The sequence below is a fragment of the Salvelinus sp. IW2-2015 genome, linkage group LG26 (genome assembly GCF_002910315.2).
Source record: "Salvelinus sp. IW2-2015 linkage group LG26, ASM291031v2, whole genome shotgun sequence".
In the NCBI taxonomy this organism is placed as follows: domain Eukaryota; kingdom Metazoa; phylum Chordata; class Actinopteri; order Salmoniformes; family Salmonidae; genus Salvelinus; species Salvelinus sp. IW2-2015.
In genome coordinates, this window is record NC_036866.1 from 26,739,241 (window position 1) to 26,811,329 (window position 72,089).

Consider the following 72,089-nt stretch of genomic DNA (forward strand, 5'->3'; position numbering starts at 1 on the left):
ATGCTCAAATGGTGCAAGCATGGTTTCAGGCCCATCCACAATTTACCACCCTGTGCTTACCCCCATACTCTCCTTTCCTTAACCCGATTGAGGAATTTTTCTCCACATGGAGGTGGAAGGTATATGTTAGGCGCCCTCACGAACAAGCCACCCTTCTCCAGGCCATGGATGACGCATGCAATGACTGTCACAGCCGTTGTAAGGAGGAGACCAAGGCGCAGCGTGGTAAGCGTACATTCTTCTTTATTAAAAGAACGAACCTCTGAACTAACGAACAAAATAACAAAACGAACCGTGAAGCTAATATGAGTAGTGCAGACAGGCAACTAAACATAGAACAAGAACACCCACAAACCCAAAAGGCAAATGGCTACCTAAATATGATCCCAATCAGAGACAACGATAAACGGCACCTCCGTACCTTCAGGCTCTGATCAGGCCCTACACCCAAACAAGGCACTGCGTTCATCCACCTCTGGCCTGCTCACCTCCCTACCTCTGAGGAAGTACAGTTCCCGCTCAGCCACAAAACTGTTCGCTGCTCTGGCACCCCAATGGTGGAACAAACTCCTCACGACGCAGGTCAGCGGAGTCAATCACCACCTTCCGGAGACACCTGAAACCCCACCTCTTTAAGGAATACCTAGGATAGGATAAAGTAATCCTTCTAAACCCCCCCCCTTAAAAGAGTTAGATGCACTATTGTAAAGTGGTTGTTCCACTGGATATCATAAGGTGAATGCACCAATTTGTAAGTCGCTCTGGATAAGAGCGTCTGCTAAATGACTTAAATGTAAATGTAATAAACAGCTGCTTCTGATTGGGAACCATATCAGGCCACCATACAAATACCTAGACCTACAAAAACCCTAGACTTACAAAAAACCTGAGACAATACAAAAACTAACGTACCCACCCTAGTCACACCCTGACCTAACCAAAATATAAAGAAAATAGAGATATCTCAGGTCAGGGCGTGAAAATGACATCACGGTAGACCAGTGTCAGGCCTGGATTCGCCATGCCCGAAGGTTCTTCCCAAGATGTTTGGCTATTGAAAATATCCATTGTGATGTGGATGAGAACCTGTGGCCAAATCCACAAGACAGGGTTGATGGAAATATAGAAGTACAGTAATCACTCTTTTGTTTTGCTTTTTACAGTAAGCCAGGTGAGGAACACTGCAGTTGACCTTTAACTGTTTTTTCTTTTTTGTAGCTAATTATTTCTGCTTTGATTCAAAAAAACCTGTTGTGATTTTATTGTATTTCATCAATACATTTCATATTTTGTTCAATGATTCCACCGTGTCTGTAGTATTCTCTCTACTAGTCCTTTTACAGTGATGTATTTAAGTGTAGTAGCATAATGAAACATGTATCACATATTTTGTACTACAATATTTAATGATTGTACAAACAACTACACAGTGAAACCATCGGTATCTTGTGTGTGGGTGATCTAAATGAATAGTCCCATGGTATTTCATGATAAATGAGTTATTTGAACCAATGTTTCTGCAAGTGCAAGGTTTCTTTAATGATATGAATGCACAATGCAATGTTTTGAACATTGGACAGCCTGTGTTACAAGTGATGACCGTTTTGAGTTTTGTGTCTAGGGTTTTGAAAAATGACCACAAGGTTCTGAAATTAGTGCCAAAGTGAATGTTAAAAACTGTTATATGGAGTTGGTCCTCCCTTTGCTACTATAACAGCCTCTACTCATCTGGGAAGGCTTTCCACTAGATGTTGGAACAGTGCTGCGGGGACTTGCTTCTATTCAGCCACAAGAGCATTACTGTTGGGCGATTAGGCCTGGCTCGCATTCAGCGTTCCAATTCATTCCAAAGGTGTTCGTTGGAGTTGAGGTCAGGGCTCTGTGAAGGCCAGTCAAGTTCTTCCACACAGATCTCGACAAACCATTTTTTGTTTGGACCTCGGGGGCATTGTCATGCTCAAACAGGAAAGTGCTTAGGCCAAACTGTTGCCCAGATTCGTCCGTCGGACTGCCAGATGGTGAATGTGTTTCCTCTGCTCCAGAGTCCAATAGCGGCAAGCTTTACACCACTCCAGACGATGCTTGACATTGCGCACGGTGATCTTAGGCTTGTGTGTGGCAGCTCGGCCATGGAAACCCATTTCATGAAGCTCCCAACGAACAGTTCTTGTGCTGACGTTGCTTCCAGAGTCAGTTTGGAACTAGGTAATGAGTGTTCCAACCGAGGACAGACAATTATTACAGCTACGCGCATCAGCATGCAGCRGTCCCGTTCTGTGAGCTTGTGTGGCCTACCACTTCGCGGCTGAGCCATTGTTGCTCCTAGACGTTTCCACATCACTTAACAGCACTTGCAGATGACCGGGGCAGCTCTAGCAGGGCAGAAATTTGATGAACTGACTTATTGGAAGGTGGCCTTCTATGACGGTGCCACATTGAAAGTCACTGAGCTCTTCACTAAGGTGATTCTACTACCAATGTTTGTCTATGGAGATTGCATGGCTGTGTGGTCGATTTAATACACTTGTCAGAAATGGGTGTGGCTGAAATAGCCGAATGCACTAATTTGAAAGGGTGTGCACATACTATTGTAAATATATTGTAAGTCATGCAGGAAATAGCTATATAACGAAATTGTACAGGAGTGTTGTGACTGATACTTCAAATCATTTTGAAAATGGCATAGAAGTGTTTTTAAGTTGTATATTGTATGGATTAAATTGTAATTAGTCAGAGCAAGATGTTTGAATCAATCTGAAGATCTTTCGTTCACTACTTGTTCTATCTTTATCTGTCTCTATTCTGACCATCCAGTTTGTTTGGTTAATGGCAGCAGTTTCCCACTTCCTCTGTCACAGATAAAGCAGGTGGCCTACAAACACATCCGGCTCTGAGAGTGGGCCACAGATAAACCCTGACACACACACACACACACACAGCACACAATCACCACCACCACACCACACACAACACACACACACACCACACCAACACACCACAACACACACAACACACACCACACACCACACACACACACACACAACACACACCACACACACACACACACACACAGACACACACAACACACATACACACACACCGACACACATTCACGCACGCAGACACACAGACCCACACGACACACACGCACAGACACATAGATATAAAGGGTATGGATCAAGAGATCAGAGTTACATCTGTTCCAGTTGATGGCTTAACAAAGATACAAACGATTAGCGGGGAAGAATTACACACATCTGAACACATCACAGGACCTGGACAAAGATAGCCTATGCCAGAGATTAAATGCAAAACAGAAAATATCAGTAGTAGGGTTGTTCCACCAATTCGGTTTCTTTTGATTTCACCTAATTTTAACATTCTGTCATAAAGGTCACATGTTCATCTTAATAAAAAACACATTTGAAATAAATCAAATAATATAGTATTTGCCAGATAAAATAAGAGGGTTGACAGTAACAGGGTTGACGATTTCATCTTAAATCACCCATAAATCCCCTTGTGACAGGGAGAATGGAAGCTTATTGTATGCAACATAGTTTGTATGCAACAGAATTAAATAAGAATTTATTCTTAACTGACTTGCCTACGTAGTTAAATAAAGATCAAATGAAAAAATAAAATAATTAATAACAGGGATTGGCAATCTAGGTGGTTATGCTGGCAGACCAGCCTTCGTTGTGTTTTTGCTGGCACACCAGCCTTCGTTGTGTTCGTCTGTGTAAGATAAGATTTATTTATTGATTAATTCATTAATAAATCAATGTACATTCAAAAACACAGATCTTGAAACAAACAATTCAAAATGTTTTATTGGTTTTGCTGACCAGCAAAATTCTGAGAACTTCAAATCCTGATTACTTCAATTCCCTCACTTGGGATTTGAATTCACAACCTTACTGTTGCCAGCAACCTTAACTTCCTGCTATGCCAATTGATCTGTAGGTGTGAGAAATATTGTTAAGAGATTATAACCAGTTGACATTATGTAATTTGTCCCTATGGGGGAACCTTTTTGGGTGCCACGTACGACCCTGTGATTTGTCCATGTAGGTAGGAGAACCCTCTTGAGTTCCATTTAGAACCCTCTCATGAAGAACCCTCTGGTTCCAGGTAGAACCAATGACAGGTTTTACAATTATACTTATAGGATACTTCAGATGTGCTTAAATAATTACCTGTAATTTGACTGTATGTTACCGGCTACTGAGTTGGAGTAAAAACACAGTATTTTTACAGTTGAATTAAGGTTTTATTAACCGGGTTTCCATTCAACCTTTGTAAGCGAATAAAGTACATGACTAGAGGGCATGTGCCAATACCAGAGTTGGCAAACTCGCTATATAACACATTTTTTTGGTGAGAAAACCATCAGTAGAGTTGAAAACGCGACGCAAACCCATTTAACTTGTATTTTTTATTCAGTACATGTGAATTTGTTTTTATATTTTAGAATATTCGTATCAAAATCTGTCGCCAATTGGATGGAAACCTAGCTATTGTTGTAAAATTACTTGTTGTTGTTAATCTTACCTTGTAGGTGGGGCAATGTGCTGTCAAGGGTTCAGTAGCATATTTGGGGACATGGTCCAAAATATGGTGCATTTGTGCCAACCGTTAGTGGAAGTGTTGTACAATTTAAGTGGTTTTAGCATTAAATTGAGGAAGAATTAAGTTGATGCCATATTTGTTCCTTATCAGGGCTGTACTGTTATGGTGTTACTATCCATTTCCCAGTAAGCTTGTGTCAGTTTGCTGCAAGTCATTTCTGTAAAATTCACAGCAACTTACTGTGGTTGATCTCTGTCATACTCACTAACCTGATGGTGTGGCATGACAGTCAGTAATCTTCCAACCTAGAGGCTGGGTCCCAAGTGTGGGACTCCTAATGTTATAAGCTTTCTTGTAATCAGAAAGGTTCATTGAATGTACAGCGAGCTGCTAGTTGAAAGTATGTTACTGTAACTTACTGTAACTTACTGTAACATTAATGTTGCCAGTGAGTTACTACCAGTTACAGACTATTACATTTCAGTGAATTTCACTATAATTTACTGACAGCAGGTTGCCAATTCAATAATGCCGTATTCACAGCAACTTCCACACAATCAACTTCCATTAAGTTAGTGAGAATTGCACAGTAACCACTTAATAGCTCAAAGCTGACATTATTAAAAGTGTTGCTCAACCACTTACACTTCCACTGACGGTGGTACACTTCCACTGACGGTTGGCACAAATACATGAACATTAGACTATGCCCCTACATTTCAAAGCGCAGTGATGATTGTACCTTATATTTAAAATATTGTGTAGAAAAATGTGCCATTATAGTAGATAATCCACACATTTACCCTAAAAGGAACCAAATTGAAGGTACCTTATGTGTACCTTTGACCTTTTAGGATAAAACTCTGTACCCTAACCGTACCCTAATTTTGAGAGTGTGTTGATATATGTTCTTTCTAATAAAGCTGTCCCTGGTGGTTTAGCTGAAATATTAATGCACTTTTGCCAAAAGCTTGCATGTTCAAATCCCCAAAGCGTTTAAGCACACTTTACATTGTGTACCTGAGCACTGCAATTTTATTATGTTGGTGTTGTCAGATAATTAGACCATTAGTGACTTGATTCTGGTCAACTTTTAGCAAAGTGCGGAACAACATTCTTGCCATTAAATCTGTGGTCAATCTATGTCTTGCCCACTGACCTGGTAGCTTAGCAGGAAATTCAGGTCATTAGCAACCAAGAGGTTGTGCGATCAATTCACAAGTGAGGTATAGTCTTAAGTAATCAGCAGACTACTGTCCTTTTACATCAATAACACCTTCATTCAGCTGTAAAAAAAGTATTGTTGCTGTTTGCCTGTGGTGTACTGTACAATTAAAGGAACTTTTCATCAGTTTAGCATTTCATGACATAAAAGGCAAACATGGTGGAGAGGGAAAGAACAGGAAGGCTCTTCACAACCATCCCCGCAGTAAGGAACACTTCATAACATGTCATGAAAAATATGGTTACACACACTGTATCACCCTCACCCCTAATGAAGAACCCCTCAATAACCTTCTTTTTTTGAGTGTATGCTGGTCCAGCATGGTCTAGCTGGTCAAGCTGGTCTGTATAACCACACCCATCATTATAATATTTACCAGCGTGCTCTGTTACAGTTTCATAATTGTTTGTATTCTTTATTTATATATGTGATTTTGCATGTACTTTGATTGATTTATTAATACATTAATTTATCTTATACTACACAAAAATAAATAATATACATTTTTCTAAACTAATCTAATCTGTTTGTTGGATTTATATCACCCTTTACTGAAATGGTTGTTCCAGTTTATATGGTTTAGATAGTGAAAAAAAAAAATGTAATCCTGGCAGGCATTCTGAATGCAGATTGTGGGTGAAAAAAAAGTTMAAATTGGTGGATATTCCCACTCAGGTTGTATTCCGATAGGAATAAAACACAACTTTGCATGCCACCATAATATGACTTGGTACTGGTTTTGTGGGTGACCAGCATTTGCTAGTGACCAGAGTCCAAAACACAGCGAAGTCTGGTCTATGCTGTTTTTTTCTGCAGGGTACTTATTGAGGACATGGTGTAGTAGTCTAGTTTGTCTTCCTATTACTGCTGACCTGCCAATCTTTTGTGTTTATGTATGATTATGATTGTGTTTTTTTAAATGTATTTTATTTTACACCAAATAATGGTTTAAGGCCTCATCCTCTGCACTGATCTTATTGTACATACATGCCGTTTTGTGCCTTACCTGTACCTCTCTTCATTACTATCACACAGGGAGCACCCTCCCCCTCCTGTAGCTTCCATTGACCAGTACTGTCACTGATCACTATCATTGTGACTACAGAATGAGGATGAGAAGGGATATTTCTGCCCTCCTGATCCATGTGAAATAGAGGACCCCTACAGCCAAGGAAGGTGCAGAGATTTGCAGTATTTCTGTTATATGTATTTTAAATATGTATTTTGTAATTTGCATTACACTGGGCAATTACTACACTTTAATGTATTTTGAAACGAGATACTTTCGAGAGCTGTAATTTGTATTTTCAAAATGCAAAACCCTTTTCTATACCATTTTTAATAGCAGTTCACAATTTTGTTGCCCCCTTTCACTCTGTATTGGTATCAGAAGTCTGGTGGCACTATGGTGTGATAAGAGTGTCTGCTTAATTAACTAAATATACATGTACTGTATATGTAAAAATGGACAATTTCAAGGGATGCTGAGTATTATTCTAATGAGCTCCTTCCCAAAACAAGGCCAATAATAATACCCAGTGTGCTTTGCAGTTCATTTGGTTTGTTCATTTTCACTTATACATTTACATTTTGGTAACTTAGCAGACACTCATATCTGGAGTGACTTACAGTCAGTGCATTCAACTAAGGTAGATAAAAAACAACATATCACAGTCATGGCAAGTAAAACGTTTCTGTAACCGTTACTAACCATACTGTTGCAGTTCGGACCATGTTCCTGCAAATGTATTTCTACATTTTAAAATAAAACATGTGTATTTTAATTAAATACATTTCAAAATACTTATTTTGATGCATTGCTCTTTATGGTATTTTGTCATTTGTGTCATCCCCGGGGAGGTGATAGTAAGGCAGACTTGTATCAGAGTCTTCAAGTGCAAAGTGGTTCATTTACAGGTTCAGGAGTCCATATGAACAGTGACATTTTAGTTCTAAACATTGGCAAAACACTTGTAATTTGCAAATTTATTTCCAAATAAATGTATGTACAGTGCATTTGGAAAGTATTCAGACCCCTTGACTTTTTTCACATTTCGTTACGTTACAGCCATATTCTAAAATTGATTAAATCGTTTTTTTTTACCCATAATGACAAAGCAAAATCAGGTTTTAGAAATGTTTTATTTAACTAGGCAAGTCAGTTAAGAATTAATTCTTATTTACAATGACGGCCTACCAAAAAGGCAAAAGGCATCCTGCGGGGACGGGAGCCTGGGATTAAAAAACATTAATAAATACAAGATAAATATAGGATAAAACACACATCCCAACAAGAGAGACAACATGACACTACAGAAAGAGAGATCTAAGACAACAACATAGCAAGGCAGCAACACATGACAACACAGCATGGTAGCAACCCAACATAACAACAACATGGTAGCAACACAACATGGTAGCAGCACAAAACATGATACAAACATTATTGGGCACAGTCAACAGCACAAAGGTCAAGAAGATAGAGGCAACAATACATCACACAGCCACAACTGTCAGTAAGAGTGTCCATGATTGAATCTTTGAATGAAGAGACTGATATAAAACTGTCCAGTTTGAGTGTTTGTTGCAGCTCGTTCCAGTCGCTAGCAGCAGCGAACTGAAAAGAGGAGCGACCCAGGGATGTGTGTGCTTTGTGGACCTTTAACAGAACGTGACTGGCAGAACGGGTGTTGTATGTGAAGGATGAGGGCTGCAGTAGATATCTCAGATAGGGGGGAGTGAGGCCTAAGAGGTTTTTATAAATAAGCATCAAACAGTGGGTCTTGCGACGGGTTTACAGAGATGACCAGTTTACAACGGAGTATAGAGTGCAGTGATGTGTCCTATAAGGAGCATTGGTGGCAATTCTGATGGCCGAATGGTAAAGAACATCTAGCCGCTCACGAGCACCCTTACCTGCCGATCTATAAATTATGTCTCCGTAATCTAGCATGGGTAGGATGGTCATCTGAATCAGGGTTAGTTTGGCAGCTGKGGTGAAAGAGGAGCGATTACGATAGAGGAAACCAAGTCTAGATTTAACTTTAGCCTGCAGCTTTGATATGTGTAAAGAGACGGAGAGTGCACCGTCTAGCCATACTCCCAACTACTTGTATGAGGTGACTACCTCAAGCTCTGAACCCTCAGAGGTAGTAATAACACCTGTGGGAAGAGGGGCATTCTTCGTACCAAACCACATKACCTTTGTTTTGGAGGTGTTCAGAAAAAGGTTTAGAGTAGAGACAGCTTTTTGGAGACAAAGAAAGCATTGTTGTAGAGCATTTAACACAAAATCTGGGGAAGGGTCAGCTTTGTATAAGACTGTATCATCTGCATATACATGGATGAGAGAGCTTCCTACTGCCTGAGCTATGTTGTTGATGTAAATTGAGAAGAGCGTGGGGCCTAGGATTGAGCCTTGGGGTACTCCCTTGGTGACGGGCAGTGGCTGAGACAGCAGATTTTCTGACTTTATACACTGCACTCTTTGAGAGAGGTAGTTAGCAAACCAGCCCAAAGACCCCTCAGAAAGACCAATACTCCTTAGCTGACCCACAAGAATGGAATGGTCTACCGTATCAAAAGCTTTGGCCAAGTCAATAAGAATAGCAGCACAATATTGCTTAGAATCAAGGGCAATGGTGACATCATGGAGGACCTTTAAGGTTGCAGTGACACATCCATAACCTGAGCGGAAACCAGATTGCATACCCGAGAGAATTCTATAGACATCAAGAAAGCCAGTCAGTTGATTATTGCCAAGTTTTTCCAACACTTTTGATAAACAGGGCAAAATAGAAATAGGCCTATAACAGCTAGGATTCGCTTGATCTCCCCCTTTAAATAAAGGACTAACTGTGGCTGCCTTCCAAGCAATGGGAACCTCCCCGGAAAGGAGAGACAGGTCAAAAAGGTTGAAGATAGGCTTGGCGATGATAGGGGCAGCAACCTTACAGAAGAAAGGGTCTAAACCATCTGACCCAGATGGTATTTTGGGGTCAAGTTTAAGGGGCTCCTTAAGCACCTCGGATTCAGTGACTGCCTGCAGGGAGAAACTTTGTAGAGGGGCAGGGGAAAAGAGGGAGATGCATCGGGGATAGTCACGTTAGAAGGGGTGGAAGATGAGGAAATCTTGGACGGGCAAGGAGGCATGGCTGAGTCAAATAGKAATCCTGACTTAATGAAGTGGTGATTAAAGAGCTCAGCCATGTGCTTCTTGTCAATAACAACCACATCATCAACATTAAGGGACATGGGCAGCTGTGAGGAAGAGGGTTTATTCTCCAGGTCTTTAACCGTTTTCCAGAACCTCTTGGGGTTAGACCCACAGAGAGAGAACTGCTGCTTAAAGTAACTAACTTTGGACTTTGGGATAGCCTGAGTGCACTTATTTCTCACATGCCTGAACAAGAGCCAGTCAGCTTGAGTATGCGTGTGCCAAACCTTTGCCAAATGCAATTCTTGAGGTGGAGTAACTCTGCAAGATCACGGTCGAACCAGGGGCTGAAACTGTTTTTAATTCTCATTTTCTTTATGGGTGCTTGTTTGTTAACAATACCACTGAAAATATCAAAAAAGAAGGTCCAAGTGTCTTCGACAGAGGGGATCAAGCTGATTCTACACCATTTTACAGAGGCCAGTTGATGAAGGAGGCCTTGCTCATTAAAGTTTTTTAGCAAGCGTCTATGACAAATCAGGGAAGGTCATTTCACTGAGCAGCCATTACGAACACAGGCTGTAAAACAGTAATCACTAAGGTCATTACAGAAAACACCAGACTGATACCTATCAGATTTATTTGTGAGGATAACATCGAGGAGAGTAGCCTTTTCTGGGTGTTTGGAGTCATACCTTGTGGGATTGGTGATAATCTGAGAATGATTTAGGGAGTCCAATTGCTTTAGGACTTGGTCAGGTGGTTTAAGCATGTCCCAGTTTAGGTCACCTAGCAAGACAAATTCAGACTTAGTGTAAGGGGCCAGGAGAGAGCTTATGGCAGGTAGGGTACAGGCCGGTGCTGATGGAGGACGATAGCACCCAGCAACAGTCAACAAAGAGCTATTTGAAAGTTTAATGCTTAAAACCAGGAAATCATAAAGTTTGGGGACAGACTTGGTGGAGACAACCGAGCACTGAAGGTGATCCTTGGTAAAGATTGCCACTCCCCCACCTTTGGAAGATCTGTCTTGCCGAAAAAGGTTATAACCAGAAAGGTTAACATCAGTATTAAAAACGCTCATTCTTAACCACGTCTCAGTAATGACACATCTGGATTGGAGCTGTGAACCCACACTTTCAATTGATCCATTTTAGGTAATAAGCTTCTAGTGTTAACGTGCAGAAAACCCAGGCTTTTACGAGAGCAGAAATCACTTTTTGGGCCCAAAGGCCTTTTACTTCACACCTTAGTGCTAATTGAATTTCTATCTGGCTCAGTTCCAGGTTGGAATGGTGTCCTCAGGTCTCTGCTGTTTGTTGGCTAGAGCACCCTCCATATAGCTTGGAAAAAGAAAACCTTGGAAGCAGTAATCTCTCCGGTTAATTTTGGTCAAAATTAGGTTGTAGGTTTGGAGTTTTGGTCTGAAGTGAAGGCCATGCTCTGGAGGGTAGCATCCTGCATATTACCTGTCGAAAAATCCAAGTTTATCTAACTTCAAATCTATCCCTTTGTAAAAAACATGTTGAAAAATGTGAGAGCTCACATTAAGCGGTGTCTCTCTCTCTGATGGGGGCGTGTCTTCTTGTTTGCAAATGTATAAAAAAATGAAATATGAAATTTACATAAGTATTCCGACCTTTTACTCAGTACTTTGTTGAAGCACCTTTGGCAGCGATTACAGCCAAGAGTCTTCTTGGGTATGATGCTACAAGCTTGGCACACCTGTATTTGGGGAGTTTCTCCCATTCTTCTATGCAGATCCTCTCAAGCTCTGTGAAGTTGGATTGGGAGCATCGCTGAACAGCTATTTTCAGGTCTATCCAGAGATGTTCGATCAGGTTTAAGTCCGGGCTCTGGCTGGGCCACTCTCTTCAGAGAGTTGTTCTGAAGCCACTTCTGCGTTGTCTTGGCTGCTGTGTGTTTAGGGCCGTTGTTCTGTTGGAAGGTGAACTTTTGCCCCAGTCTGAGGTCCTGAGCACTCTGGAGCAAGTTTTCATCAAGGATCTCTCTGTACTTTGCTCCGTTCATCTTTCCTTCGATCCTGACTAGTCTCCCAATTCCTGCCACTGAAAAACATCCCCACAGCATGATGCTACCACCACCATGCTTCACTGTAGGGATAGTGCCAGGTTTCCTGCAGATGTGACTCTTGGCATTCAGGCATATTTCAATGTATTTCATGGTCTGAGAATATATAGGTGCCTTTTGGCAAACTCCAAGCGGGCTCTCATGTGCCTTTTACTGAGAAGTGGCTTATATCTGGCCACTCTACCATCAAGGCCTGATTGGTGGAGTGCTGCAGAGATGGTTGTCCTTCTGGAAGGTTCTCCTATCTCCACAGAGAAACTCTGGAGCTCTCTCAGAGCAACCATCGGGTACTTGGTCACCTCCCTGACCAAGGCCCTTCTCCCCCGATTGCTCAGTTTGGCAGGGCGGCCAGCTCTAGGAAGAGTCTTGGTGGTTCCAAACTTCTTCCGTTTAAGAATGATGGAGGCCACTGTGTTCTTTGGGACCATCAATGCTGCAGAAATGTTTTGGTACCTTTCCCCAGATCTGTTCCTCGACACAATCCTGTCTCGGAGCTCTACGGACAATTCCTTCGACCTCATGGCTTGGTTTTTGGTCTGACGTGCACTGTCAACTGTGGGACTTTATATAGACAGGTGTGCCTTTCCAAATCATGTCCAATCAATTTAATTTACCACAAGTGGAYTCCAATGAAGTTGTAGAAACATCTCAAGAAGAGCTCAATTTCAAGTATCAAAGCAAAGGGTCTGAATACTTACGTAAATAAGGTATTTCTGTTTTTTATTTGTAATAAATATGCAAAAAAATTCTAAAAACCTGTTAATGCTTTGTCATTATGAGTTATTGTGTGTATATTGATAAGGAATAGAATAAGGCAGTAACGTAAMAAAATGTGGAAAAAGTCAAGGGTTCTTAATACTTTCCAAATGCACTGTAAGTAACTGTGATGTGCCTGTGTTTCTTATTAGGGCAGTGGAATAAACTGTTTAGCCAAACAAATGCTGATAAACGCTCAAACATAAACGGATTGTCTATGTAGGTCTTTAGGAGATGTAGCCTGACAGTAGGCCTATCAGGACCATAGACAAATAAATAGTCAGGTCATATTTATGCACGAATGGTTTGGTCCATGAATCTGGGGATGAATGAAGGAGAATAATCACATTGGTTGTCTGTAAGGTGTGCAAATGATTGTGCTGGCAACAGTCAACATCATCACACAATCCACCGCAGCCTACTTAATGGGAAACTCAAGACTGACAAAACACACATGCTACTATACTGAGACACTAATGTGTGTGTGCCACCACAGACGTGTCAGGGCACGCAGGTCATGTTGAACAGGATCTGAGAGTCCAACTGACACACAATCCACACAAGGGGATATCCATGCGTGTGTGTGTGTATATGTGTGTGTGTGTGCGTCTGCGTGTGCACACACGTTTTTACATTTTGATGGAGAGAAGATGGTCTCAACTGGTATAAAAAGGTAGGCTACTGAAAATCATGTTTGGGCTCTAGATTCCCCCTTGTGGTAGCTTGGTGAAGAATGGCCTAAATCTGATGACGTCAACTGCTGCATAGTATAACATTATTTTATCAGACCAGCATAGTGGGAGAGTAATATCTTGCACACCTATACAACATACCTTGGGTTGTCTGATAATGATGGAGGGTCTGGGGATGATAGGGTACTTCACCCCAAGCTCTAAACCAATCACCAGCTCACGATCCCCCTCAGCGCTGTCTGACAGGCAATGGCAGGCCAGAGGTGTCTTTAAGCTGTGGCTCTCCCTCCCTGGCGGTTGACCATTGGAGTTGGAGTAGGTGCCATTCAGAGTTCTTGTTCTGGTGTGTGTAGATATAAAGCTGACAATTCTGTGGTGTGGCTGGTGTTCTAGAGGGGGGTCTGGTTTGGGAACCGGTTGGCAGAGAACCGGGCCCACCACCACGGGGGGTTCTAGATCAGTTCTGCCGGATTGGGAGGGGTCCGGGTCCAGGGACTGTGTAGGGTTGGCTGTAACGTCTGCGGGACTGCCGAAACAGTGGAGCAGCGCAGAACAGGGGAGACCGTGCATGCTGGTAGAATGTAGAGTCACACGGAAAACAACCAAACAAAGCCCCCAATGACAACAACACTTTCCGGGTGTTTCCCCACAACAGGTCTGTCAGGAGTCAGTCAAGCCACAGCGTTGTCACCCTCAAGAGCCTGCAAGAGACACCTGTTCTCTCCTTTCCCCCAGGTTAATATCCTCAGCACCAGAAGAAGAGGAATTCTAAGGCCATTTTTCACTGTCTGGATGAGTGCACAGAATATCCACCGGTCAGTCACACTATCTTACCCTGTGTGTTTTTGAGTCCTCCAGCTACAACACACCTTTTTCTTCCACCCATGGTTCAGTATATGATCGAAATACTTAGTAAGCCAATGCTTTATCTCTGTCTGGGTCTGTCTGGGGTTCCTGGTTGCGACTCCTCTGCCTGGTTGTGACTAGCTCCTCTCTTCTTCTCTCCTCCGTCTCTCGCTCTCTCTCTGGCAGTACAAAAGCTGGAACAATTCTCTCTTCAACACAGTGAACCCCTCTTCCTGCCTACCTGCTGTGTGTGTGTGTGTGTGTGTGTGTGTGTGTGTGTGTGTGTGGTGTGTGTGTTTGTGTGTGTGTGTGTGTGTGTGTGTGTGTGTGTGTGTGGTGTGGTGGTGTGTGTGTGTGTGTGTGTGTGTGTGTGTGTGTGTGTGTGTGTTTCAGAGGCATCATGTGTGTGCTGGGTGTCTGATTACCTATGCAGGTACCACCCAGTCCACCAGTCAGTTAGTGGGATGCTGGGGCAGGGCCACGCTGCTCAGGTGCTGCTTGCCACTGGTTACCCACTGATTCAGAATCAGTTAGCTTTAAACCTTATTTCAATCCTCACCAGTCTGTGCTAATGAACACATCTGATCCTAGACCAGGCGCTAGGGTATACAGGGTCACTTGCGTGTTGTGGTTGGGTTGGGTATTGAGGTTCGTGATAGCTCAGGTTACAGCACTGAAACTGATAGGCCTCAGGTGAGAGAGAGAGAGGGAGAAAGAGGGAGAGAGAGAGCTTGGCATATCTCCCCACAGAACAAGAGAGAAAGGAGAATACAGGGTCAACTGCTCTAGGGTGACTGACTGCTACTTTAATATTTATACAGGCGAATAAAGCATCCGTTTATCAGTCGCTCATCCAGCCCACGCTATCGTCAGACATACATATTTTATTACTCTTTATAATTTTGAGGGGTGAGGCAGCAAGCTTCATAAATTGCAAAAACATTTAAATTCTTATACAGCAAGACGTAGACTGGATGCACAAGATATTTCACAGAGAAGTCAACAGTCAACACAGAATAAGCMGGACATCGTACATTAAATAACATGAGTAGTAGGGTTAAATGGATACTTCAGGATTGTGACAATGAAGCCCTTTATCTACTTCTCCAGAGTCAGATGAACTCGTGGATACCAGTCTCTGCATGCAGTTTGAAGGAAGTTGCAAACTAGCGTCAGCGCATTTGCTAACTAGCGTAATGACTTGAAGTCTATGGTGACTGCTAACAAACTGTACTTTGACTGAAATAGGCAGATCCATAAATATGCCTTTGCACTCTGTTTCTCACCTTCTCTCTCGACATCTCTCTGTAAACATCTCTCTCTCTCTCTCTCTCTCTCTCTCCCTCCCTGGGTTAAGCAGCTTCGTGACAGGGCAGTGTTACTCATGGACAAATTGAACACTGTGCCGGTGATAAAACATGCATGAGCTGCTTTGTCTGAGGATGTAAACAGAGATTTAGTTTACACTCACTACCTAGCAGGCTTAGACACACACACACGTGCGGTCTTGTACAGCTAACCTTGTGAGGACACACAATTCAGACCCAGTCAAAATCCTATTTCCCCCTAAACCTAACCCATACTCTTACCCTAACCCTAACCTTMACCCAAACCCTACACCTAACCCTAGCTCCTAACCCTAAAACTAACCCTAGCTCCTAACCCTAACCTTAACCCTAACCTTAACCCTAATCTTAACCCAAAAACCTTAACCCTAACCCTACACCTAAAGCTAGCTCCTAACCCTAAAAGTAACCCTAGCTCCTAACACTAACCCTAATTCTAACCTTAACCCTAAACCCCCTAGAAAAAGAATTTGACCTTGTGGGGACTAACAAAATGTCCCCAGTTGGTCAACTTTTTGTTTGTTTAATATTCTTGTGGGGTCCCCACAAAAATAGTTAAACAGGTACACACACATCCACACACACATGGTTCCAAACTCGATTGTCTATGCATCACAAGACTGTTACCCACTGAGCTAAAGCCTAAGCATTACTTTGGGGAGCTACCCAGTCTTCAGTTCTCAGGCAAGATTGCTCATAAAATGATCGTGGTTCACGGAATTAGGAGCAATATGGGATTCTTTTTTTGTTCTTATGTCATAGTTTAAAATGTGCTGTCCTGCAGTTGGGATGAAGTCAGTCCTGTTGGTATGATGTCGCTTCCAGAGCTCTGTCTAGACTAGAGCATGTCTGACATCTAGTGGTCAATATTAGAAACGGCGCTTGACCTGTCTGATTATAAAATACATTGTTATCATATACAGTGCAACAAGCTCTCAGTCTCACGTCAGAATTAGATGCTCATCCATGTTTCTCGAACGTCAAATTCGAAGTGTTTGGTTACTTCTCTGTATCGTTCCAAGATTAAGTTTAGACATTATCTCAGAATTCTTAAGGTTAGGCATTAACTCTGAATGGTTAAGGTAAGGGTTAAGGTTTGGGATAGGCTTAAAACAATTTAAAAAACAACTTTCTATTGCTGGATTCGAACATGCAACCTTTGTAACCGGAGGCAAACGCTTACGCCTATCTGACATCCTCAGACATGGATGGACGTCAAATACAGACTTGTGTCACGGGTGACCTGCCTGATACAGTCAGGTCCATAATTATTGACACCCTTGATAAAGATGAACAAAAACAGACTGTATAAAATACAAATACTGAGCTTTATTGAATGAAAAAAAAGGGGGAAAGATTTGTAGTAATTCAATTGAGAGATTTTGTTAAAAAAACATTTTTAAAAGACTGGGGTCAAAATTATTGCCACCCCTGTTTTCAGTACTCCAGCACCCTACCCTTGCGACGATAATGACACTGTTTTATTAGACTGGGGAACACATTGGGGGGGATCTTATGATGAGAGTCTAACACAATTTTTGGGTTTCTAGACATTCGCAGTGTACACCTGACCTACCTCCCTCCTATTGTTTATGTTTTAAGTAACCTAATTTGTGTCCATTTCACAATAATCTGTGGTACTGGGTTGGGTAAAATATGGTGGTGTATCTTTGATGTTATGGGTCTATTTTGCTTCCACTTGTAACATTTACAGAGAGTCAGGTGCAGTTAGTGAGTTTAATAATACCATACAAAAGAGAAACGTCTGACAAGGAAACATAACCAATACTGCCTGAAGAGTGATAGTAGGGAGTGCTAAATAAAGGGGGAGTAATCAGGGTAGTGATGGAGTCCAGGTGTGCCTCATGATGGCGTGCAGGTGTGCGTAATGATGGGTTGCCAGGAACGGTGGTTAGTAGACTGGCGACGTCGAGCGCCGGAGTAGACGTGACAGTACCCCCCCGACAGGCAGCTCCAACTTGCAGGACAACGCCGGCCAGGAGGACGGCTCCTGAGGGCGAGGAGCAGGCCGATCGGCGAAGGTGGAATTCTCAGATAATGTTGGGATGTAGAACGTCCACCGGAACCCAGCAGCGCTCCTCTGGACTGTACCCCTTTCAGTCTGCTAGGTACTGGAGCAGACCCCAAAGACGTCAGGAGTCTAGGAGTGATCTGACAGCATAGGTGGGGCTCCCCTCGATGTCCAAGGGGGGAGGGGTGTCGTGGGGGTGTCGTGGGGGACGGCATAAGCCAGGGGACCAGGAACCACCGGCTTGAGGGGAGAAACATGAAAAGATCCGGTAGTTAGTTCGTTCACCCTCCGGAGGACCTTGAACGGTTCCTGGTGGAGAGTGACGCGGTCAACAGGATGGAACACAGGAGCCCCACTTCGGTAACTATCCGTCTGCTCTTTCTAACGGTGCGCTGGAGTCTCAGGTGGGCATCATTCCATACCTCTGCGCACCTGAACCACTCATCCACTGCAGGAGCATCGGTCTGGCGTGGAGTCAGGGCCAGCTGATAACCCAGAACACACTGGATGGGAGTCAGCCCGGTGGAGGAGTGTCGCAATGAATTCTGGATGTATTCAGCCCAAGGAAGGAATCGGCCCTGCCGGACCTGGCAGTGACTCCTCAGGAACCTCCCCAGCTCCTGGGTCATCCTCTCCACCTGCCTGTTAGATTGAGGCCAGTACCTGGAAGTGAGACTAACCTTGACCACCAGCTTCTCCATGAAAGCCCTCCATAGACGTGATGTGAATTGGGGACCACGATCGGAGACGATATCCTCTGGAAGGCCGTATTGACGGAAGACCTGCTGGAACAGTGCCTCAGTGACTTGGAGTGGTAGGGAGACCAGAGAGGGGAATGAAACTGCATGATTTTGAGAATCTGTCCACAGCCACCAAAATGGTGGTGAAACCATCAGAGGGGAGATCAGTGACGAAATCAATGGACAGATGAGACCAGGGATGCTGAGGCACAGGAAGGAGTTTTCCTGCTGTAGCCTGCCGTGAAAATTTTGATTCAGTATGTACTGAAAATTTGTTTACAGTGTGCAACGTTCTTCTCCAAAGTGGGCCCCTAGTATTTCTCAGAAAGGGATTGAGTGGTGCGGGTGATAACTGGGTGTCCAGTGGAGAGGGATGTGTGCGCCCAGGTCAGCAACCAATCTGTGACCCCCATGTGGATGTAAATGCGCTCTGGAGGGCAGGAGCGGGTTCCCTCTCCAGAGCCTGGTGGAAGTCCACAACCCAAAACACGTGGCCAACAATACAGGGGGACCGATTGATGGGTTGGCAGACACTCACTGAGCCCCTCCACCGACGTGGAACCATAGGGTGTGGGAAAACAGGTCCTCTGACATCGTGATCCCCAGGCTGTAATCTTTCTCCCTGACCAGGAGATGGTAGGATTATGGAGTTGGAGCCACAGGAGGCCAAGGATGACTTTGTGCACCGGTGCTGAGGTGATGAGGAAGGGAAGGCTTTCTTGGTGCTTGGGTCCCACGGTGAGGGTGAGTGGAGTTGTGATGTGCGTAATAGTGCCTGAGCAAAATGGTCGCAAATGCAACACTTGGACCGGAAACGGAGAGGAGAGCGGGTATAAGGTGATGTGCAGGGAGGAGGCAAGGGCCTGGTCAATAAAATTCCCTATGGCAGCGGAATCCACTAGAGCTGTAGAAACAATAGATGAGGGACAGCCTGCTGGTGAAATCAATACTAAAAAYGTTTGGCGGAAAGTGATGAATTACTCATGCCTAACACAGGAAATGGATGATCATGGGGCAATCCCTCTGCTCTCGTGTATCCTGGGTTGGGACGTACCGGACACCATTGAAGCTGGTGCCCCTCCTGGCCACRATCGGGACAGAGCCCCAACTGTCCGGCGTTGCTCAGCCGCTTGGAGCCCCTACCTCCATGGGTTCAGGCTCTCACTCAGAACAGACAACGAAGGAGGAAGAGAGGCGATGGGGGTGACGATGTTCCCGAAGAAGGTTATCCAGACAGATGGCCATCGTGATGAGTGTGTCCAAGGTAAGATTGTCATCTTGGCACACCAACTCGTGTCCCTGTTCACTGACCATCTTGGAGATGTCCTGATTAACTGCTGCTTCTGTTTGTTGAGGCAGTATTCTGTAACGCCAAAGCAGGGATTCAGAAACAGGTGAAATTAGTGAGTTTAATAATGACCGTAGACCCATACAAAACAAGACATCTGTCTGACAAGGTAACATAACCAATACTGCCTTAAGGGAGTGCTAGATAAAGTGGGAGTAATCCGGGTAGTGATGGGGCACATGTTTGCCTAATGAGGGTTGCCAGTCGTGTGTAATGATGGGTTGCCAGGACCGGTGGTTAGTAGACTGGCGACGTAGAGCGCCAGAGAGTGGGAGCGGGAGTAGACAGGACACCACTGGTCCAAGTAGAGATACTGTGCAAGTAGAGATACTGGGGTGCAAAGGAGCAAGATAAATAAAGAAATAAATACAGTATGGGGATGAGGTAGATTGGTTGGGCTATTTACAGAGGAGCTATGTACAGGTGCAGTGATCTGTGAGCTGCTCAGACAGCTGGTGCTTAAAGCTAGTGAAGGAGGTAAGAGTCTCCAGCTTCAGAGATTTTTGCAGTTCGTTCCAGTCATTGGCAGCAGAGAAATGGAAGGAGAGGCGGCCAAAGGAAAAATTGGCTTTGGGGGTGACCAGTGAGATATACCTGCTGGAGCGCGTACTATGGGTGGGTGCTGGTATGGTGACCAGTGAGCTGAGATAAGGCGGGGCTTTACCTAGCAGAGACTTGTAGATGACCTGGAGCCAGTGGGTTTGGCGACGAGTATAAAGCGAGGGCCAGCCAACGAGAACATACAGGTCGCAGTGGTGGGTAGTATATGGGGCTTTGTTGACAAAATGGATGGCACTGTGATAGACTGCATCCAATTTGTTGAGTAGAGTGTTGGAGGCTATTTTGTGAATGACATCGCCGAAGTCGAGGATCGGTAGGATGGTCAGTTTTACGAGGGTATGTTTGGCAGCATGAGTGAAGGATTGTTTGCGAAATAGGAAGCCGATTCTAGATTTAATTTTGGATTGGAGATGTTTAATGTGAGTCTGGAAGGAGAGTTTACAGTCTAACCAGACACCTAGGTATTTGTAGTTGTCCAGAGTAGTGATGCTGGACGGTCGGGCAGGTGCGGGCAACGATCGGTTGAAAAGCATGCATTAAGTTTTACTTGCATTTAAGAGCAGTTGGAGACCACGGAAAGAGAGTTGTATGGCACTGAAGCTCGTCTGGAGGTTAGTTAACACAGTGTCCAAAGAAGGGCCAGAAGTATACAGAATGGTGTTATCTGCATAGAGGTGGATCAAAGAATCACCAGCAGCGAGAGCAACATCATTGATGTATACAGAGAAGAGATTCGGCCCGAGAATTTAACCCTGTGGCACCCCCATAGAGACTGCCAGAGGTCCGGACAACAGGCCCTCCGATTTGACATACTGAACTCTATCGGAGAAGTAGTTGGTGAACCAGGCGAGGCAATCATTTGAGAAACCAAGGCAGTTCAAATCAAATCAAATCAAATTTTATTAGTCACATACACATGGTTAGCAGATGTTAATGCGAGTGTAGCGAAATGCTTGTGCTTCTAGTTCCGACAATGCAGTAATAACCAACAGTATCTACCCTAACAATTCCACAACTACTACCTTACACACACACACAAGTGTAAAGGGATAAAGAATATGTACATAAAGATATATGAATGAGTGGTGGTACAGAACGGCATGGCAGATGCAGTAGATGGTATAGAGTACGGTATAACATAGGATGAGATGAGTACTGTAGGGTATGTAAACATAAAGTGGCATAGTTTAAAGTGGCTAGTGGTACATGTATTACATAAAGATGGCAAGATGCAGTAGATGATATAGAGTACAGTATATACATATGAGATGGGTAATGTAGGGTATGTAAACATTGTATTAAGTGGCATTGTTTAAAGTGGCTAGTGGTACATTTTTACATAATTTCCATCAATTCCCATTTTTAAGTGGCTGGAGTTGAGTCAGTATGTTGGCAGCGGCCGCTAAATGTTAGTGGTGGCTGTTTAACAGTCTGATGGCCTTGAGATAGAAGCTGTTTTTCCAGTCCTCTCGGTCCCTGCTTTGATGCACCTGTACTGACCTCGCCTTCTGGATGATAGCGGGGTGAACAGGCAGTGGCTTGGGTGGTTGAGTCTGCCAATAAGAATGTTATGATTGACAGTCGAAAGCCTTAGCCAGGTCAATGAATAGGGCTGCACAGTAATGTCTCTTATCGATGGCGGTTATGATATCGTTTTGGACCTTGAACGTGGCTGAGGTGCACCCATGACCAGCTCTGAAACCAGATTGCATAGCGGAGAAGGTACGGTGAGATTCAAAATGGTCGGGAATCTGTTTGTTAACTTGGCTTTCAAAGACCTTAGAAAGGCAGGGTAGAATAGATATAGGTCTGTAGCAGTTTGGGTCTAGAGTATCTCCCCCTTTGAAGAGGGGGATGACTGCGGCAGCTTTCCAATCTATGGGAATTTCAGACGATACAAAAGAGAGTTTGAACAGGCTAGTAATAGGGGTTGCAACAATTTCGGCAGATCATTTTAGAAAGAGAGGGTCCAGATTGTCTAGCCCGGATGATTTGTAGGAGTCCAGATTTTGCAGCTCTTTCAGAACATCCGCTATCTGGATTTGGGTGAAGGAGAGGTGGTGGAGGTTTGGGCGAGTTGCTGTGGGGAGCGCAGGGCTGTTGACCGGGGTAGGGGTAGCCAGGTGGAAAGCATGGCCAGCCGTAGAAAAATGCTTATTGAAATTCTCAGTTATTGTGGTATTTATYGGTAGTGACAGTGTTTCCTAGCCTCAGTGCAGTGGGCAGCTGGGTGGAGGTGCTCTTATTCTCCATGAACTTTACAGTGTCCCTGAACTTTTTTGGGTTTGTACTACAGGATGCACATTTCTTGTTTGATAAGGCTAGCCTTAGCTTTTTAACTCCCTGAACATTTGCATATCACGGGGCTATTCGATGCTAATGCAGAACGCCACAGGATGTTTTTGTGCTGGTCAAGGGCAGACAGATCTGGAGTGAACCAAGGGCTATCTCTATTCCTGGTTCAAAATGTTTTGAATGGAGCATGCTTATTTAAGATGGTGAGGAGGGCACTTTTAAAGAATAACCAGGCATCCTCTACTGATGGGATGAGGTCAATGTCATTCCAGGATACCCCGGCCAGGTTGATTAGAAAGGCCTGTTTGCTGAAGTGTTTTAGGTAGCGTTTGACAGTGATGAGGGGTGGTCATTTGACCGCATACCCATTACGGATGCAGGCAATGAGGCATTGATCGCTGAGATCTTGGTTGAAAACAGCAGAGGTTAATTTGGAGGGAGAGTTAGTTAGGATGATATCTATGAGGGTGCCCCTGTTTACGGATTTGGGGTTGTACCTGGTAGGTTCATTGATCATTTGTGTGAGATTGAGGGCATCAAGCTTAGATTGTACGTTGGCCGGGGTGTTAATAAGCATGTCCCAGTTGAGGTCACCTAGCWGCACGAGCTCAGAAGATAGATGGGGGCAATCAATTCACATACGGTGTCCAGGGCACAGCTAGGTGCAGAGGGTTCTGGAAAGGTGAATTTTTAGAAGTAGAAGCTCAAATTGTTTTGGTCCAGACCTGGATAGTAAGATAGAACTCTGCAGGCTATCTCTGAAGTAGATTGCAACACCACCCCCTTTGGCAGTTCTATCTTGGCGGAAAATGTTATAGTTAGGGATGGAAATTTCAGGGTTTTTGGTGGTTTTCCTAAGCCAGGATTTAGACACCGCTAAGACATCCGGGTTGGCAGAATGTGCTAAAGCAGTGAATATAGCAAACTTAGGGAGTATGCTTCTAATGTTAACATGCATTAAACCAAGGCTTTTACGGTTCCAGAAGTCAAGAAGTACAGAAGCAAGCTAGCATAAAGGGCCTTAGAGGGACGTCGCGATGGGGGAAAGTCTGTTTTTGCCTCCTCGTGCGGTGACGTCGATAGACCAGTCGTGGAATTAGTAGGGTTCCAAGTAGCAGAGGGGTCCAAGTCCAACTGGCAAAATGKGTATAGTGGTCCAAGAAACTGGCCGATGGATCAGCTAACAGTCCAATATGCTATAGATAGCTAGCAGGCCGTGGTTAGCAGAATGGGCCTTCAGGGGACGTCGCGCCTGAGGGGCCTGTTGGGATCCTTGGGCAGATTATGTCGGTATTCCAGTCGTGAAAGGATCGGCGTGGTTCCGTGCCCCGTACCGGCAGTAGAAGGGGTCCGGATACTGTAGCCAAGGAGTGGGCTTCTGGAGTAGCCCAGGAGCCCTAGCCGGGAGATGGGTCTAGCATGGGCTAGCTCAAGGTTAGCTGATGACTGCTAGCAGTGGTTAGCTGACTGATAGCTGTTAGCTAGCTAGCTTCAGTTGAGGGATTTCAGTTCGGAGGTAAATAGAAATACTTTAGAACAAAAAACTGATCCACACCACATTGGGTGAGGTGGGTTGCAGGAGAGTGTTTTTAAGTTGAGGTTTAAGAAAAAATATAAAAAAGAAAGCGAAGAAAAATATATAAAAATATATATACATGGGACGAGACAAGACAAAGACGTCTGACTGCTACGCCATCTTGGACTCCATCACTACTAAGTACCAGGACATTTTAGCCAAAACGCTGTTGGCCTCTGCCAGGAGGCTGACACTTGGCCGCAAGTGGATCTTCCAGCAAGACAATAACCCCAAGCACTAATCAAAATCCAAAGAAATTGTTAGTTGACCACAAAATCAACTATTTTGTCTCCGGACCTGAACCCCATTGAAAACCTGTTTGAATTGAAGAGGGCAGTCCATAAGAGCAGATGAAGAATATGAAGGATCTGGAAAGATTCTGTATGAAGAAACGGTCTAAAGATCCCTCCCATTGTGTTCTCCAATCTCATAAAACATTTTAGGAAAAGCCTGTTGTTTTACAAGTCATTTATTTCCCCAAAATCTTTGTAATGTCTTGAATCAATGTGGAAAACTGACTGGATTTGTAAAAAGTAAATTTAAGTGAATTTTGTATATTTTTCCAACCAACTTTGAACTGAAATCTGTGCCCACTGGCCAGTGTCGTTATCCTCACAAGGATAGGGTGCTAGAGTTTAGAGTGAAATAGTAAAGGTATTGTAGCGACCCGCACAGACAGCTGTGTGTTATGTGTTAGGCTAGTAGGTGGTTGTGTTGTACTTACCAGGACCCAGTGTTCGCGGGATCCGACATTCCAATCAACCTGCTATCTGCCAATCACGGGAATGACTGGAATGTTCTGATGCCGGTCATCCTGGCGGTTGGCGGAGTGGCGTGGAGGGGGGTTGGGCAGGGGGATGGAGCATTGGAAGTTAAGACCAGGTTTAGCCTTTGTGCTCTCTCTTATGTCTGGCCTTCACAAGAGAAGGTCAGGGTTGGCTTGTGGTTATCTTTCATTTATTTGGCGTGTGCTACGGCCAAACARTAGCCTGTGTAAAGTTGGGTTAATAAACCGTCAATTCGTAAACTCAATCCTCTGTCTGGACAATTGTTCCTTTATGATCTAGTCAGGTCATTACAGTATCTTTAAGTAGGCACTAACTCCTCCATGGTTCGTTGGAAAAAACTATGGGGAAATTAATGGCGTTTCTGTAGTTTTTTTTTTTTTATAAATGTTGAAAATAAGGCCTGTGGTAAACACAGGCTTGAGATCTTATAGGTTTTTTTCTATGAGATAATCTTCATCAGCTAACGTCACTTTTGTGAATTTTGAAGCATTCATGTACTATTTGATAAAAGTACATAAAGGCTTCGGAATTCACAACGGTAATACGAACTGACTGATATTATCTCAAAGAACAAAGCCTATAAGATCTCCTAAGACTGTGTTAACCTCAGACCTTATTTTAGGCGTTTATCCCAAAACCCTGTTCTTTCACCATTAATTTCCCCATAGGGGAACGAACCAGAGGTAAATCATTTTCGGGTTTAAGGACTACAAGCTGTYGAGCTCTAGCGAAAACAGGGGTGCCAATAATTTTGACCCCTATCCTTTTAATATTTCTTTATTATTCTTTCTCTGAGCAATTTTATTTGTATAACATTATATAATTWAAAAAAATGTAGCATACAATATAGCTCAGTATTTGTATTATTTATTTTATAGGCTACAGTCTTTTTTCGCTCATATTTTTAAAGGGTGCCAATAATTATAGACCTGACTATATCAAGTAATTGGAAACTGTAAACCACTTAAAGTCTTTGTGCTCAGTTGAGTGAAATGGCCAATCGTTCAAATAACAGTTAACCACAATTCTGAACCCTGGCAGTGATTTTAGAACGTGATGCCTATGTGAAAGCTAGCTTTCATAGATTCTACAAAGACAGGTAGGTTAACTATGGGTGTATTTGAAATAATGAATTGTTAGGTAAATATTCAAATGAATCTCAATACAAAACTGCTGCACTGATTTTGCTCTGTATGTACAGAAGGAATCACTGAGGTATAAAGAATGGTACTGTAATGTGTCATTCATGAAGCATCGGAAACTCAGAAAATGCGCCTAGGAAACTCGGAGAAACGAGTTGTGTGCATTTACGTGCTATGAACAAACTGCGTCAACCATGAACGATAAAAGTAGCCTACAGTTAAACAAATGATAGTTTCGCAACACGAGGAAACCAGAGTTTCCCCATTTTTTATTACGAGTTGGAGGGCCATTCAAATAGATTTTCTTTGCATTCGGAAGCTCGTATTTCCGACATATCATGAACGCGGTTTCATCGTAATAACGACTCCTCTCCGGCTTGCCTTTATCAGACCACCGACGTCACCGTCGCGTCAAACACCGGTAGATGCGAATTGCAAACGTACAACCAGAATCTCAAACCCATCGGTCGCAGGTAGAGAAAAAAGAAACCCACTTCAACCTAGACGTGAGTCGGACAGCATTTTATACATTTGCGACATCAAACACCCATAACGTTTAACAGGCCATTGCTTTATGACTGAAATCTAGCCTACTTAGCTTTTTGACATCGCTCTATTCCCAGGTTCCTATTATGGCTTCCCGGTCTTGGTTTATCGCTGGTAGCGCTCTCCTCCTCTCTTTTCGGCTGGCATTCGGGTCGAAGGGACCACATCCATGCACAGAGGTGAGATCCACTGTCGGGATGCCGATGTATGTGTTGTCGGAGTTATTTTTAGTAGCTGTATTTTCCGTGGGCTAATATGGTGCATGCATGTTAGTGGAAAACACAAGAGTGTGTTATTTACCAGCTTATCCATTCAAATAGAGAGTCAGAAGAGGAGTCTGATTCAGGGGCACACAAGCTACTGTGAAGAACAACATGAGCGCTAAACAGTAATCATTCCATCGACCATTACTAATACGATTATGAATTGATGACGCTGCACTTCCGGTCAGATTCATATGTTTATATAAATATAAATCACACACATACACTGCTGAGAGAGAGGGAGATGCCCTCCTTGACAACTAATTACTCATCCTGTTTCTCCAAACACCTGTCAGTCATGCAATCAAGTAGTCCTGCAGGATTTCTGTGGAATTGTTGCTTAGGACATTTGCACTGCTTAGGGCTGTGTGTGTGTGTGTGTGTGTGTGTGTGTGTGTGTGTGGTGTGGTGTGTGTGTGTGTTGTGGTTGTGTGTGTGTGTGTTGTGTTGTGTCGGTTGGGTGGTTGTGTGTGTACACAGTGTTCTGGTTTGTGTTGTCTCAACACTCAGGGCAGACTTTGAGTCTTATCAGTTTCCTGCATGGAGCTGCCTTTCCTTCCCACCGTCTCTCTCGCCACTCATCACCTCTGAGCCATAGCACATGGCTGGCAACAACATAGCCTGGCTTATATTACATTCAGACGGACACAAACTCCAATTTACTGTCCAGTCACAGTGACTCACCAGGGCATTGTGGAATCTGCGCTCTGCACTTCCACAAGACTACTATTTCTACCACCAGAAAACAAGTATTTTGGCCCTACATTTATCCTGGGGTAACATTGTCTAAACATCAGACTGTTGCCATGGTTACTCCATGGATTATCAGTCTGACCAAAATCTTCCTAAAAAAAAAACAGTCTCTACAAGCCAGAATGTTGACTAAAATAATATTTACACTTACTTTACTGGTTATACATGGTGTTAGTTCTTTTGGTGATAGGAGGTGGAGATATCCATAGGAAAGTGTTGTTTACCTGACTTTGCAGAGCCGGTAGGTTCTGTCACTTGTATTTTCAGTCTCTTCACACATCACATGTGATGCACAATATGTCAACAATAGCCGAACGTAGTCGACTGAAGCATGTTTCCTCACAATCGGCTGTGGTTTAGGTTCGGCCATATTCCTCGGCCATAGTATTGGTCACATGCAAATTGCATCAGTATTGAAAATAAAAACAGACCAGCATACTCAAAGTAGGGCTAATAACACTTCCCTGTGGATATTTTGTCTCCAATTACCTCCTACATAAGGACAAAATCGGCAGACAACGGGTAAAGTACATTCAAATGAAGTTTATTCAACAGTCTGACTTGTAATGGGACTTTTCACAAAAAGTGAGCCTACATGTTAGAGACGAGAGAGGAGTCTTCCACTCTCAGATTCATAGAGTCTAGGGGCAACCATCCTCCTGGAGCCACTAAATATTCATGCATTTGCTCTCGCCTTGCCCTTTAGAACACATCTGATTCTGCTAATAAATGTCCTGATGAGCAAATGCTTAGATTTAAGGAGTGTTGGCGCAGGGCTGGAGCAAAAGCCTGCACACCCAGTAGCTCTCCAGAAGAAGGGTTGGCAGTCCCTGGTCTAGTGGAATGTCTTTAGAATGACACCATGTGACAGAACCTGATATGTCAGTTCAGATTTGTCCTGGAACAGACATCTCCTATCAGGTAACACATGACAGGCATGCAGAATATAGACTTCTGTTGGGGTCATGGTATAGAGGAATAGATAATTAAACTTTATGCCCTGATTTATTGATTGGCATGAATCTCAATGATACAAAGCTATCAGTCATTTCTGAGGGAAAGCGAGGGGGAAGGGTAACGTTTAAGACAGATGGTAGTAAATAAGGCAATACATTATTTGAAATCAATATCATGTGAAACCAGGTCTGCATGTGGCATTCATTCATTTGCATCAAAACAGTACGCTGTTGGATACAAATAGCTTCAGTTTTGAGGACGAAACAATGGTGTTACTGTAAAGCAGTACAACTTCATATATATGCCATGTCCATGATGCCCACAACATGACCCCTTCAGCACTTTGTTCAGACACGTGTGTGTTCTTCTAAAAGGTCAACATTCCTTAAACATGGCAAAAAGCATGTTGTATTTCACTCAATGGTTTGGCAATCATTGGTTTGGCAAATTCAAGGGACATTATGGTCAGAATAGTGATTAAACGAGTCATGCTCACTCTACGATTTCCCTTACCATGATGGCGAACCACATACTCCACAGCATGTTTGTGTGTGAGAGATAACACTTCAACAATGTTCTCACAGTGAAAATTGCAAACCTTGAACTCAAAAACCTTAAATCTCAGAACCTTTTGCAAGACTGAACCATCAAATTCCTACGCGTGGACATACAGTTGTCAGTGGTTAGGGACAACTTCTACTTTCATTATACTGACATAGGATCAGTTTTTGATCCACTTACCCACTGTGTGCTGTGCCTTGGTTTCCTGTATCCATAGTGATGGAATGGGGTGGTGAAGAGAGAACTCAGGGCCCTTGGTGGTCTTGGTGTTTACTGACCTCTCTCTGTCCCCATGTCTGTCTTTTATCTGTCTCTCACTGTTTCTCACATACTGTTCAAAGACACACACAGACACACTCAACCCCTCTCTCTTTCTCTCCATCACTGTGTATCCATGCTATCTCTTGTGTTGCAGACAGACTACTACTATGAATATACAGAGTGTGACAGTACAGGGTCGCGATGGCGAGTAGCAATCCCTCAGAGCCATGGATCCTGCATCGGACTGCCCGAGCCTGTGCGAGGGACAGAGTGCAGTAAGTACTGTGTGTGTGTGTCAGAGATTTTTCTCACACCCTCTTATCAGCTGGTTGGAATTTCCTCCAGTATTCCACAACGACCTGATTGGCTCTTTGTCTCTGCTCCAGTCATAGCACAGGGCAGAGCTGGCTTCATGCTGGAACAATAGGCCAATAACCTCAGAGCTTTATATATACACACACACACAGGTCTCACTATGTTTACTTGTGAATTCTCACAGGGGGGGTCTTGCGCCTGACTTTGCTTCCATAAATATCTCTAACTGATGCATGTCTGTGGAAAAGGTTTTATTGACAGACACTCCCCTACATATGTATTTGGAGAGTGAAGCTAAAACTTTTAATTTGGCTCTATACTCCAGCATCAAATGTTTTATGAGGCGACAGTACAAAATGTCACCTTTTTATTTGTTCATACATATCTGTTTCCACGTTTAGAAATGTAAGCACTTTATGCATCTAGTCCCCACATTCGAAGGACAAATTCACTTATGGTGTATTATATTTAGTCAGAAGTTCAGTATTCCTAGCATGCAATGACTACATCAAGCTTGTGACTCTACAAACTTGTTGGATGCATTTTCAGTTTGTTTTGGTTATGTTTCCAATTATGTTGTACCCAATAGAAATTCATGTTAAATAATGTATTGTGTTTTTTTTGGAGTCACTTTTATTGTAAATAAGAATAGAATATTGTATATTTCAGATTTTTTWAAATTTAATTAATGAGTATTCTACCATTATTACAGATAATCATGATTGAATCGTGAATAATGATGAGTGAGAAAGTTACAGATTCATAAATATCATAACCCCAAGAGAATCCTCCCCTGTTAATGGTAATGGTGCGAGGTTAGCATGTGGGGGCATGATCTTTGTGCATCTTTGTTTTGTTCTCTGGAAAAAGCTCACCTCTGTCTGCTTTTCTCTTTTTCTATTTAATTCCTGATTGGCCATTTTTCTACCCAGTCCGTCTGGTTGAGCCAGTGAGACAGACACCTGGGGAAAAGCTTCCAGACAATTCTGTTTCATTGTTTGATGTGACAGAAGTCACCTTACTAAAATCACAATTCAGACATGGTTCTGCGTATGACTGCTAAGGGACAATGCAGTTCAATTTGTCGCAGTCCTGGCTACCTAACAAACAGTCGTCACTAATTACCACAGCCACAAACTCATAAAAACAATTTATCTTCTTAAAATGTGATTTTAAACCGCACTGCTAACATTATGACTAACCTTAAGTTAAGACAAAAAGCTAGTTTTTCTTATCATTAATATTTACAATATAGCCAATTTTGACTTTGTGGCTGTGCTATCTAGTGKTAACCCTACCAGACCTTACTTCTGCCCCCCACCCACTCAGCAAGATTCTCTACTCTCCTCCATGTTCTCACTTCTCCTCAATGTGATGGCTTATTGCAGTGATGTATAACGGCGTGTTCATAGACGTCAAACAATCTGTTTTTATTTAACCTTTTATTTAACAAGGCAAGTCAATTAAGAACAAATTCTTATTTACAATGGTGGCCTACCCTGGCCAAACCCTAACCCGGACGATGCTGGGCCAATTGTGCACCGCCCTATGGGACTCCCAATCACGGCCGGTTGTGATACAGCCTCAAATCGAATCATGGTCTGTACTGACGCCTCTAGCACTGCGGTGCAGTGCCTTAGACTGGTGCGCCACTCGGGAGCCAAGTATTGTTTCTGAGAGCTTGTGCTTTGTACTTTCAGAGCAATCATTTCTCCATCCGGGCCGTTACGCTTTTTCGACATGGCATCTTGTAGTCTGTTTCTAGACATGCCATTAGGGCAACATTGAAGCCGGCATCCTCTACAATTGACAATGGCTGCACAGCAACCGCAATCATTTCTGTAATCAGCCTGTGATTTTCTCAGTCCGTCCCTTATTGCACTGCTGCCAGCAAGGGGTTGGGTCTCATAGTGCTCCCCTTTTCCGCATTGCATCTGTACTGCCACTGTAGCTCAATTCCACCTTTGCATTTTGTCTTCTCCTACTTATGTTATAACATTGTTGCGTTAGGTATTTTTTTGTCTTTAGGATAATTATCGCGACCTGTCAGTGGTAGTTTTGTTAAAAATATTACTTAAAGTTTTTAGGTTAGGGATTTTTCTTTTTAAAGTAACCAATCCCAATTTCGTTTAAATGTCACAACCCTACTTTGTACAACCTCGCCCACGCACGCACCCCCACCCACACAGCCCTTTTCACCAGGATGTGGGGATTAGTAGGTTTGTTCCCGTGGTTACGGGGAAGCCATCCGAGGGCTGTTGTACATCTCTGAGCTGTATCCAGCCCAATTATGGACCCAGTTACTTCCCCTCTCCTTGGTGTAAACAGAAGGTCTACCATTTTTCTTTTACCAATATAATGTTATCTCCTGTTTTGCACCATCCCTGACCTCTAACAAGCTCTGATACATCCCCTCTCTCACTCTCTGACACACTTCCAAATAGTGGTATACAGTGACGATTTTAACATGTACATTTTGGAGGGGCAAACAATTTTTTTTTAGATGCATGCCAGCAAATCCAGTACACAACACAAGACTAAACAATACATGAATTGCACTATAACTTTGACAAACGGTGCCCACAAACTGTTAGGGCCTACATAAAGCTGTCGCAACAGCAGCAGTTTCTTTTCAGCACCATGGAGTGAGTCCTTAGCCAGGTGTAGCAGTGGTATCAGCGGAGCCTTGTCTGGCAGCAAAACAGTTCATTCAGACTCATTTACTGCTTTAACAAAAAACATAGCGGATATGGCTGACTTGCTTAAACAAATGTGGTTTCTACTGACAATTGAGATGTAAAAACTATGGCATAAGGGAATGAAGAGCGGATAAGAAGCCATCCATAAGACATTTGTAACACACTAGGCGTAGTGGGTGCGGAGTCAAGTGCAGGAGGCAGAAAGTTCAGAATAGCGCTTTATTACGTACAGAGAAAAGTAGTACTCTCCACGAAACTGGGCGTAATCAAACAAATGCCCAAAACAGGTAACTAAACAACACACACCACCACACGTCAACACAGTGGGAAAAATAATCAAGCCTGCACAAAGAGCAGGCGGGCCTACCGGCTTAAATAGCCCAACTCGAAATCTAAACAAGAAACAGGTGAAACAAATCAGACAAAACCAACGGAAAAGGGATCGATGACAGCTAGTAGGCCGGTGACGACAACCGCCGAGCGCCACCCGAACAGGAAAAGGAGGCGTGACAACATTAATGAGCGAGCTAAGAATGACGTAGTCAATAGCTATTTGTTCAGCAGTTTGGAAATGTATAGCAACAGAATTCAGAACATGGGCCGTTCTTACAGTAATCTCTCCTGTACAGTCGTGGCCAAAACCTTTGAGAATGACACAAATATTAATTTCCACAAAGTTTGCTGCTTCAGTGTCTTTAGATATTTTTGTCAGATGTTACTATGGAATAGTGAAGTATAATTACAAGCATTTCATACGTGTCAAAGGCTTTTATTGACAATTACATGAAGTTGATGCAAAGAGTCAATATTTGCAGTGTTGACCCTTCTTTTTCAAGACCTCTGCAATCCGCCCTGGCATGCTGTCAATTAACTTCTGGGCCACAACCTGACTGATGGCAGCCCATTCTTGCATAATCAATGCTTGGAGTTTGTCAGAATTTGTGGGGTTTTGATTGACCATAAGTTCTCAATGGGATTAAGGTCTTGGGAGTTTCCTGGCCATGGACCCAAAATATGGATGTTTTGTTCGCCGAGCCACTTGGTTATCACTTTTGCCTTATGGCAAGTTGCTCCATCATGCTGGAAAAGGCATTGATCGTCACCAACTTCTCCCAACCACCCAGGAACAGTTTGATCTCGGAGGATGTGTTGGTACAATTCTTTATTCATGACTGTGTTCTTAGGCATAACTGTGAGTGAGCCCACTCCCTTGGCTGAGAAGCAACCCCACACATGAATGGTCTCAGGATGCTTTACTGTTGGCATGACACAGGACTGATGGTAGCGCTCACCTTGTCTTCTCAGGACAAGCTTTTTTCCAGATGCCCCAAACAATCGGATAGGGGATTCATCAGTGAAAATGACTTTACCCCAGTCCTCAGCAGTCCAATCCCTGTACCTTTTGCAGAATATCAGTCTGYCCCTGATGTTTTTCCTGGAGAGAAGTGGCTTCTTTGCTGCCCTTCTTGACCCCAGGCCATCCTCCAAAAGTCTTCGCATCACTGTGCGTGCAGATGCACTCACACCTGCCTGCTGCCATTCCTGAGCAAGCTCTGTACTGATGGTGCACCGATACCGCAGCTGAATCAACTTTAGGAGACGGTCCTGGCGCTTGCTGGACTTTTTTGGGCGCCCTGAAGCCTTCTTCACAACAATTGAACCGCTCTCCTTGAAGTTCTTGATGATCCGATAAATGGTTGATTTAGGTGCAATCTTACTGGCAGCGATATCCTGGCAGCCTGTGAAGCCCTTTTTGTGCAAAGCAATGATGACGGCACATGTTTCCTTGCAGGTAACCATGGTTGACAGAGGAATAACAATGATTCCAAGCACCACCCTCCTTTTGAAGCTTCCAGTCTGTTATTCGAACTCAATCAGCATGACAGAGTGATCTCCAGCCTTGTCCTCGTCAACACTCACACCTGAGTTAACGAGAGAATCACTGACATGATGTCAGCTGGTCCTTTTGTGGCAGGGCTGAAATGCAGTGGAAATGTTTTTTGGGGGATTCAGTTCATTTGCATGGCAAAGAGGAGTTTTGCAATTAATTGCAATTCATCTGATCACTTTTCATAACATTATGCAAATTGCTATCACACAAACTGAGGCAGCAGACTTTGTGAAAATTGATATTAGTGTGTCGTTCTCAACTTTTGGCCACGACTGTACATCAAGTCAGAACCGTAGGATAGATAAAGGGGGCATATAAGCAGACAATGAAAGGTCTTACAAAGGTCGATGATTACATTTCTCTAAAACAGGCTATAGGCTACATGTGTACCACCAAGTCGGAACAGTAGGCTAAGTTATGAGGGGGAAAGGGATCAAATTATTAGGGTGAGGCACATGGGCTACTAACAGCTTACTACACAACATACACTTAGTATTACTTTTGTAGCCACAGTATACATACAGTGCCTTGCAAAAGTATTCATCCCCCTTTGCGATTTATCTATTTTGCTGCATTGCAATCTGTCATTTAAATTGGTTTTTATTTGGATTTCATGTAATGGACATACACAAAATAGTCCAAATTGGCAAAGTGAAATGAAAAAAAAAAACTTGTTTAAAAAAGAAAAGAAAAAAAGGAAAAGTGGTGCATGCATATTTATTTACCCTCTTTGCTATGACGCCCCTAAATAAGATCTGGTGAAAACAATTACCTTCAGAACTCACATAATTAGATTGCACACAGGTGGACTTTATTTAACTAAGTGTCACATGATCTGTCACATGATCTCAGTATATATACACCTGTTCTGAAAGGCCCCAGAGTCTGCAACACCACTAAAGCAAGCGGCACCATGAAGACCAAGGAGCTCTCCAAACAGGTCAGGGACAAAGTTGTGGAGAAGTACAGATCAGGGTTGAGTTATAAAAAAAGATCAGAAACTTTGAACATCCCACGGAGCACCATTAAATCCATTATTAAAAAATGGAAAGAATATGGCACCACAACAAACCTGCCAAGAGAGTGAAGCTTCCAGTCTGTTATTCCACCAAAACTCACGGACCAGGCAAGGAGAGCATTAATCAGAGAGGCAACAAGGAGACCAAAGATAACCCTGAAGGAGCTGCAAAGCTCCACAGCGAGATTGGAGTATCTGTACATAGGGCGACTTTAATCTGTACATTCCACAGAGATGGGCTTTACAGAAGTGGCCAGAAAAAAGCCATTGCTTAAAAAAATAAGCAAACACGTTTGGTGTTCGCCAAAAGGCATTTGGGAGACTCCCCAAACATATTGAAGAAGGTACTCTGGTCAGATGAGATTAAAATGTACCTTTTTGGACATCAAGGAAAACGCTATGTCTGGCGCAAACCCAGCACCTCTCATCACCCCGAGAACAACATCCCCATAGTGAAGCATGGTGGTGGCAGCATCATGCTGTGTGGGTGTTTTTAATCGGCAGGGACTGGGAAACTGGTCAGAATTGAAGGAATGATGGATGGCGCTAAATACAGGGAAATTCTTGAGGGAATCATGTTTGTCTTCCAGAGATTTGAGACTGGGACGGAGGTTCACCTTCCAGCAGGACAATGACCCTAAGCATACTGCTAAAGCAACACTCGAGTGGTTTAAGGGGAAACATTTAAATGTCTTGGAATGGCCTAGTCAAAACCCAGACCTCAATCCAATAGAGAATCTGTGGTATGACTTAAAGATTGCTGTACACCAACGGAACCCATCCAACTTGAAGGAGCTGGAGCAATTTTGCTTTAAAGAATGGGCAAAAATCCAAGTGGCTAGATGTGCCAAGCTAATAGAGACATACCCCAAGCTGTAATTGCTGCTAAAGGTGGCTCTACAAAGTATTGACTTTGGGGGGTGAATGGTTATGCACGCTCAAGTTTTCTTATTCTTTTTTGTCTTATTTCTTGTTTGTTTCACAAAAAATATTTCGCATCTTCAAAGTGATAGGCATGTTGTGTAAATCAAATGATTACAAACCCCCCAAAAATCTATTTCAATTCCAGGTTGTAAGGCGCCACCTTCCACCACCGCGCCACCGTCCTGTTCAAGCTTTCAAGAAAACTGGGAACAAAAACATTTTAAATAAAGTTTGAATCATGACGTCAGCATTCTTTTAGGTTGGAGTTCTAGAAAAAGGCCTCAGTTCCCGACTCTCCAAACCATCTCAATTGGGTTGAGGTCGGGTGATTTGTGGAGGCCAGGTCATCTGATGCAGCACTCCATCGCTCTCCTTCTGTTTTGCTCTCACAGACTAGAACATGTTCCGGGATTCTTCCGATGGAATTGAGGAGTACACCACATCAGTCACTGGCTTTATCAATAAGTGCACCGAGGACATCGTCCCCACAGTGACTGTACGTGCATACCCCAACCAGAAGCCATTGATTATAGGCAACATTCGCACTGAGCTAAAAGTTAGAGCTGCCGCTTTTAAGGTGCGGGACTCTAACCCGGAAGCTTACAAGAAATCCTGCTATGCCCTGCAACGAACCATCAAACAGGCAAAGTGTCAATACAGGGCTAAGATTGAATCATACTACACCGGCTCCGACGCTCATCTTATGTGGCAGGGCAAACTTTTACAGACTACAAAGGGAAGCCGTGAGTTGCCCAGTGACACGAGCCTACCAGACGAGCTAAATCACTTCTATGCTCGCTTCGAGGCAAGCAACACTGAGGCATGCATGATAGCATCAGCTGTTCCGGACGACTGTGTGATCGCGCTCTCCGTAGCCGACGTGAATAAGAACTTTTTAAACAGGTCAACATACACAAGGCTGTGGGGCCAGACGGATTACCAGGACGTGTGCTCCGGGCATGTGCTGACCAACTGGCAGGTGTCTTCACTGACATTTTCAACATGTCCCAGATTGAGTCTGTAATACCATCATGTTTCAATCAGACCACCATAGTCCATGTGCCCAAGAACACAAAGGTCACCTGTCTAAATGACTACATGACTACAGACCCGTAGCACTCACATCTGTAACCATGAAGTGCTTTGAAAGGTTGGTAATGGCTCACATCAACACCATTATCCCAGAAACACTAGACCCACTCCAATTTGCATACCGCCCAAACAGATCCACAGATGATGCAATTTCTATTGCACTCCACGCTGCCCTTTCACACCTGGACAAAAGGAACACTTATGTGAGAATGCTATTCATTGACTACAGCTCAGCGTTCAACACCATAGTACCCTCAAAGCTCATCACTAAGCTAAGGATCCTGGGACTAAACACCTCCCTCTCAACTGGATCCTAGACTTCCTGACGGGCCGCCCCCAGGTGGTGAGGGTAGGTAGCAACACATCTGCCACGCTGATCCTCAACACTGGAGCTCCACAGGGGTGCGTGCTCAGTTCCCTCTGGTTCTCCCTGTTCACCCACGACTGCATGGCCAGGCACGACTCCAACACCATCATTAAGGTTACAGACGACACAACAGTGGTAGGCCTGATCACCGACGAGACAGCCTGTAGGGAGGAGGTCAGAGACCTGGCCGGGTGGTGCCAGAATTACAACCAGCCCTCAACGTAGCCAAGACTAAGGAGATAATTGTGGACTACAGGAAACGGAGGACCGAGCACGCCCCCATTCTCATCGACGGGGCTGTAGTGGAGCCGGTTGAGCGCTTCAARTTCATCGGTGTCCACATCAACAACAAACTAGAATGGTCCAAACACACCAAGACAGTCGTGAAGAGGGCACGACAAAGCCTATTCCCCCTCAGGAAACTAAAAAGATTTGGCATGGGTCCTGAGTTCCTCATAAGGTTCTACAGCTGCAACATCGAGAGCATCCTGACTGGTTGCATCACTGCCTGGTATGGCAATTGCTCGGCCTCTGACTGCAATGCACTACAGAGGGTAGTGCGTACGGCCCAGTACATCACTGGGGCTAAGCTGCCTGCCATCCAGGACCTCTACACCAGGCGGTGTCAGAGGAAGGCCCTAAAAATTGTCAACGACCCCAGCCACCCCAGTCATAGAYTGTTCTCTCTACTACCGCATGGCAAGCGGTACCGGAGTGCCAAGTCTAGGACAAAAAGTCTTCTCAACAGTTTTTACCCCCAAGCCATAAGACTCCTGAATAGGTCATCAAACGGCTACCCAGACTATTTGCACTGTGTGCCCCCCCCCCCCAACCCCTCTTTTTATGCTGCTGCTACTTTCTATTTATCATATATGCATAGTCACTTTAACTATACATTCATGTACATACTACCTCAATTGGGCTGACCAACCAGTGCTCCCGTACATTGGCTAACCGGGCTATCTGCATTGTGTCCCGCCCACCACCCGCCAACCCCTCTTTTACGTTACTGCTACTCTCTGTTCATCATATATGCATAGTCACTTTAACCATATCTACCTGTACATACTCCCTTAATCAGCCTGACTAACCGGTGTCTGTATGTAGCCTTGCTACTTTTATAGCCTCGCTACTGTATATAGCCTGTCTTTTCACTGTTGTTTTATTWCTTTAYTTACCTWTTGTTCACCTAACACCTTTTTTGCACTATTGGTTAGAGCCTGTAAGTAAGCATTTCACTGTAAGGTCTACACCTGTTGTATTCGGCGCACGTGACAAATACACTTTGATTTGATTCTTGTTCAAATAGCCCGTACACAGCCTGTAGGTATGTTGGGTTATTGTCCTGTTGACAAACAAATGATAGTCCCTCTAAGTGCAAACCAGATGGGATGGTGTATTGCTGCGGAATGCTGTGGTAGCCATGCTGGTTAGGTGTGACTTGAATTCTAAATAAATCACTGACGGTGTCAACGGCAAAGTACCATCACTCCACCTCCTCCATGCTTCATGTGGGAACCACACATGCGGAGATCATCCATTCACCTACTCTGCGTCTCACAAAGACCGGGCGGTTGGAACCAAAAATCTCAAATTTGGACTCGTCATACCAAAGGACAGGTTTCCACCAATCGAATGTCCATTGCTCGTGTTTCTTGGCCAAAGCAAGTCTCCTCTTCTTATTTATTTTTTATTTAACCTTTTATTTAACTAGGCAAGTCAGTTAAGAACAAATTCTTATTTACATTGACGGCCTACCCCTGCCAAATCCGGGCAATGCTGTGCCAATTGTGTGCCGCCCTATGGGACTCCCAATCACACCCGGATGTGATACAGCCTGGATACAAACCAGGGACTGTACTGACGCGTCTTGCACTGAGATGCAGTGCCTTATACCACCGTGCCACACGGGAGCCCGAGTGTCCTTTTGGTAGTGGTTTCTTTGCAGTAATTTGACCATGAAGGCCTGACTCACACTGTCTCCTCTGAACAGTTGAGATGTGTCTTACTTGAACTCTGTGAAGCATTTATTTGGGCTGCAATTTCTGAGGCTGGTAACTCTAATGAACTTATTAACTCTGGGTCTTCCTTTCCTGTGGCGGTCCTCGAGAGGCAGTTTCATCATAGAGCTTCATGGTTTTTGCGACTGCACTTGAATAAACGTTCAAAGTTCTTGACATTTTCCTCATTGACTGACCTTCATGTCTTAAAGTAATGATGGACTGTCATTTCTCTTTGCTTCTTTGACTACTTCATGAAGCTAGTTGAGAGAATGCCAAGAGTGTGTACAGCTGTCACCAAGAATCTCAAATTATGAATATATTACATTTTGATTTAACATTTTTTTTTGGGTTACTACATGATTCCATATGTTATTTCATAGTTTTGATGCCTTCACTATTATTCTACAATGTAGAAAATTGTCAAAATAAAGAAAAACCCTGGAATGAGTAGGTGTGTCCAAACTTTTGACTGGTACTGTATATATTTATATTTTAACTAAACAGGTCGGGCTTTGCCCCACGTGCCCTGAATGACAGGCCGCCGCTGGTGGTATACTTCTCTTATCTTTTCCATGAAATGTCCACTCTCTCTTTCCCGTCTCTCTCCCCCAGCATTTTCCTGTGAGGTGGGGGAGTTTCTGGAGATGTCTGCCCAGGAGTGTACTCAGTGTGCAGCAGGTACCTACTCTCTGGGCAGCGGTATTCGATTTGATGACTGGGAAACCATCCCCAGCGGGTTCAGCTCCCTAGCAACTTACCTCGACAATGGTCCCCATGGAGACGACAGCACTACCTGCAACAGGTGTGGGAAGGGGAGGGGTTTAGCTTATGATTTTTAAAACATGGTGTCGTTGCAGTTCTTGCATACATCTCATTAATCTCTGCTGTGTGTGTGTGTGTGTGTGTCCAGTTCGACGTGGTTTCCGCAGGGTAGTTACCTGGAGTCTAACAGAGATGAGTGTACTGTCTCTCTGATCTATGCTGTCCATCTGAAGAAACCGGGATCAGTCTCTTTTGACTACCAGTACCCAGACGGCAACCTCTTCTTCGAGTTCTTTGTGAGTCTTCTACTTCATTCTCTCATTCCTATGATATCTGCTAGTTAGTGAGAGTAAATTCTTCTCTGCAGTACCTTCCTGACCAAGTAGCGCTATAAATATGCTGAAGTGATATTCACTAATTTAAATATTGATTGATTGATGTTCTGGTTGCTTGGCAGATCCAGAATGACCAGTGTCAGGAGATGGACCAGACTGCTGATAAGAAGTGGCTCAAGCTTACCAGTCACGGGGAGTGGGCCACACACACTGTAAGAGCTGTGTTTGTTTGTAATTAAGTTAAAAGTCCTGTTCTTCAAGACCCAAATTGACTGCAAGCTTTCGTTTTAGCCCAGCACTAGCACACCTGATTTCACTAGTTAACTAATCACCAAGCCCTTGATTCATTGAATCAGGAGTGTCTCAGGTCTAAAGGGTTAGACAGCCTCTGAGGCTACAGCACCATCAAGTGTCAAGTATTGGGATGCTTTCAGGTCATATCTCTGTGTACATGGGCATTCTAAACCCAGATCTCTAATGGGTGTGTTCAAGGTGAATCTGAAGTCGGGCACTAACATCTTGTACTGGAGGACAGCAGGGATCCTGATTGGAGCTAAAGTAGTCAAACCTATTCTGCTGAAGAACGTCCACATAGAGGGTAGGACTACCGTGTTTGTGTATTTATTGTAGCTGTTCATGCCACTTCCCCTCTGTACTTAAGTGTTATTTTCTCTCTTTAGGAGTGGCGTATGCGTCAGAGTGTTTCCCGTGTAAACCAGGGACGTTCAGTCAAACCCCAGGCTCCTCCTCATGTCAGCCCTGTCCCAGAGACACCCACTCTGGCCACGGAGCCAGCTCCTGTACCCACTGCAACACCACCACACTCTATGCACGTAGGCTCACAGGAACATAAGCATGCAGACAAGTGTAGATGCAGACACCTATATACAACTTGTCTTATCAGACATGAGTTTGAGCAGCTTATTGGTTATACTGCAGTTCATTATCTTTTATCAAGTCAGAACCGGAGGATAGAATAAAGGGGCATATAAGCAGACAATGAAAGGTCTTACAAAGGTCGATGATTACATTTCTCTAAACAGGCTATAGGCTACATGGTGTACCACCAAGTCGGAACAGTAGGCTAAGTTATGAGGGGAAAGGGATCAAATTATTAGGGTGAGGCACATGGGCTACTAACAGCTTACTACACAACATACACTTAGTATTACTTTTGTAGCCACAGTATACATACAGTGCCTTGCAAAAGTATTCATCCCCCTTTGCGATTTATCTATTTTGCTGCATTGCAATCTGTCATTTAAATTGGTTTTTATTTGGATTTCATGTAAGGACATACACAAAATAGTCCCAATTGGCAAAGTGAATGAAAAAAAAAACTTGTTTAAAAAAGAAAAGAAAAAAGGAAAATGGTGCAGCATATTTATTTTACCCTCTTTGCTATGACGCCCTAAATAAGATCTGGTGAAAACAATTACCTTCAGAACTCACATAATAGATTGCACACAGGTGGACTTTATTAACTAAGTGTCACATGATCTGTCACATGATCTCAGTATATTACACCTGTTCTGAAAGGCCCCAAGAGTCTGCAACACACTAAAGCAAGCGGCACCATGAAGACCAAGGAGCTCTCCAAACAGGTCAGGGACAAAGTTGTGGAGAAGTACAGATCAGGGTTAGTTATAAAAAAAGATCAGAAACTTTGAACATCCCACGGAGCACCATTAAATCCATTATTAAAAAATGGAAAGAATATGGCACCACAACAAACCTTCCAAGAGAGTGAAGCTTCCAGTCTGTTATTCCACCAAAACTCGGACAGGCAAGGAGAGCATAATCAGAGAGGCAACAAGGAGACCAAAGATAACCCTGAAGGAGCTGCAAAGCTCCACAGCGAGATTGAGGATGCTGTACATAGGGCGACTTTAATCTGTACATTCCACAGAGATGGGCTTTACAGAAGTGGCCAGAAAAAAGCCATTGCTTAAAAAATAAGCAAACACGTTTGGTGTTCGCCAAAAGGCATTTGGAGACTCCCCAAACATATTGAAGAAGGTACTCTGGTCAGATGAGATTAAAATGTACCTTTTTGGACATCAAGGAAAACGCTATGGCTGGCGCAAACCCAGCACCTCTCATCACCCCGAGAACAACATCCCCATAGTGAAGCATGGTGGTGGCAGCATCATGCTGTGTGGTGTTTTTCATCGGCAGGGACTGGGAAACTGGTCAGAATTGAAGGAATGATGGATGGCGCTAAATACAGGGAAATTCTTGAGGGAATCATGTTTGTCTTCAGAGATTTGAGACTGGACGGAGGTTCACCTTTCCAGCAGGACAATGACCCAAGCATACTGCTAAAGCACACTCGAGTGGTTAAGGGGAAACATTTAAATGTCTGGAATGGCCTAGTCAAAACCCAGACCTCAATCCAATAGAGAATCTGTGGTATGACTTAAAGATTGCTGTTACACCAACGGACCCACCAACTTGAAGGAGCTGAGCAATTTTGCTTTAAAGAATGGCAAAATCCAAGTGCTAGATGTGCCAAGCTAATAGAGACAACCCAAGCTGTAATTGCTGCTAAAGGTGGCTCTACAAAGTATGACTTTGGGGGGTGAAGGTTATGCACGCTCAAGTTTTCTTTCTTTTTTGTTATTTCTTGTTTGTTTCACAAAAAATATTTCGCATCTTCAAAGTGATAGGCATGTTGTGTAAATCAAATGATACAAACCCCCCAAAATCTATTTCAATTCCAGGTTGTAAGGCGCCACCTTCCACCACCGCGCCACCGTCCTGTTCAAGCTTTCAAGAAAACTGGAACAAAAACATTTTAAATAAAGTTTGATCATGACGTCAGCATTCTTTTAGGTTGGAGTTCTAGAAAAAGGCCTCAGTTCCGACTCTCAAACCATCTCAATTGGGTTGAGGTCGGGTGATTTGTGGAGGCCAGGTCATCTGATGCAGCACTCCATCGCTCTCCTTCTGTTTTGTCTCACAGACTAGAAATGTTCCGGGATTCTTCCGATGGAATTGGGAGTACACCACATCAGTCACTGGCTTTATCAATAAGTGCACCGAGGACATCGTCCCCACAGTGACTTTACGTGCATACCCAACCAGAAGCCATTGATTATAGGCAACATTCGCACTGAGCTAAAAGTTAGAGCTGCCGCTTTTAAGGTGCGGGACTCTAACCCGGAAGCTTACAGAGATCCTGCTATGCCCTGCAACGAACCATCAAAAAGGCAAAGTGTCAATACAGGGCTAAGATTGAATCATACTACACCGCTCCGACGCTCATCTTATGTGGCAGGGCAAACTTTTACAGACTACAAAGGGAAGCCGTGAGTTGCCCAGTGACACGAGCCTACCAGACGAGGCTAAATCACTTCTATGCTCGCTTCGAGGCAAGCAACACTGAGGCATGCATGATAGCATCAGCTGTCCGGACGACTGTGTGATCGCGCTCTCCGTAGCCGACGTGAGATAAGAACTTTTTAAACAGGTCAAAACATACAAGGCTTGGGCCAGACGGATTACCAGGACGTGTGCTCCGGGCATGTGCTGCCAACTGGCAGGTGTCTTCACTGACATTTTCAACATGTCCAGATTGAGTCTGTAATACCATCATGTTTCAATCAGACCACCATAGTCCATGTGCCCAAGAACACAAAGGTCACCTGTCTAAAAGACTACATGACTACAGACCCGTAGCACTCACATCTGTAACCATGTAGTCGTTTGAAAGGTTGGTAATGGCTCACATCAACACCATTATCCCAGAAACACTAGACCCACTCCAATTTGCATACGCCAAACAGACCACAGATGATGCAATTTCTATTGCACTCCACGCTGCCCTTTCACACCTGGACAAAAGGAACACTATGTGAGAATGCTATTCATTGACTACAGCTCAGCTTCAACACCATAGTACCCTCAAAGCTCATCACTAAGCTAAGGATCCTGGACTAAACACCTCCTCTCAACTGGATCCTAGACTTCCTGACGGGCGCCCCCAGGTGGTGAGGTAGTAGCAAACACATCTGCACGCTGGTCCTCAACACTGGGCTCCACAGGGGTGCGTGCTCAGTTCCCTCTGGTTTCCCTGTTCACCCACGACTGCATGGCCAGGCACGACTCCAACACCATCATTAAGGTTACAGACGACACAACATGGTAGGCCTGATCACCGACGAGAAGCCTGTAGGGAGGAGGTCAAGACCTGGCCGGTGGTGCCAGAATTACAACCAGCCCTCAACGTAGCCAAGACTAAGGAGATAATTGTGACTACAGGAAACGGAGGACCGAGCACGCCCCCATTCTCATCGACGGGCTGTAGTGGAGCGGTTGAGCGCTTCAAGTTCATCGGTGTCCACATCAACAACAAACTAGAATGGTCCAAACACACCAAGACAGTCGTGAAGAGGGCACGACAAAGCCTATTCCCCCTCAGGAAACTAAAAAGATTTGGCATGGGTCCTGAGTTCCTCATAAGGTTCTACAGCTGCAACATCAGAGAGCATCCTGACTGGTTGCATCACTGCCTGGTATGGCAATTGCTCGGCCTCTGACTGCAATGCACTACAGAGGGTAGTGCGTACGCCCAGTAATCACTGGGGCTAAGCTGCCTGCCATCCAGGACCTCTACACCAGGCTGTCAGAGGAAGGCCCTTAAAAATTGTCAACGACCCCCGCCACCCCAGTCATAGACTGTTCTCTCTACTACCGCATGGCAAGGTACCGGAGTGCCAAGTCTAGGACAAAAAGTCTTCTCAACAGTTTTTACCCCCAAGCCATAAGACTCCTGAATAGGTCATCAAACGGCTACCCAGACTATTTGCACTGTGTGCCCCCCCCCCCAACCCCTCTTTTTATGGTGCTGCTACTTTCTATTTATCTATATGCATAGTCACTTTAACTATACATCATGTACATACTACCTCAATGGGCTGACAACCAGTGCTCCCGTACATTGGCAACCGGGCTATCTGCATTGTGTCCCGCCCACCACCCGCAACCCCTCTTTTATTACTGCTACTCTCTGTTCATCATATATGCATAGTCACTTTAACCAATCTACCTGTACATACTCCCTTAATCAGCCTGACTAACCGGTGTCTGTATGTAGCCTTGCTACTTTTATAGCCTCGCTACTGTATATAGCCTGTCTTTTCACTGTTGTTTATTTCTTTACTTACCTATTGTTCACCTAACACCTTTTTTGCACTATTGGGTAGAGCCTGTAAGTAAGCATTCACTGTAAGGTCTACACCTGTTGTATTCGCGCGACGTGACAAATACACTTTGATTTGATTCTTGTTCAAATAGCCCGTACACAGCCTGTAGGTATGTTGGTTATTGTCCTGTTGACAAACAAATGATAGTCCTCTAAGTGCAAACCAGATGGGATGGTGTATTGCTGCGGAATGCTGTGTAGCCATGCTGGTTAGGTGTGACTTGAATTCTAAATAAATCACTGACGGTGTCAACGCAAAGTACCATCACTCCACCTCCTCCATGCTTCATGTGGGAACCACACATGCGGAGATCATCATTCACCTACTCTCCTCAGCAGTCCAATCCCTGTACCTTTTGCAGAATATCAGTCTGTCCCTGATGTTTTTCCTAGAGAGAAGTGGCTTCTCTGCTGCCCTTCTTGACCCCAGGTCATCCTCCAAGTCTTCGCTTCACTGTGCGTGCAGATGCACTCACACCTGCCTGCTGCCATTCCTGAGCAAGCTCTGTACTGATGGTGCACCGATCCCGCAGCTGAATCAACTTTAGGAGACGGTCCTGGCGCTTGCTGGACTTTTTTGGGCGCCCTGAAGCCTTCTTCACAACAATTGAACCGCTCTCCTTGAAGTTCTTGATGATCCGATAAATGGTTGATTTAGGTGCAATCTTACTGGCAGCAGTATCCTTGCCCGTGAAGCCCATTTTTTGCAAAGCAATGATGACGGCATGTGTTTCCTTGCAGGTAACCATGGTTGACAGAGGAAGAACAATTATTCCAAGCACCACCCTCCTTTTGAAGCTTCCAGTCTGTTATTCGAACTCAGTCAGCATGACAGAGTGATCTCCAGCCTTGTCCTCGTCAACACTCACACCTGTGTTAACGAGAGAATCACTGACATGATGTCAGCTGGTCCTTTTGTGGCAGGGCTGAAATGCAGTGGAAATGTTTTTTTGGGATTCAGTTAATTTGCATGGCAAAGAGTGACTTTGCAATTAATTGCAATTCATCTGATCACTCGTCATAACATTCTGGAGTATATGCAAATTTCCATCATACAAACTGAGGCAGCAGACTTTGTGAAAATTAATATTTTTTGTCATTCTCAAAACTTTTAGCCACGACTGTACTCCCTATTCACCCGTGATTGCATGGCCAAGCAYGACTCCAACACCATCATTAAGTTTTCGAACAACACAACAGTTGTTCACCCACAACGATGAGACTGTCACGACTAGGGTGGGCATTCTAGTTTCTTTATTAWTWTTTTTTTTTTWWAATTTGTGTTTGGCCGGGTGTGGTTCTCAATCAGAGGCAGCTGTCTATCGTTGTCTCTGATTGAGAACCATACTTAGGTAGCCCTTTTTCCACCTGTCTTTGTGGGAAGTTGACTTTTGTTTAGGGCACATAGCCTGTAGCTTCACGGTTTGTTTTTGTAGTGTTTGTTGTTTTGTTCGGCGTCATTTTTATCAAATAAAGAGAAAATGTACGCTTACCACGCTGCACCTTGGTCCTCTCCTTTCAACAGCCGTGACAGAGACAGCCTATAGGGAGGAGGTCAGAGACCTGGCCGTGTGGTACCAACCACTCCCTCGATGTGATCAAGACAAAGGAGATGATCATGGACTACAGGAAAGGGAGGGCCGAGCATGTCCCCATTCTCATCGAGAACGAACTGTAATGGTCCAAACACATCAAGATAGTCGTGAAGAGGGCACAACAACACCCATTTCCCCCTCAGGAGACTGAAAARATKTCTCATGACTCATGATCCTCAAAAAGTTCTACACCTGCACCATCGAGAGCATCCTGACTGGTTGCATCACCGTCTGGTATGGCAACTGCTCGTCATCCGACTGCAATGCACTACAGAGGGTAGTGCGTACAGCCCAGTACATCACTGAACCTCTATACAAGGCGGTGTCAGAGGAAGGTCCTTAACGTTGCCAAAGACTCCAGCCACCCTAGTCATAGACTGTTCTCTCTGCTACCAAAGGGCAAGCGGTACCGGAGTGCCAAGTCTAGGTCCAAATGGCTTCTTAACAGCTTATACCACCAAGCCATGAGATCCTGAACGGCTAACCAAATCGCTACCCGGACTATTTGCATTGACACCCCCCCTTGCCATTTTTACGCTTCTGCTACTGGCTGTTTATTATCTATGCATAGTCACTTTACCTTTACCCCAATTACCTCAACTAACCTGTGCCTCCGGACATTGACTCTGTACCGGTACGCCCGTATATAGCCTCGTTACTATTATTTTATTGTTGCTGTTTAATTATTTCGTATTTTTCAATTTCCTTATTTTTTTCATTTGTATTTATTTATTGTTTACTTCAGTTTATTTAGTAAACACTTTTTTTTCTTAACTGCATTGTTGTTTAAGGGCTCGTAAGTAAGCATTTCACTAAGGTTTTATTCGGCGCATGTGACAAATAGAATTTGATTCGAATTTTTTATTTCATTTTTGCATTATCCAATGGGATCTATTTTTTATTTTTTTTGCGTTTGTTTTCCTAATTTATGATCTCTATTTCTCTCCCTCTTCTCTTCCTATTCTCTACCTCTCTCCCAGCGTGTGAGTCGTGTCCTGCGGGTACTGAGCCTGCTGTAGGTTATCAGTATAAGTGGTGGAACGTCCTTCCAGCCAGCATGAAGACATCCTGCTTCAATGTGGGAAACTCCAAGTGTGACGGCATGAATGGTGGGTGCAGCTGCTCTCTCTGAGGCCTAGAGGGCGCTGTTGCTCTTTACTGTTGTTGACATGTTCCCCTTAGGCCAGGATAAGAATTAAGAGAGGGCAGTTCTCCAGGAGGAGGGTTGTGTACCCCTGTCTTAGGCACTTTAGCATAATGCATAGAGGGGCCACAGGCCACATTGGAGTGAAATAGTCATGGAAGACCCTGCTATGTCTGCGTGTTGTGTGTGTTCTGACGTGTCTCTCCGTCAGGTTGGGAGGTGGCGGGGGATCATATCCGTAGTGGAGCAGGGGGCTCTGATAACGACTACCTCATCCTCAACCTCCATGTACCTGGCTTTAAGTGAGTCCCATCATCTCAATCTGTCTCCGTCTTATTGTCACGATACCAACATTTTACTAACGATACCAGGCCAAGTATCACGATACCAAGTAGTATTGCGAAACCTCTGGAAAAATAATTCGGAGTGGCATAGCGTCCTGTTCGCCCCTTCCCCCAGACACTTCCTCCCGTTTTCTAAACGTTCTGTGCATGTGCAATGCAAAACCTGTCACGTTGAATTTAACTTCACACCATTCAGTGTATAATATAATACTGCATAGAATGGCTGATTTGCAAAGGTCTACCTGTGATTTGGCTGGAAGAATGGAATGAAGGAATATAAATGCATAATGATCTGCAGGTCATTGTGGAAGTAAGGGGAAAACACTGCATGAAACCACCTTTACTCTTCAGTTAACACAAACCAATAATTAACACAAACCAATAATTAACACAAACCAATAATTAACACAAACCAATAATTAACACAAACCAATAATTAACACAAACCAATAATTAGCAACCTGACCTAGTTTAAAATGGACCGTGACAAAGTTTGTGAAATTATATCAAATGTGCTAGAAGCAAATAAGGTAGCTCTGGTTATATGGATCATATTTGTTTAATGGTGTGGCCTTAAGACCAGCTGTTGTCTTCTCTGTAAAGCTGCAAGCATGCCTGTCCATTGTTCCTCTATGACACTCGGAGGCTGCAGGACAGCGAACTTCCAAAGTCTACTGAGACTGACCTGTGCTCTTGGTTATAGCAGGTGATGAAATGATACAATGTATCAACTTTGCTTGCTCTGTGCACTGCTGCAATGTATCAAATGTAACAACAGTTGACTCATCAGGGACTGCAAATTTTGGTAGTGTCATATGAAACGGTACTACGGTATTCTAAAATGTTGCTATCGTAAGTTTTGTTTTGGTATCGTGATAATACCGTGGCACCGGTATACCGTGCAACACTGCTCTCTCCCTTCCCCTCTCCTTCTATCTCTCTCTTAATGAGTGTGTGTGTGTGTGTTTTCAGGCCTCCTACATCAGCAACAGGTGGTGCAGGGACAGAGTTTGGCCGTATCAGCTTTGAGTTTGAGATGGTGTGTTCAGCTGACTGTGAGCTGTACTTTATGATGGTGAGAACAACACCGAATAAAGAAAAACCCACACTCAATGCAAAAAGTATACAAGCATCTAGAAAAGTGTTTGGATATTTCTATTCCTTTTAAAATGTGCACTACTTTTGAACTGTGTAAAGTTAATTACATCACTGTGTGTAGGATGTAAACAGGAAGAGTACGAGGGTGGTGGCGTCATGGGAGGGCAGTAAGGTCAGACAGTCCTACACACACATTATGACCAAGAACGCCTCTGTGTCATATACCTGGGCCTTCCAGAGGACCAACCAGGCCTCTGACGTAAGTACACGCTCACACACACACACACACACACACACACACACACACACACACACACACACTGTATACAAACTTGGATACGCACTAATGTATACAGACACAATCATATACTAGTAGTGCATTCTCTCTCTCTCCAGGTGCGTCAGAATGTGAACAACGTGGTGCGTATCTACTCCATCTCGGTGAGTAACGCTGTAGACGGTGTGTCGTCGGAGTGTCAGACCTGTGCCCTCCTCTCCCAGCCCTCCGGCTCGCTGTGTGTGCCCTGCCCTCCAGGACATTACATACACACCAGCCAGTGCACCGAGTGCCCCCCCAACACACACCTCACCTCACACAGCACCCTGGGCCCAGAGGCCTGCAAACCCTGTGGACCATCCAGCAAGAGCAACAAGGTGTGTGTTTTGTTGATATCAGTGATACCAAGCGTGTGTTTGTGTGTCGAGGTAGGTGAATAAAAGTGTGTGTCCATTGTTGATTCCCCCAGTGCACAACTGAATGTTTGTTTTTTCAGGAGCACAGCAGGTGCTACAGTGACTGTGTGTTCTCCTACTCTGAGAACAACGTGTCTCTGAGTTATGACTACAGTTCCCTGGGCTCTGTTGGAACACTGATGAACGGACCCAGTTTTACCACCAAAGGAACCAAATACTACCACCTTTTCAACATCAGCCTCTGTGGAGAAGAGGTACACACACACACACACACACTGATTTAACACTATTTGCAACCTACAATTACTTTGTGATCCTGAATTTAGCTTTAAATTCTCAGGGTAGAAGGGCTGTGTGTACAGACAACGTGACTGACCTTTCCAGCGCCGATTCTCAGAAAGAGGCAGGGGAACCAGCCAATGCGGTGGAGACTTTAATCTGTCAATCAACCATTATCCCCTCCAGTGGGCGGGGCTTCCACACAGCACTATCCTCTCAGTCCATCAGCCTAGCAGACACCTTCCTGGGTGAGTACACATCACACACACACACACACACATGTCAAATCAAATCAAATCAAATTTTATTAGTCACATACACATGGTTAGCAGATGTTAATGCGAGTGTAGCGAAATGCTTGTGCTTCTAGTTCCGACAATGCAGTAATAACCAACAGTAATCTAACCTAACAATTCCACAACTACTACCTTACACACACACACAAGTGTAAAGGGATAAAGAATATGTACATAAAGATATATGAATGAGTGGTGGTACAGAACGGCATGGCAGATGCCCAGTCAGATTGGTATAGAGTACGGATATACATATGAGATGAGTACTGTAGTATGTAAACATAAAGTGGCATAGTTTAAAGTGGCTAGTGGTACATGTATTACATAAAGATGGCAAGAGCAGTAGATGATATAGAGTACAGTATATACATATGAGATGGTAATGTAGGGTATGTAAACATTGTATTAAGTGGCATTGTTTAAAGTGGCTAGTGGTACATTTTACATAATTTCCATCAATTCCCATTTTTAAAGTGGCTGGAGTTGAGTCAGTATGTTGGCAGCGGCCGCTAAATGTTAGTGGTGGCTGTTTAACAGTCTGATGGCCTTGAGATAGAAGCTGTTTTTCAGTCTCTCGGTCCCTGCTTTGATGCACCTGTACTGACCTCGCCTTCTGGATGATAGCGGGGTGAACAGGCAGTGGCTTGGGTGGTTGTTGTCCTTGATGATCTTTATGGCCTTCCTGTGACATCGGGGTGGTGTAGGTGTCCTGAGGGCAGGTATTTGCCCCTGGTGATGCGTTCTGCAGACCTCACTACCCTCTGGAGAGCCTTACGGTTGTGGCGAGGCAGTTGCCGTACCAGGCGTGTGATACAGCCCGACAGGATGCTCTCGATTGTGCATCTGTAGAAGTTTGTGAGTGCTTTTGGTGACAACCGAATTTCTTCAGCCTCCTGAGGTTGAAGAGGCGCTGCTCGCCTTCTTCACAACGCTGTCTGTGTGGGTGACCAATTCAGTTTGTCCGTGATGTGTACACCGAGAACTTAAAACTTTCCACCTTCTCCACTACTGACCCGTCGATGTGGATAGGGGGTGATCCCTCTGCTGTTTCCTGAAGTCCACAATCATCTCCTTTGTTTTGTTGACGTTGAGTGTGAGGTTATTTTCCTGACACCACACTCCGAGGCCCTCACCTCCTCCCTGTAGGCCGTCTCGTCGTTGTTGGTAATCAAGCCTACCACTGTAGTGTCATCCGCAAACTTGATGATTGAGTTGGAGGCGTGCATGGCCACGCAGTCTGGGGTGAACAGGGGAGTACAGGAGAGGGCTCAGAACGCACCCTTGTTGGGCCCCAGTGTTGAGGATCAGCGGGGTGGAGAGTTGTGTACCTACCCTCACCACCTGGGGCGGCCCGTCAGGAAGTCCAGACCCAGTGCACAGGGCGGGGTCGAGACCCAGGGCTCTAGCTTGATGAGCAGTTAGGAGTACTATGGTGTTAAATGCTGAGCTGAATCGATGAACAGCATTCTCACATGGGTATTCCTCTTGTCCAGATGGGTTAGGCAGTGTGCAGTGTGGTTTCGATTGCGTCGTCTGTGGACCTATTGGGTCGGTAAGCAAATTGGAGTGGGTCTAGGGTGTCCGGTAGGGTGGAGGTGATATGTCCTTGACTAGTCTCTCAAAGCACTTCATGATGACGGAAGTGAGTGCTACGGGGCGGTAGTCGTTTAGCTCAGTTACCTTAGCTTCTTGGGAACAGGAACAATGGTGGCCCTCTTGAAGCATGTGGGAACAGCAGACTGGGATAAGGATTGATTGAATATGTCGTAAACACACCAGCCAGCTGGTCTGCGCATGCTCTGAGGACGCGGCTGGGAATCCGTCTGGGCCTGCAGGCCTTGCGGGTTAACACGTTTAAAGTGTTTACTCACCTCGGCTGCAGTGAAGGAGAGCCCGCCAGGTTTTGGTAGGGGCCGTGTCAGTGGCACTGATTGTCCTCAAAACGGGCAAAAAAGTTGTTTAGCCTGTCGGAGCAAGACATCCTGGTCCGCGACGGGGCTGGTTTTCTTTTTGTAATCCGTGATTGACTGTAGACCCTGCACATACCTCTTGTGTCTGAGCTGTTGAATTGTGACTCGATTTTGTCTCTGTACTGAGACTTAGCCTGTTTGATTGCCTTGCGGAGAGAATAGCTACACTGTTTGTATTCGGTCATGCTTCCGGTCACCTTGCCCTGGTTAAAAGCAGTGGTTCGCCGCTTTCAGTTTCACGCGAATGCTGCCGTCAATCCACGGTTTCTGGTTTGGGAATGTTTTTATCGTTGCTGTGGGTACGACATCGTCAATGCACTTCCTAATGAACTCGCTCACCGAATCAGCATATTCGTCAATATTGTTGTTGGACGCGATGCGGAACATATTCCAATCCGCGTGATCGAAGCAGTCTTGAAGCGTGGATTCAGATTGGTCGGACCAGCGTTGAAAAGACCTGAGCGCGGGAGCTTGTTTTGAGTTTCTGTTTGTAGGCTCGGAATCAACAAAATGGAGTCGTGGTCAGCTTTTCCGAAAGGGGGGCGGGGAGGGCCTTATAAGCGTCGCGGAAATTAGTATAAACAATGGTCTAGTGTTTTTCCAGCCCTGGTAGCACAATCGATATGCTGATAGAATTTAGGGAGTTTTGTTTTTAGATTAGCCTTGTTAAAAACCCCAGCTACGATGAATGCAGCCTCAGGGTGTGTGGTTTCCAGTTACAAAGAGTCAGATAAAGTTCGTTCAGGGCCATCGATGTGTCTGCTTGGGGGGGAATATATACGGCTGTGATTATGATTGAAGAGAATTCCCTTGGTAGATAATGCGGTCGACATTTGATTGTGAGGAGTTCTAGATCAGGTGAACAGAATGACTTGAGTTCCTGTGTGTTGTTATGATGATCACACCACTTCTCGTTAATCATAAGGCATACCCCCCCGCCCCTCTTCTTACCGGAAAGATGTTTGTTTCTGTCGGCGCGATGCATGAAGAAACCAGCTGGCTGCACCGACTCCGTTAGCGTCCCTTGAGTTAGCCATGTTTCCGTGAAGCAGAGCACGTTGCAATCCCTGATGTCTCTCTGGAATGCTACCCGTGCTCGGATCATTTCAACCTTATTGTCAAGAGACTGGACATTGGCGAGTAGTATGCTAGGAGTGGAGCGCGATGTGCCCGTCTCCGAAGCCTGACCACGAGACCGCCTCGTTTTCCCCTTTTTCGGCGTCGCACAGGGTCGCCGGCTGGGATCAGATCCATTGTATTGGCTGGAAGGCAAAACACTGGATCCGTTTCGGGAAAGTCATATTCCTGGTAGGAACGATGATGAGTTGACGTTAATCGTATATTCAGTAGTTCCTCCCGACTGTATGTAATGAAACCTAAGATTACCTGGGGTACCGATGTAAGAAATAACACGTAAAAAAACAAAATACTGCATATTTTCCAAGGAACGCGAAGCGAGGCGGCCATCTCTTTTCGGCGCCGGAAGTTATCCTTCCTTGTAACCTGATGCCGATATTTGTCGCTGGTGTGTAGTAGGCGTTAATTTCTTGATGAATGTGTCTAGGAGCGACAGTGGCCTTGACTCTGGATGGAGTCAAGGCAAGACCAGACCTGTTCCCACAGACCACCAACAAAGTCCCTGACGTCAACTTCTTCTACCGGTAATTTATCTTTTCTACATCCTAAAACACAAATTCTAAAACATAACTACTTCTGTGAATAGTGTTTTTGGGGCCCAAGTAAATGTTTGGGGTAGTTTTTAGTTGCTCTTAATCAGGAGTACCCTGCTGTTTTTTAACCAAATGTTGTGCTTCTATTGGATAGTTCTCTGGAGGTGACCTCGTCATGTGATAAAGGTCGTAACGTGGTGGTGACGCTTCGCTGTAACCCGGATAGAAGCACACAAGGAGAACTCACAGTACCCAGGTACTGTCTTGTCTCCTTTCCTCTCTTCTTGCCCCTCTCTTTYTATCTCTCTCTCTTTCTCTTTCTGTCTTTCTCTGAAACTGCAGCCTCAAAGGAGATTACTAGTAAAAGGAGAGACTTAAAAGAAGTCCAAGCTCGAAATGAACTGCAAGCTCAATTCCCAGAATCTCTGCATCCTCTTGTGACTGTTAAATTAGTAAGACGTTTGCTTTTACTCCCAGGCAGCTAGTTATCTAACTCTGTGTGATGGATATTCATGCTCCGTGCTGGGGGAACACGAGAAGCTGAGAACAAACACATGGATTTATCACTCAGATTTGATCGGATTTGATCAGATGACRTCTCATTGAAACTGTCCTTATAACGTAAAAGTTAGATTAGTACATTGTAGTAACAGTATGTTTCTCTGTTGTAGTCAGTGTCCGGCGGGGACGTGTGATGGCTGTACCTTCCACTTCCTGTGGGAGAGCTCGGGGGCGTGTCCTCAGTGCACATCCACAAACTACCACCAGATAGAGGGAGCCTGCAAGGGAGGACTACAGGTGTGTGTGTGTAACTAATCGATTCCCTGCAAGGAGCTGCTATCTGCTCTCACTCTGAATCCTTTAGATAAAATGTATTTCATAGCATTACACACTGACACATGTTCACTGTCTCCCTCTCCCCAGGACACTCTGTATGTGTGGACTGAGCCAAAGCGGTGTGTAGGAGGGGTGTCCCTCCCGGAGAAGAAGACCTGGCCGTGTGAGAGCATGGACTTCTTGGTAAAGATGGGGGCGACGATAGGCGCCTTCACCGCCGCACTGCTCTTCTCCATCACCTGCTATTTCTGGAAGAAGAACAAGAGGTAGGAACTCATCCATTCATTCATACATATGTCTGGAAGAAGAACTAGAGTAGTATTGAAGATTGGTGATTTTACTAAGTCCCGCCTACCCCTGACTCTGGTAGGCTGGAGTTTAAGTACTCGAAGCTGGTAATGTCGTCCAATAAGGAGTGTGAACTGCCGGGGGCAGACAGCTGTGCCGTGATGGAGGGAGAGGAGAACGAKGGAGAGATGGAGGATGAGGTGATCTACTCCAAAAAAACATCCCTGATACGCAAACTCAAAGCCATCGCATCTAGGGTAAGAGTCAGAACCACTATGCAGTTATGCTGAAATCAAACTACATTACCTACAGTACGTGCGTGTGTGTGTACACTTGCGAGTGCAGAATCTGTTTCTCCCCTGGTAATTCTAGTTCGTGGACTAACGTGTCTCTGTATATTTCATCCACAGGGAAACGGGAGAAGCTATGAAAATGTCCAGTTGAACTCCTCACAGTCAAACGGGTTGGTGTGGGGGTGAAGAAAGAGGAGAGAGACCAACCCCCCCTCCCACCCAGAGAGACTTCTTCAACATATCTCCATGTTGAGGGTTTGAACCCTTAACACACACACTCAGAACATATAGACACATGCAGAGTACACACACCCAGAATGCATGCTCACCGACACAAACACATGTGAGAGGACATTACACCCATCTGGCCTTATCCCTGGAATGGTGTGTGTGTATGGGTGGATTGCTGGAATATGGGCGGTGTGATTTAAAAGTGCGTGTATGGTTGGGTATACGGGTGGTGTGTCGGGTCTGCTTAGGTAAAGAAGAGGACCTATATGTGGGATGTTTTTAGTGCTGTTTTCCGTCACTCTGTTGTCAGGTTGCTTTGGCGGCCATGTTGTTTTCCCTCAGGTGTTTTGTCCTCTGAGACCAACCTCACATCAACCCTTAGGCTCCTTCTCAATAAGAGGAAAGAAATGGTGTTCCATAGTGCCCTCTGAAAGGCTGGGTGGGATTTTTGGATGTTGGCACCTGTCCAATCCTTTGAGATCTACAGAAGTCCACACATAGCCCTAAATACCCGGCACACACACACACACCCTATTACAGTCTCATCTTAGTCTGACCTGCACCACCCTTTACCCATTTGTTCTGTCTGTAGGCTTTGGGTTACCATGGTGATGGTGGAATGTCCTTCACTCTCTTAGTCCAATCAGGAGTGGCGATGTTACATTATCCATATGATGATACGATATGATGCTGACTGCCTTTCTGTTATTTAAAGTGAAATAAACTATATTGTATTTGTGTACACTTTCAATCTGTCCCTTGCTTCCAATGAAAAACCTACACACAAGAAGTGAGCAGACGACAGACGTGTCATTTGTTATTGTTTATTATCATGTCCTCGTTATTGCACGTATGATGAGCTCTATTGCTTTCTGATCGGCCAGTCCAAAGAGGTCAGGGTTCACGTTGACCCCAGATCTAACCACTGATCCAGGGTCAGATACGTTGTCATCCTATAATGGTTAAGGTTAGGATTGAGGATAGTGTAATCTGATCCTAGATCTGTGGTTATAGGAGCAACTGCTACCTTGACTCCAGAATGTTCTGGGTTGTTCTCTTGGGAATCTGGAGATCACTGACTCATTCCACGTGAGAATACGCTGTGAAAGTGAACACAACTACTTTGATAACATTATTAATGACACCTTTGGACAGAGTTAGTACCATTAGCATTGACACTTATAATGGTAAAAGACTGACTGTTAACTTCACTGTTTTGTTGTATTGTTCTACATTGCTAGTGAATGACCAGTCACTCCTAGCCTATTCCCATMTGTACACATTACAATCCCTGTCATCTGTTGGTCAAGCTAACTAGTACAGTATACATTTTAAAAGGGACTAGATGCATACCTCATCTTTATTTCTACAGTRTGCCACTGCTTTGAGTTGAACACAGCTCACACAATCAGACTGCAACACCAACTCTTCTCCATCCATCTCCACCCTCTTCAAGGCTGCTGCTGTGACAGCCCCATGTTCTTGGTGTGTATTTGAGTCAGGCTCTGTATGTGTGTGCTTGACATGATGGAGCGCGGTCGCAGAACCCTTCTTGGCATTGTGTTGCAGTGGGCTCAGGACCCGAGCCTGTCTTAAGCAATCTTGGCTCTGACAAATACACCAGCAAAGTTTCACAAGATGAGAGAGTGAAGGGGGACTGCCATGGGTGACAGAGAAAGATAGGGAGACAAAGAGAAAGGGTGGGAGAGAGATGGAGAGGGGGAAAGTAGGTTGGTTGAGTTTTCTGCCAAGTCCCATTTAAAGACAACTTGAGTTTGAATCAACATCCCACTCCTTAATTCTTCTTCATACTCGAATCCCCCATCCCACTACATCAGAACAAAAGGAATTGTGGATGTGGCAGTGGTTGTCCATAGCAACGTGCCATTCAGGGAGAGGAGTGGATGGGAGGTTATAGTGTCTGGTTGGAGCAGGGCTGGGGAGTGAATGCATAAGCCTCAGGACAACAGCCTTCCAATCTCTGGGCTGTGTTAGTGTGTGTCTGGGCTGAACATGATGCTGTGCCTTCTAGGCCGTGGGACGCTTTTACATAATCCTGCTCCTCTGCCTGCTGCAAAACACACACAGACAAACGCTCAATCACAGAAACTGTCTCTTATTTTTGTTTTTCACCATTCCTAAGCCTTTGGGGAAATGATTGACTGGTGACCTGCATTAGGGGTTTAACAGCGGTTTTCACACCCCAGTCAAACCTGTTAGCAGAGATGGGTGTGGCCTCATTCTCCTGGACACTTCCTGTGTTTCGCACAACAGAAAAGTGGGATGAAGGAAAGGAGACAAGGAGATGATTCTATTTAAGAAGTTTGAGAGCATCCAGAATATCTGCTTTCCCTCCCACCTTCCATCAACAATGAGAACTTGGGAGGATAKAATAACACTGGGGGCAGGATGACTTTAACCATGAACACTGATCTAAGTCAGTTTGAAGTTTTTAGCCCTAACGATTAAGGTTGGGATGGTGGACTGTAAGCTGATCCTAGATCTTTGCCTATAAGCACAGCATGGATAAACTAGCAGACACACATTAAAGGAAAACTCTATGCAAAAACTATGTTTTCAAATTTGTTTCATTAGTCCATAGTTGATGTAGTCCCAAAATGTTTCGCATGTCAGATATCATGTTTTCAAGATATACAGTACCAGTCTGTTTGGATACACCTACTCATTCAAGGGCTTTTCTTAATTTGGACTATTTTCTACATTGTAGAATAATAGTGAAGACATCAAAACTATGAAATAACACATTTGTAATCATGTAGTAACCAAAATAGTGTTAAACAAATCAAAATATATTTSAGGTTTGAGATTCTTCAAAGTAGTCACCCTTTGCCTTGATGACAGCTTTGCACACTCTTGGCATTCTCTCAACAAGTTTCATGAGGTAGTCACCTGTAATTCAATTAACAGGTGTGCCTTGTTAAAAGATCATTTGTGGAATTTCTTTCCTTAATGTGTTTTAGCAAATCAGTGTTGTGTTGTGGTGTACAGAAGAAAGCCCAATTTGGTAAAAAAAACAAGTCCATATTATGGCAAGAACAGCTCAAATAAGCAATGAGAAAAGACAATCCAGAAATTGCAGCCCAAATAAATGCGTCACAGAGTAACAAACACATCTCAACATCAACTGTTCAGAGGAGACTGCATGAATCAGGCATTCATGGTCGAATTGCTGCAAAGAAACACCAATAAGAAGATGAACACCAATAATAAGAAGAGACTTGCTTGGGCCAAGAAACATGAGCAATGGACATTGGACCGGTGGAAATCTGTCCTTTGGTCTGGATTCCAAATTTGAGATTTTTGGTTCCAACCGCCCTGTCTTTGTGAGACGCAGAGTAGGTGAACGGATGATCTCCGCATGTGTGGTTCCCACTGTGAAGCATGGAGGAGGTGGTGTGATGGTGTGGAGGTGCTTTGCTGGTGACACTGTCAGTGATTTATTTAGAATTCAAGGCACACTGAACCAACATGGCTACCATAGCATTCTGCAGCGATACGCCATCCCATCTGGTTTGCACTTAGTGGGACTATCATTTGTTTTTCAACAGGACAATGACACAACACACCTCCAGGCTGTGCAAGGGCTATTTGACCAAGAAGGAGAGTGATGGAGTGCTGCATCAGATGACCTGGCCCCCACAATCACCCGACCTCAACCCAATTTGAGATGGTTTGGGATGAGTTGGACAGCGGAGTGAAGGAAAAGCAGCCAACAAGTGCATATGTGGGAACTCCTCCAAGACTGTTGGAAAAGTATTCCAGGTGAAGCTGGTTGAGATAATGCCAAGAGTCTGCAAAGCTGTCATCAAAGCAAAGTGTATTTTGATTTGTTTAACACTTTTTTGGTTACTACATGATTCCATGTGTTATTTCATAGTTTTGATGTCTTCACTATTGCTCTACAATGTAGAAAATAGTACAACTAAAGAAAAACCCTGGAATGAGTACTGTAGGTGTCTCCAAACTTTTGACTGGTACTGTATGTACATTTGGGTGTTATATGGACTAATGAAACAAATACCAAAAGATCGTTTTGGGGTGGAATTTCCCTCTAAGGCACATAGCCATTAATAGAACATCATCACATGACTATAGAACACTTCGACAAGGGAGGGCTCACTACCCATTGGTTTAAAGGATGCAGGGAAGACGTGTTCAACTACACTTGTTCGACAAACAGTGCTTGTGGAACGATTTCAATTAATGTTTCTGAATGCTAAACGAAACATCAGTGAGTGAGTTTAGGGTTGTGGCATAGCATCTGCAATGTTTCTTTAATACTGACAATAATGGCAGTTAAGACTTTGAACTTGTAATTAACTACAGTGAGGGAAAAAAGTATTTGATCCCCTGCTGATTTTGTACGTTTGCCCACTGACAAAGAAATGATCAGTCTATAATTTTAATGGTAGGTTTATTTGAACAGTGAGAGACAGAATATCAACAAAAAAATCCAGAAAAACGCATGTCAAAAATGTTATGAATTGATTTGCATTTTAATGAGGGAAATAAGTATTTGACCCCTCTGCAAAACATGACTTAGTACTTGGTGGCAAAACCCTTGTTGGCAATCACAGAGGTCAGACGTTTCTTGTATTGCGCCACCAGGTTTGCACACATCTCAGGAGGATTTTGTCCCACTCCTCTTTGCAGATCTTCTTCAAGTCATTAAGGTTTCGAGGCTGACGTTTGGCAACTCGAACCTTCAGCTCCCTCCACAGATTTTCTATGGGATTAAGGTCTGAGACTGGCTAGGCCACTCCAGGACCTTAATGTGCTTCTTCTTGAGCCACTCCTTTGTTGCCTTGGCCGTGTGTTTTGGGTCATTGTCATGCTTGAATACCCATCCACGACCCATTTTCAATACCCTGGCTGAGGAAGGAGTTTTTACCCAAGATTACGGTACACGCCCCGTCCATCGTCCCTTGATGCGGTGAAGTTGTCCTGTCCCTTTAGCAGAAAAAACACCCCCAAAGCATAATGTTTCCACCTCCATGTTTGACGGTGGGATGGTTTCTTGGGTCATAGGCAGCATTCCTCCTCCTCCAAACACGGCAAGTTGGTTGATGCCAAAGAACTCAATTTTGGTCTCATCTGACCACAAACACGTTCACCCAGTTGTCCTCTGAATCATTCAGATGTTCATTGGCAAACTTCAGACGGGCATGTATATGTGCTTTCTTGAGCAGGGGACCTTGCGGGCGCTGCAGGATTTCAGTCCTTCACGGCATTAGTTGTTACAATGTTTTCTTGATGACTATGGTCCCAGCTGCCTTGAGATCATTGACAAGATCCTCCTGTGTAGTTCTGGGCTGATTCCTCACCGTTCTCATGATCAATTGCAACTCCACGGTGAGATCTTGCATGGAGCCCCAGCCTGAGGGAGATTGACAGTTCTTTTGTGTTTCTTCCTATGCGAATAATCACAGAAAACTGTTGTCACCTTCCACCAAGCTGCTTGCGATTGGTCTTGATAGCCCATTCCGCAGCCTCGGTTTAGGTCTCAAATCTTTCCCTAATCATCCGTTGGAGAGCTCTTTGTCTTGGCCATGTGGGAGTTTGGAATCTGATTTGATTGATTTTGCTTCTGTGGACAGGATCTATTATACAGGTAAGAAACGAGATTAGGAGCACTCCCTTTAAGGCAGTGTGCTCCTAATCTCCGTTCGTACCTTGTATGAAAGACACCTGGAGCCAGAAATCTTTTTGATTGAGAAGGGGTCAAATACTTATTTCCCTCATTAAAATGCAAATCAATTTATAACATTTTTGACATGCATTTTTCTGGATATTTTTGTTGTTATTCTGTCTCTCACTGTTCAAATAAACCTACCATTAAAATTATAGACTGATAATTTCTTTGTCAGTGGGCAAACGTACAAAATCAGCAGGGGATCAAATACTTTTTTCCCTCACTGTACCTTGTGTTGTCACACCGTTGCTAACGTTTGTGGCAAAAAAATGCTGGTTAAGGAGAAATGTTGTTGTACACACGTCTGTTACTATGGACACCAAGGTAATTGGACCCTCCTACACAGTGTTCCATAGAATTAGAACGAGTATAAAGGACATTCTCGTTGAAAACAATGACTGGACTGGCTGCCATATTGGGTGCATCATTTGGAAAGTTCAATAAATATTCTATACTGCTATATTTTGAACATTTACATGTTAGTAGACACTCTTATCCAGAGCGACTTGCATGAGCCATTAGGGTTAAGAGCCTTGCTCAAGGGCATATCGACAGATTTTTCGCCTTATCGGCTCGGGGACTCGAACAGAACTTCTACTAGTGATGTCACTAGATCTGCTTAAAGCCCTGTGTGTGTGTTCCTCACCAGCCTGCATCTTCTTCATCTCGTTGCGGGCACACGGGTCGCTGCACTGGGATGGGGGCACCACCTCCCTTGGCCAGCAAATCAGGTCACTGCTCAGGCTCAGAGTCTCCGGCCACTCACAAATGGGCACGTAACAGTAGCGATCAGCGTTGTGCTGGTAACTGAAGATGTTGAACCAGCGACCTTTCAGTCACTGGCCCAACCCTCTAACCACTAGGCTACCTTCCCCCTATATGCTACAATGAGAGCAAATGTGTGATTCAACATACTGTATGAAATGTGGATACTATGTCCGTTCCAGCCATTCTATTCCTATGGGCTCGTCAGCCCAACTCAGGGAGATTCATCCACTGTCAGTCCACAGTTGTGGGAATCCTACTGGAGTTACATAATACTGTCAACATTGTGCTGTTCCAACCATCAGTAATATACAAATATACAGATACAACATACAACAATCAAATGAATAAAAATGCATACTGACTGGGTTATTACAATGAGACCTACAAAAAATAGTACAAAGTCTGCGGGCTATTGCAGGTGGGGCTKTCTCAGCCACTACCCCTACAGAACATCTGTCTCAGCCACTACCCCTACAGAACATCTGTCTCAGCCACTACCCATACAGAACATCTGTCTCAGCCACTACCCCTACAGAACATCTGTCTCAGCCACTACCCCTACAGAACATCTGTCTCAGCCACTACCCATACAGAAACATCGGTTCCAGCCACTACCTCTACAGAACTTCTGTCTCAGCCACGAACCCCACAGAACATCTGTCTCAGCCACTACCCCTACAGAACATCTGTCTCAGGCCAAACTACCCCTACAAGAACATTTCTGTCTCAGCCACTACCCCTATAGAACATCTGTCTCAGCCACTACCCATACAGAACATCTGTCTCAGCCACTACCTCCTACAGAACATCTGTCTCAGCCACTACCCCTACAGAAACATCTGTCTCAGCCACTACCCCTACCAGAACATCTGTCTCAGCCACTACCCACTACAGAACAATCTGTCTCAGCCACTACCCATACAGAACATCTGTCTCAGCCACTACCCTACAGAACAATCTGTCTCAGCCACCCCTAATAGATACACACACTCCTATCACAATCCTAACAACCACACACACACACGCAACGCACGCACGCACGCACACACCACACACACACACACACACACACTCCTATCACAACCCTAACACCACACTCCTATCACAACCCTAAACACACACACTCCTATCACAACCCTAACACACACACACCACTCCTATCACAACCCTATCACACATAAACAGACTCCTATACAACCCTAACACACACACATACACACACTCCTATCACAACCTACACACACATACACATACTCCTATCACACCCTAACACAACAACACACACACACTCCATCACAAACCCTAACACACACACATACCACACACTCCTATCACAACCCTAACACACACACACCACACACACACACACACACACACACACCACACAACACACACACACACACACACACACACACACACACTCCTATACACCCTAACACACACACATAGACACCACACTCCTATCACAAAACCTAACACACACACACACACTCCTATCACAACCCTAACACAAACATACGCTCCTATCACAACCTTAACACATACACACTCCTATCACAATCCAGTGCACAGTTATATATGTACACTCGTCTTAACAAAAGCTATTCAAAACAAAGGCTCAAAAAATACTCCTCAAAGTTGTTTTGGTTCTTTTGTTTCTCTACAACAATTTTGATTCCATTATATTACAGCACTAGAAAACAATGTAGTATTAAACCCTTTCTACAGCCGTGAAACAGAACTGTGCTAGTCACGTCGTGGGAGGAGGGGACAGGGGGCACAATGTGTGCCTATTGGCTAACAGTCTCTGGGGGCAGGGTTGGAGAGGTGAGTGGGTGTGGTCACAGAAGAGGAAGTGGTGGAGTCGACGATCTCTCTCCCATTACACCACTGTCGGTACGTACTGGGCACTCACTGATGCTGGAAAGGGAGAGGGGAGAGAGAGAGAGAGGGAGAGGAGAGAGAGTGGAGGAGAGAGAGAGAGGGAGAGGGAGAGAGAGAGAGATTAATAAAAATGGGACTTTAGTTAAATTCCAACTTGGCTACATAACGAACCATGCTCAGTGGTCAGTTGTCTCTGACTGTAACTTAACCATACGTCCGTGTGAAGCGTATGTGGTGGCAGGACCACTGACACTGAAGCGGTTGATATGAGGCGGAGACTGGTGACGTTCTTCTGTGGTTGGAACATGATGATGTGGACCTTGGGAGCGAACATACAGCCCAGCACCACGAAAACCACTGAGACTGACAGAGATACACAATGGTGGTGGTCTGGACCTGTAGAGGGAGACAGAGAACATGGTAACTACACTGGAACAGAGGACCAGAGGGAGACAGAGAACATGGTAACTACACTGGAACGAGGATCAGAGACGAGAAGAGAACATGGTAACTACACTGGAATAGAGGACCAGAGGAAGGAAGATAACATTGTACTACACTGGAACAGAGGCCAGAGGAAGGAAAGAACATGGTAACTACACTGGAATAGAGGACCAGAGGAAGGAAGATAACATTGTAACTACACTGGAACAGAGGACACAGAGGGAGACAGAGAACATGGTAACTACTTGGAACAGAGGACCAGAGGGATGACAGAGAACATGGTAACTACACTGAACAGAGACCAGAGGGATACAGAGAACATGGTAATACACTGAACAGAGGACCAGAGGGAGACAGAGAACATGGTAACTACACTGGAACAGAGGACAGCATGAAGGGAAGAGAACATGGTAACTACAACTGGACCAGAGGAAGGAAGAGAACATGGTAACTACACTGGACTCACTGAGACCAGAGGAGAGGAAGAGAAACATGGTAACTACACTGGAACAGAGGACCAGAAGGAAGAAGAGAACATGGTAACTACACTGGAACAGAGGACCAGAGGAAGGAAGAGAACATGGTAACTACCTGGAACAGAGGACCAGAGAAGGAAGAGAACATGGTAAACTACAACTGGAACAGAGGACCGAGGAAGGAAAGAACATGGTAACTACACCTGGAACAGAGGAACCAGAGGAAGGAACGAGTGACATGGTAACTACACTGGAACAGAGGACCAGAGGAAGGAACAGAGAACATGGTAATACACTGAACAGAGGACCAGAGGAGAAGGAAGAGAACATGGTAACTACACTGGACCAGAGGACCAGAGAAGGGAAAGAACTGGTAACTTACACTGGAACAGAGGACCAGAGGAAGGAAGAGAACATGGTAACTACACTGGACCAGAGGACCAGAGGAAGGACAGAGAACATGGTAACTACACTGGAACAGAGGACCAGAGGAAGGAAGAAACATGTAACTACACTGGAACAGAGAGCCAGAGGAAGGAAGAGAACATGGTAACTACACTGGAACAGAGGACCAGAGGAAAGGAAGAGAACATGTAACTAACTGAACAGAGACCAGAGGAAAGTAAGAAGAACATGGTAACTACACTGGAACAGGGACCAGAGGAGGAAGAGAACATGGTAACTACACTGGAACAGAGGATCAAGAGGAAGGAAGAAAGAACATGGTAACTACACTGGAACAGAGGACCAGAGAAGGAAGAAACATGGTAACTACACTGGAACAGAGGACCAGAGAAGGAAGAGAACATGGTAACTACAACTGGAACAGAGGACCAGAGGAGGAAGAGACATGGAACTACACTGGAACAGAGGACCAGAGGAAGAAGAGAACATGGTAACTAACTGGAACAGAGGACCAGAGGAAGAAGAGAACATGGTAACTACACTGGAACAGAGGACCAGAAGGAAGGAGAAGCATGGTAACTACCACTGGACAACAGAGGAAGGAAGAGAACATGGTAACTACACTGGAACAGAGGACCAGAGGGAAGAGAACATGGTAACTACACTGGAACAGAGGACCAGAGGAAGGAGAGAACATGGTAACTACACTGGAACCAGAGGACCAGAGGAAGGAAGAGAACATGGTAACTACACTGGAACAGAGACAGAGGAAAGAGAACATGGTAAGACACCTGAACAGAGGACAGAAGGAAGGAAGAGAACATGGTAACTACACTGGACAGAGACCAAGAGGAAGGAAGAGAACATGGTAACTACACTGGAACAGAGGACAGAGGAAGGAAGAGAACATGGTAACTACACTGGAACAGAGGACCAGAGGAAGAAGAGAACATGGTAACTACACGTGGAACAGAGGACCAGAGGAAGAAAGAGAACATGGTAACTACACTGGACGAGGACAGAGGAAGAAGAGGACATGGTAACTACACTGGAACAGAGGACAGAGGAAGAAGAGAACATGGTAACTACACTGAACAGAGGACCAGAGGAAGGAAGAGAACATGGTAACTACACTGGAACAGAGGACCAGAGGAAGAAGAGAACATGGTAACTACACTGGAACAGAGGACCAGAGGAAGGAAGAGAAACATGGTAACTACACTGGACCAGAGAAGGAAGAGGCACTGGTAACTACACTGGAACAGAGACCAGAGGAGAAGAAACATGGTAACTACACTGAACAGAGCGACAGGAAGAAGAAACATGGTAACTACACTGGAACAGAGGACCAGAGGAAAGGAAAGAACATAGTAACTACACTGGACACAGAGGACCAGAGGAAGGAAGAGACATTGGTAACTACACTGGAACAGAGGACCAGAGGAGGAAGAGAAACATGGTAACTACACTGGACCAGAGGAAGAGGAAGAGGACATGGTAACTACACGTGGGAACAGAGACCAGAGGGAGACAGAGAACATGGTAACTACACTGGAACAGAAGGACAGAGGAGAAGAAGAGACAGACTGGTAACTACACTGGAACAGAGACCAGAGGAAGGAAGAGTGCATGCTTTTTATGGCGTATGTATGAACAGACAGAAAAGCAAGAACCAAATGTGTGTGTACCCAACTTCCTGTACAAGTGCACACATGGACACACACAACAACCATCTCACAGGCAAGGCGTGGTGTTAGTGTGGTCTCTCTCTACCTCACAAGTCAGGATTACCGAAGGCCAAGCATCGTTTCCACAGCCTAAGGCTATTGTGTGAGTGTGGTGTGGTGATTTGTAGGATCAGGGTAAACCACATACCCTCCTTTTTGCTCTGCTTGTCCGACAGTTTGTCAGTACCTGGCAGCGGCTGGCCTTGATTAACAGTTATAAGGCGTGCACATAAAACATGTTAGCATGACATTCAGGACATAATATCCTGCAGCCAGCGACAGTGGAAGACAGCAGTGGTGTCTTATTAAAACGTTTGCCCTTATGTTTGTTCATGATGAATATAAAGGTGTGTACATACAGGTAAGATGTGTGTGTGTGGTGTGTGTGTTGGTGGTGTTGTGTGTGTGTGGTGTGTGTGCGTTTGTGTGTGGTGTGTGTGTGGTGTGTGTGTGTGTGTGTGGTGTGTGTCGTGGTGTGGTGTGGGTGTTGTGTGTGTGTGTGTGGTGTGTGCGTGAACGTGTGAAGTTTGCTCTCACCCTGAGTCACTGGATGTGACGTAGAATATATGGGCAGGAAGGCTAGCCAGATGATACAGGTTTGTACATGGTGAAATACCTATGAACTTGCCTCGTTGAATTCTGCATGGGACACTTGTCGCTGGTCGCTTGAAGGCGACCTAGATAGATAAAAAGACAAGTAGAATAGAAGATAAATCACAAACCTTGAAGTTGACGCCAATAAGACGAGAATGATACACCTTCAGAAGTCCACACACACCACCTACACGGTACACAGGATGACCAGGAGCACGTCGTATCCTAGCGACAGCAGCATGCTGGAGTCACGGACGTTACACTTCAGGATCACTGTCTGCCGTCGCTCCGGTAACGTAAACCTCCTGGTACCAGGAACTTCCAGCAGCAACCACACTGACACCAACACTAACTGGACCGATATCAGACTGAGACAGATAAACACCTGGGGAGGGGAGGGAAGAGCAACACCATCATCTAAATGATCTATCTGTAATCTGCCTCCATCTCCCTCCTCCTTCCATCTCTCCCTACCTCTGTTCCTCTATCTCTCCCTCCATCTCTTTTTTCCCTCCCTCTTCCCTCCCCCATCTTCTGACAGCTAGGATGACCTCTGACCTGGGACGTGGGGCTTATGAAGCGCGGCTTCGTGGTCCCGCCCCCGTCCTTCACCCCACTGAAGATCCGGGCGATCCGATTGGTCTTGGTGAGCAGGGCAGAGTAGCAGACAGCGAATGAGGTGCTGAGGCCGAGGCGTCGCATGGCGCAGATAGCAGGCGAGGGCTTGGCCAGGAAGAGGAAGGTGAGGGAGTAGGACATGAAGACACCCAGCAGTAGAATGTAACATAACTCTCTGCCTGATGCCTTCACCAGGGGCGTGCTGTTGTGTCTCACAAACACCCAGAACACCAGCGATGTACACAGGAACCTGCAGATGGTGAGTAGATCAGTTTCAGTTTACTTTGTTGAATCCCCTTTGGGAAAAGTGTCTAGTGTTAATGCTGGGCCTGAACAAAAGCCTACACTTTAGGCCTATCCCAACTGATGAGACTGATCACTTTTCCTCTCCTCTAACTTCTCACCCAACAACAGCGATGCTGATTGGTCCGATAGCCCAGGCATCCTCCCACATGATGTAGTCCTCAGGCAGGTCGTAACAGGAAGTGAGGTCTTCGCTGGGCCACTGGCCAGGGGCGCAGGGCGAACAGGTGAACTCATCAGCTAGGTACTCATGAGCCTCACACGCCGTACAGATCCAACAACAGTACTCTCCTACAAGATAGAGGTATAAAACAAATACATTACCTTAGGCAGCTTTTATGTAAGAAAAGGAAACTAGGATGTTTACATGAGAGCCAGCTGCTCCAATCATTTCATTCTTCCAAAACAAATTACACTGAAACTTCTGCTAGTGRTGTCACTAGATCTGCTTAAGCCCTATGTGTGTGTGTGTGTGTTCCTCACCAGCCTGCATCTTCTTCATCTCGTTGCGGGCACACGGGTCGCTGCACTGGGATGGGGGCACCACCTCACTTGGCCAGCGAATCAGGTCACTGCTCAGGCTCAGAGTCTCCGCCCACTCACCGATGGGCACGTATCCGTAGCGATCAGCGTTGTGCTGGTAACTGAAGATGTTGTAGCGTCCCATTCCGTCGCCATAGGCATCAAACTTCACCACGGTTTCACTACCAGGAGGAGAGAAGGGAGCTACGAGAGAGAAGGAGGGGGGAGACAGAATGAGAAAGAGAGAGAGAAGGATGAGGAGAGAGGAGAGGAGCAGGGGAGTGAAAGAGAATGGTAGGGCATTAGAGAAGAGAGATGAGGATAGAAGATAAGAAACAGAATGGAACTAGTGTCAGGATTTCAATTTCAAAGTCAATATGAACAAAGCAGTGTCACACAGAGGGGTGTATTGGATTCCAAGACATACACCACGTACAGAGCCAGTCGGTGTGACAAACTAAGAATGTAGCAAGTGTTTCTGGAGCTTTAAGACCTTTGTTACAGCATCTCACTGAGGACAATATCCTGTACTCAACAACACAACTGCAGAGAGAAGAAGCTCAGAACATACACCGCTTTATGAGAGTGTCACAACACTAATGTTACTGACTGGGATTGAACCTGTTGCCTCTGTACCACAAAAAGTCGAGCTAAAGCCTGGACAAAATTAGTAATTGTGTGAGTGTGGTTTACTGAAACTCCACTTCAAGAGGAAACGCATGAGGGTGACTGACTGATGTGACTGACTGATGTTTACCCCTATGAGGTAGGCCTATACAGAGCTGTGACAATGACCAAGATAGAGTCAGAGTGTGTTTACTGAGGGGCTGTAAATTCTCAGTGTGTCTTAGTGAGGCCTGTTTCCCCATGACACTGTTATGTGCTTGACATAGACCCTGTGCTTTATATGCACCTCAGGATCAGGTCATATAAGGACAACCATCTACGGAACACTTGGTATTCTAGAGGAAACTCATGGGAGTGTGTGTGTGTGTGTGCGAACGTAACTGTGTGTGTGTGTGTGTGTGTGTGGTCTGTTGGGTCCCCTTCTAACTGGTTTATAGCACATGGTTCTGAGCACGGTGGCAGATTGGGACTAAAGCTGACATCGTTGTGTGTGTGTGTGTGTGTTTGTTGTGTGTGCGAGCGAACGTAACTGCATTTGTTAGCCTGTGTGTGTGTGTGTGTGTGTGTGTGTGTGTGTGTGTGTGTGTGTTGTGCGTGCGTGCGTGCGTGCGTGCGTGCGTGCGTGCGTGCGTGCGTGCGTGTCTGCTGACTAGGACTAAAGCTGTGATAGCTGTGAAGACTCAATGAGATGAGAGAAGTATGGAGTGTCAGACCAGAGAGGGTTTAGGGCTTATGAAATCCATAAATCACAAAGACAACCTGAGTCTCTCTCTCCACCTCTTCTCTATCCCCCTCTTTCTCTCTCKCTCCACCCTCAATACATCCCTCCTTCTCTTTCTGTCACTCACAGAGGATATTGGCAGTGCTTAGGCTTCTTTCCGAAATAAAAGTTAAATCATTTCAATAAGGAAAAGCTGATAAGATCTTAAGACTGAGAATAGCTGAACATTCGTAATACTGCAAAATGCAGCTAATCTCTCTCTATATAATAAAGCAATAAGGTTAGACACACAGAGACACACACACACCTCCCTCATTATCATAACTGCACCCTATTAGCATATCAGCTTTGTGTTAAAGGTTAATTGGCCACATTATGATTATGTGTTAGAACTGGTGTGCTGAATTCCAAATCAAGCCCTTGTCCCTAC

General features: G+C 44.7%; 2 protein-coding genes across 2 annotated transcripts in view; one reads left to right on the forward strand and one right to left on the reverse strand.

Annotated features, from left to right (window-relative positions):
- Positions 1 to 26,507: 26,507 nt before the first annotated feature.
- elapor2a (endosome-lysosome associated apoptosis and autophagy regulator family member 2a) lies at positions 26,508 to 57,608 on the forward strand. The gene is made up of 21 exons (XM_070435022.1): positions 26,508 to 26,672; positions 26,790 to 26,891; positions 29,662 to 29,782; positions 40,429 to 40,618; positions 40,727 to 40,874; positions 41,036 to 41,125; positions 41,406 to 41,511; positions 41,594 to 41,763; positions 48,652 to 48,823; positions 49,070 to 49,160; positions 50,175 to 50,277; positions 50,422 to 50,559; positions 50,697 to 50,954; positions 51,074 to 51,247; positions 51,334 to 51,520; positions 55,103 to 55,199; positions 55,363 to 55,464; positions 55,880 to 56,006; positions 56,133 to 56,311; positions 56,416 to 56,590; positions 56,744 to 57,608. The coding sequence occupies exons 1-21, from the start codon at positions 26,592 to 26,594 to the stop codon at positions 56,810 to 56,812; spliced, it is 2,880 nt and encodes a 959-aa protein (XP_070291123.1). The 5' UTR covers positions 26,508 to 26,591; the 3' UTR covers positions 56,813 to 57,608.
- Positions 57,609 to 69,055: 11,447 nt separating this feature from the next.
- The window catches only part of LOC111952759 (metabotropic glutamate receptor 3-like), a 21,412-nt gene continuing 18,378 nt past the window's right edge, over positions 69,056 to 72,089 (reverse strand). The window contains exons 3-6 of the mRNA XM_023971657.2: positions 70,273 to 70,515; positions 69,891 to 70,080; positions 69,427 to 69,736; positions 69,056 to 69,253 (exon numbers count right to left, since the gene is read on the reverse strand). Coding sequence (XP_023827425.2) covers positions 69,056 to 69,253; positions 69,427 to 69,736; positions 69,891 to 70,080; positions 70,273 to 70,515 — 941 coding nt within the window. The remainder of the gene's footprint in view (positions 69,254 to 69,426; positions 69,737 to 69,890; positions 70,081 to 70,272; positions 70,516 to 72,089) is intronic.